The 72,089-nt window shown below is 46.2% G+C and overlaps 2 protein-coding genes across 7 annotated transcripts; both read right to left on the bottom strand.

Moving 5' to 3' along the window:
• Positions 1 to 13,268: 13,268 nt before the first annotated feature.
• On the bottom strand, positions 13,269 to 19,185 carry LOC142908434 (uncharacterized). Its single transcript, XM_076059137.1, has 2 exons — positions 18,937 to 19,185; positions 13,269 to 15,822 (listed from the first exon to the last, which is right to left on the bottom strand). The coding sequence occupies exons 1-2, from the start codon at positions 19,118 to 19,120 to the stop codon at positions 15,167 to 15,169; spliced, it is 840 nt and encodes a 279-aa protein (XP_075915252.1). The 5' UTR covers positions 19,121 to 19,185; the 3' UTR covers positions 13,269 to 15,166.
• An 8,389-nt stretch (positions 19,186 to 27,574) lies between these two features.
• On the bottom strand, positions 27,575 to 58,536 carry LOC116937958 (NACHT, LRR and PYD domains-containing protein 3-like). Of its 6 annotated transcripts, none has more exons than XM_032945123.2 (10): positions 58,429 to 58,536; positions 56,459 to 56,583; positions 55,108 to 55,213; positions 44,335 to 44,397; positions 42,439 to 44,119; positions 35,248 to 35,334; positions 31,101 to 31,184; positions 30,447 to 30,533; positions 28,812 to 28,895; positions 27,575 to 28,208 (listed from the first exon to the last, which is right to left on the bottom strand). In XM_032945123.2, the coding sequence occupies exons 2-10, from the start codon at positions 56,486 to 56,488 to the stop codon at positions 28,127 to 28,129; spliced, it is 2,304 nt and encodes a 767-aa protein (XP_032801014.2). In that variant the 5' UTR covers positions 56,489 to 56,583; positions 58,429 to 58,536; the 3' UTR covers positions 27,575 to 28,126. The 6 variants fall into 6 exon arrangements, 5 of the variants coding, with proteins under 5 accessions (XP_032801014.2, XP_075915251.1, XP_032801012.2 ...); XM_076059136.1 differs by lacking the exon at positions 58,429 to 58,536 and adding an exon at positions 45,949 to 46,334 and having other exon boundaries at positions 55,108 to 55,240; positions 56,459 to 56,560; XM_032945121.2 differs by lacking the exons at positions 55,108 to 55,213; positions 56,459 to 56,583; positions 58,429 to 58,536 and adding exons at positions 45,949 to 46,334; positions 46,795 to 47,644.
• Between the last annotated feature and the right edge of the window lie 13,553 nt (positions 58,537 to 72,089).

Below are 72,089 nucleotides of genomic sequence, written 5' to 3'. Positions count from 1 at the left end.
CAGGGGCGTCATGACGAATGCCAGGGAGGGGAGCATCCTCCTCACAGAAATAGTGCCCCCGCACTCTCCTCTCAGGATCGACCGGAATGAAGATGGCCACGATGAGGGAGGCCGACGGACTAATTTCGAGAGGTGCTGAGGAGTGTCACCGGGTCGAATGTGCTGCTCGACCACACCTACAGTACATATTGATGGCTTGTTGTAAATGTAGGGCTAATGATGTTGCGTATTGTTTGCCTAAGAATGTACACCTTCAATAGGGCAGCCCACGTAAGAGTTTGGTGATGATACTGAATGGTCAAGTTGGGTTGTAATGTCTTCCCCCCTTTGATTCAAGCGCCTATGTTAAGCATTAACCCAGAGGTTAAATGTTTTGTACTCCATGCCCACATCATTGAATCCCGTGTGCGATCCCATTGATTGCCACATAGAGTTCCCTATTACTGGTAGGAACGAAGTTGTAAACTGAGTGTACCAGCCAACTTTCAGTGTTTCAGTCGTATAAGCGCTCTGCTCATTGTTATGAGTGTCGCTCCGCTGCCCTACGCTATTGCTGGAGGGCAACTGCCTCCACCTCCCCAGTAGAGTCTTTCATGAACCTCCTCCACATAGGCCTATCGCGACACTGCTGCTACCAGTCATCAGCAAGTTCAATCAGCTCCACATCCTTCTGTACCACATCAGTCCATCTCTTCTGTAGCCCATGCCGCGCCTGTTTAGCATGATCTATCCGCCCAAATTGAAGCTGCTTGGGGATGCGGTGACAGTGCAAATAGACTTCATGACCCAGCCAATGGAGCCTGACTTGTCGGAAGGGCCCACTGATGAGCCTTTGTCCAGATATTTCAGGAAATTTTGGCCTCCTCACACAGTCCAGTCTGGTTAAACCCTGGATAGATCGTAGGCAGGCTATAGACCGAATGTTTCAAATCATTGCAGATAATCCTATAGAGAGAAATAAGGGAAGGCATAACTGTGGTCCAGAAGACATGAAGGTTTGTATGGAGTAACAGATCAGGTAGCTTCCATACAATGTTATGCAGCTGATGAAAATATAATGCCGCTCGAATGAATCGAAGTGAGACCTCGGCTCCCAAAACAGAGTTGGTCATCAGCACACTGCCCAAGTACGGAAATATCTCCACTGTCTCCACAACTGCCTCAAAATACATGGGGAATTGAGGGAGGGGAGCATTTTGATGATGTAAAATACCCAGGGAGGTGATTTGTTTTTGTGGGGCTGATGGTAACGGCCCATATTTTAGTAGCATGTTCCGTGTTTAGATGGAGTGTCTCCAACTCCTCCTTAGAGTGGGCAGTAATCACCAGATCATCCGCATTCATAAAATGGTTTAACAATAGAGAGCCATACCATGACCGGACTCGTGCATCGATCAGCCTCCCATTATATCTATACCAGATTTAAATTCTACTGGTACATCCATGGAAATCGTCTCATTACTAAGTAGTCAACGAAATATGTTAAGTCGTGTTGGGGCCAGAGGACATCCATGTCGCACATTACTCACATATTCTATCATCCCTTAACTCCATTATATCGATTTCCCATGAGACACAGCAGTTGTTTTTCTATTGTTTATATATGCTTTTCATTACAGTAACTCTGTTTTTATTTAGCTTTTGTTATTTTGGTGATCCAGGTCTCTCTTGCAAATGAGAATCATCCTAGTCTCTTTAGTTCTCGCCTGTTTTAACTAAATAAATTACTACTTACTCACTCCATTATGAACTCACCCACTTCCCTTACTTTATGACTCACATAAATACGTCCTCTCCTTCCTCATGAGTCATATATTGACCTGATAACCTAGGCAATCACCTGATCATTCACTGTGCCAACATCACTCATGCACTGTTTCACAATCTCACCAATGACCTACTCATCCCATCACTCACTGCCTTACTCACCATCCGCTTCCCTCATTGACCCACTGGTAAAATGGAAATACGCAGTCTAACACTCACGTGTTTAAAGAAGCTCCTTCGCACGTTAGCTTTTCTAGATGATTTATTTCACGATAACGTATTTACAACGCAAAAGTACGACTCACATGAACCTTCCCTCGTACAGTACCCTGCATCTGTTTCCACCCATCAACACTGACACCACTATAACCTTTGCCATTTAAGAGAAAGGAAGTAGAAGACGGTTGAGTCTGCTGGAAGAATGTACCAGGGAAACTGCTGGAAGCTGCCAGGGCGAGGCTGAGTGGGTAGAAAAGGGAGAGCGAGGCCCGCAATTGGGGCGCTAGCTCGGAGACTGAAGGACGACTGCAGGTGGATGACATAGGGGCCGACTGTTGGATATCTACATGGTGGAAACCATTAAGAAAGACTGTTCGAGATGAATGTAGTGGAAAACACTGGGGCTGCAGATAGTCATACCCTTGTGAAGCGTGTGAGTTGCACTCTCTTCTCAAAAATGGAACCTGCAAAGAAGCTTCTGGTGGCAGTGGTGGGATACAGTCTACAAGTTCAAGAAGGAAGACCCGCCGAAGAGCTCCTGCAGAGGACGAGTCATCAACCCTAAGCGCTCCGGGTTTTTGAGACTCGGCAAATGGCGCGAGTGAGAGCCGGACCCCGTTGGCAGCCAAGTTCCCGATGGAAGTGGATGCTCCGCTAAAGACCCAAGAACCAGCATCGCCGAACAAAGAAAATTGGCGGCAGCTGTTGGACAGGTTGGACCACCTTACCTCAGTGGTGGATCGACTGATAATTTCGATGATGAAGAAAAGAGAAAAGGAAGGAACAGGTAGTGCACGGCTTAAGCCAGATCAATCTCCACCATGGACCGCAATGGCGAGGAGAAAGTGCCATAGGGCAGCAGCCATCGCTTCCCCCCGTCGAGCAGCAGGCGGGAACCAATCAAATGACTCAACCACAACTAGAAGCTGTTCAACAGACCTTAACCACCATGCAGAAAAATACGGGAGGCGATTGGATTGCATTCATCAAAAGATTTGAAGCAGCTGTCAGAGTCAGCCGATTGATTGACGACGAAGTGCTACGATTGCTTCCTACGGTGTTGGATGACAGAGCACTATTGGCCTTCTTTATGATCCCGGAAAATCAACCTGCCACAACCCAACACGGTTGTCAAGGGATGGCCGATGTTTTCTGTCCTGCGTCCAGCACAAGGCAGCAATGTTCGGCCTGGAGAAGAGGAGAGAGCGAGCCACTGATGGCTTATAGAAGTACCTTGCAAGCGGTTGCAGATGTGGCATTTTCAACGATGGACATGACAACCTGAAACGTGCTAGTGGTGGAGCGGCTACAAACTCTTCTCTATCAAAGTGGCATTACATTGCCGATTGTGCCAGAGAGGGAGCAAACTTCAATGTAGTTTGCTAAATGCCTCTGGGCACACACAGATCCCAGGGCACCATGTGAAGTAGCAGCCCATGTGACAAGGGTGATGGAGAATGGAGGAGCAGGAGGACCAACGGAGCCAACAGGGACAGCAACAACAGGGACCGCCGCAATGCCCAGCATGGAGGGTGATCTGCAGGCGACCTTGAAAGAGATGGCTGTTGCCATCCAGGGGTTCAACGATTCAAGGTGTCAACTACAGCATCAGCGACCATGGCACAACCACGGAGGAATCCAGGACCATGCGGTGATATATTGCTACAACTGCGGGAGGCCGGGCCACATCGCGAGCGGTTGCCGAGGGGAAGTCATCCCGAGACAACCAAGAAACACCCAGGGGTGTCGCCTGTACACCCAGCCAGATCACACGTGCACCTCATTTCCAAAACCCTCATCACCAACATCACTAGCACACCACTCGATCACATCGACCTGGAGTGAAACAACAGGGAAAATTGGGCCAACATCTCGGGATAAGTGGAAAAAGTTAGTGAGATCGGTCGTAGCAGCAGCGACAGGAGCAGCATGGTGTAAACCGACCCTCCCTGACTCGCCGAGACAGGTGATGTCAATAAACACAGCAACGATAGAAAATGATGTACCACCCGCAGATCATGATCTTGGGCTGATAAGGACCGAATGAATCCGATTGAAAAAATAGGATGAAATTATAGTCATTGGCTGCACAGGCAGCTGAATGTGCTCAAACTGGTCAAAAGGGGGAGCCATTCATCCCATGGCGAGGTCTCCTGATGAGGTGGGACATGAAGATGCAGCGTTGTTGCCTAGTGGTGCAAAAACCCTTGCAAAACAGTTGCTACTAGAAGTGCACGCCAAACAACAAATGCACTTGGTCCACCGAAACACATTGCTCACACTGCAGGCTCGATATTTTTGGCCAGTGATGTCAAAAGATGTACGCGAGCGGGTAATCATTGTCAGGAGTGTGCAAAAAGGAAACCTGCTCCCCATCCTATACAGCCTCCACTGCAGTCGATCGCAGTGGTGAGGGTAAACGAACTAGTAACGTTGGATATCCTGGGTGCATTTCCTAAAACAGCAAGGATAAAAAAAAAATATTTGCTCGAGGGGATGGAGTATTGCACACACTGGCTCGTTGCATGGCCAATACATGACCAAACGGCTGCAATAATAGCAGAAGCCTTTCTCCATGGCTATGTATTGGACAAGGGCCCCACTGAGAAACGTCTAACAGGCCAGGGTCAGAATTTTTCTACTAATCTGTTGCGAGAGGTTTGTAATATCGTGGGTACTAAGAAAATTCGAACGCCACCGTACCACCTGCAGTGTGATGGACAAGTAGATAGGCTTAACCGCACGCTGTCCGCAATGTTGTGCCATGTTGTAAATGGTGATCAGATGGACTGGGACTTGCACATCCCAGGGGTCCTAGGGGCATATTGTAGAGTGCCACATGCATCGGCCGGGCTCTTCCCCTTCGTTTGGATGTAGGGGAGAGACCCTGAGCCACCTATTGAGGACCAACTGGTGGCTTTCCCTGATAAAGTTGTGTCGTCGCCAACCTCCCTCAGACTGCCACTAAAAAAGCTATGTGAAGCTCGTGAAGCCGCGATAGCAGAGTCAGGCAGATCGCAAATAGCAAACAAACGGTTGCGGAAAAGAACGGAGACGCCTGTACCCTTTGAACAGGTTGATCGGGCCTGGTTACACTGTCCTGAGGTCCGGGTTAGAAAATCCGCCAAACTACACCATCCTTTGCAAAGCCCAGTGGAATTGTTAAAATCCTCTGCCCGCAAAGTGTTCGCATCCAAATGGGACGCCAGAGATGGGTGGTTAATCCGAGTCGCCCTAAACCATATAGAGAACTGACGTCACAAGGGATCGTTCAGGCTCAAAAAGGCCGTGTCCAGGGGCGTCATGACGAATGCCAGGGAGGGGAGCATCCTCCTCACAGAAATAGTGCCCCCGCACTCTCCTCTCAGGATCGACCGGAATGAAGATGGCCACGATGAGGGAGGCCGACGGACTAATTTCGAGAGGTGCTGAGGAGTGTCACCGGGTCGAATGTGCTGCTCGACCACACCTACAGTACATATTGATGGCTTGTTGTAAATGTAGGGCTAATGATGTTGCGTATTGTTTGCCTAAGAATGTACACCTTCAATAGGGCAGCCCACGTAAGAGTTTGGTGATGATACTGAATGGTCAAGTTGGGTTGTAATGTCTTCCCCCCTTTGATTCAAGCGCCTATGTTAAGCATTAACCCAGAGGTTAAATGTTTTGTACTCCATGCCCACATCATTGAATCCCGTGTGCGATCCCATTGATTGCCACATAGAGTTCCCTATTACTGGTAGGAACGAAGTTGTAAACTGAGTGTACCAGCCAACTTTCAGTGTTTCAGTCGTATAAGCGCTCTGCTCATTGTTATGAGTGTCGCTCCGCTGCCCTACGCTATTGCTGGAGGGCAACTGCCTCCACCTCCCCAGTAGAGTCTTTCATGAACCTCCTCCACATAGGCCTATCGCGACACTGCTGCTACCAGTCATCAGCAAGTTCAATCAGCTCCACATCCTTCTGTACCACATCAGTCCATCTCTTCTGTAGCCCATGCCGCGCCTGTTTAGCATGATCTATCCGCCCAAATTGAAGCTGCTTGGGGATGCGGTGACAGTGCAAATAGACTTCATGACCCAGCCAATGGAGCCTGACTTGTCGGAAGGGCCCACTGATGAGCCTTTGTCCAGATATTTCAGGAAATTTTGGCCTCCTCACACAGTCCAGTCTGGTTAAACCCTGGATAGATCGTAGGCAGGCTATAGACCGAATGTTTCAAATCATTGCAGATAATCCTATAGAGAGAAATAAGGGAAGGCATAACTGTGGTCCAGAAGACATGAAGGTTTGTATGGAGTAACAGATCAGGTAGCTTCCATACAATGTTATGCAGCTGATGAAAATATAATGCCGCTCGAATGAATCGAAGTGAGACCTCGGCTCCCAAAACAGAGTTGGTCATCAGCACACTGCCCAAGTACGGAAATATCTCCACTGTCTCCACAACTGCCTCAAAATACATGGGGAATTGAGGGAGGGGAGCATTTTGATGATGTAAAATACCCAGGGAGGTGATTTGCTTTTGTGGGGCTGATGGTAACGGCCCATATTTTAGTAGCATGTTCCGTGTTTAGATGGAGTGTCTCCAACTCCTCCTTAGAGTGGGCAGTAATCACCAGATCATCCGCATTCATAAAATGGTTTAACAATAGAGAGCCATACCATGACCGGACTCGTGCATCGATCAGCCTCCCATTATATCTATACCAGATTTAAATTCTACTGGTACATCCATGGAAATCGTCTCATTACTAAGTAGTCAACGAAATATGTTAAGTCGTGTTGGGGCCAGAGGACATCCATGTCGCACATTACTCACATATTCTATCATCCCTTAACTCCATTATATCGATTTCCCATGAGACACAGCAGTTGTTTTTCTATTGTTTATATATGCTTTTCATTACAGTAACTCTGTTTTTATTTAGCTTTTGTTATTTTGGTGATCCAGGTCTCTCTTGCAAATGAGAATCATCCTAGTCTCTTTAGTTCTCGCCTGTTTTAACTAAATAAATTACTACTTACTCACTCCATTATGAACTCACCCACTTCCCTTACTTTATGACTCACATAAATACGTCCTCTCCTTCCTCATGAGTCATATATTGACCTGATAACCTAGGCAATCACCTGATCATTCACTGTGCCAACATCACTCATGCACTGTTTCACAATCTCACCAATGACCTACTCATCCCATCACTCACTGCCTTACTCACCATCCGCTTCCCTCATTGACCCACTGGTAAAATGGAAATACGCAGTCTAACACTCACGTGTTTAAAGAAGCTCCTTCGCACGTTAGCTTTTCTAGATGATTTATTTCACGATAACGTATTTACAACGCAAAAGTACGACTCACATGAACCTTCCCTCGTACAGTACCCTGCATCTATTTCCACCCATCAACACTGACACCACTATAACCTTTGCCATTTAAGAGAAAGGAAGTAGAAGACGGTTGAGTCTGCTGGAAGAATGTACCAGGGAAACTGCTGGAAGCTGCCAGGGCGAGGCTGAGTGGGTAGAAAAGGGAGAGCGAGGCCCGCAATTGGGGCGCTAGCTCGGAGACTGAAGGACGACTGCAGGTGGATGACATAGGGGCCGACTGTTGGATATCTACATGGTGGAAACCATTAAGAAAGACTGTTCGAGATGAATGTAGTGGAAAACACTGGGGCTGCAGATAGTCATACCCTTGTGAAGCGTGTGAGTTGCACTCTCTTCTCAAAAATGGAACCTGCAAAGAAGCTTCTGGTGGCAGTGGTGGGATACAGTCTACAAGTTCAAGAAGGAAGACCCGCCGAAGAGCTCCTGCAGAGGACGAGTCATCAACCCAAAGCGCTCCGGGTTTTTGAGACTCGGCAAATGGCGCGAGTGAGAGCCGGACCCCGTTGGCAGCCAAGTTCCCGATGGAAGTGGATGCTCCGCTAAAGACCCAAGAACCAGCATCGCCGAACAAAGAAAATTGGCGGCAGCTGTTGGACAGGTTGGACCACCTTACCTCAGTGGTGGATCGACTGATAATTTCGATGATGAAGAAAAGAGAAAAGGAAGGAACAGGTAGTGCACGGCTTAAGCCAGATCAATCTCCACCATGGACCGCAATGGCGAGGAGAAAGTGCCATAGGGCAGCAGCCATCGCTTCCCCCCGTCGAGCAGCAGGCGGGAACCAATCAAATGACTCAACCACAACTAGAAGCTGTTCAACAGACCTTAACCACCATGCAGAAAAATACGGGAGGCGATTGGATTGCATTCATCAAAAGATTTGAAGCAGCTGTCAGAGTCAGCCGATTGATTGACGACGAAGTGCTACGATTGCTTCCTACGGTGTTGGATGACAGAGCACTATTGGCCTTCTTTATGATCCCGGAAAATCAACCTGCCACAACCCAACACGGTTGTCAAGGGATGGCCGATGTTTTCTGTCCTGCGTCCAGCACAAGGCAGCAATGTTCGGCCTGGAGAAGAGGAGAGAGCGAGCCACTGATGGCTTATAGAAGTACCTTGCAAGCGGTTGCAGATGTGGCATTTTCAACGATGGACATGACAACCTGAAACGTGCTAGTGGTGGAGCGGCTACAAACTCTTCTCTATCAAAGTGGCATTACATTGCCGATTGTGCCAGAGAGGGAGCAAACTTCAATGTAGTTTGCTAAATGCCTCTGGGCACACACAGATCCCAGGGCACCATGTGAAGTAGCAGCCCATGTGACAAGGGTGATGGAGAATGGAGGAGCAGGAGGACCAACGGAGCCAACAGGGACAGCAACAACAGGGACCGCCGCAATGCCCAGCATGGAGGGTGATCTGCAGGCGACCTTGAAAGAGATGGCTGTTGCCATCCAGGGGTTCAACGATTCAAGGTGTCAACTACAGCATCAGCGACCATGGCACAACCACGGAGGAATCCAGGACCATGCGGTGATATATTGCTACAACTGCGGGAGGCCGGGCCACATTGCGAGCGGTTGCCGAGGGGAAGTCATCCCGAGACAACCAAGAAACACCCAGGGGTGTCGCCTGTACACCCAGCCAGATCACACGTGCACCTCATTTCCAAAACCCTCATCACCAACATCACTAGCACACCACTCGATCACATCGACCTGGAGTGAAACAACAGGGAAAATTGGGCCAACATCTCGGGATAAGTGGAAAAAGTTAGTGAGATCGGTCGTAGCAGCAGCGACAGGAGCAGCATGGTGTAAACCGACCCTCCCTGACTCGCCGAGACAGGTGATGTCAATAAACACAGCAACGATAGAAAATGATGTACCACCCGCAGATCATGATCTTGGGCTGATAAGGACCGAATGAATCCGATTGCAAAAATAGGATGAAATTATAGTCATTGGCTGCACAGGCAGCTGAATGTGCTCAAACTGGTCAAAAGGGGGAGCCATTCATCCCATGGCGAGGTCTCCTGATGAGGTGGGACATGAAGATGCAGCGTTGTTGCCTAGTGGTGCAAAAACCCTTGCAAAACAGTTGCTACTAGAAGTGCACGCCAAACAACAAATGCACTTGGTCCACCGAAACACATTGCTCACACTGCAGGCTCGATATTTTTGGCCAGTGATGTCAAAAGATGTACGCGAGCGGGTAATCATTGTCAGGAGTGTGCAAAAAGGAAACCTGCTCCCCATCCTATACAGCCTCCACTGCAGTCGATCGCAGTGGTGAGGGTAAACGAACTAGTAACGTTGGATATCCTGGGTGCATTTCCTAAAACAGCAAGGATAAAAAAAAAATATTTGCTCGAGGGGATGGAGTATTGCACACACTGGCTCGTTGCATGGCCAATACATGACCAAACGGCTGCAATAATAGCAGAAGCCTTTCTCCATGGCTATGTATTGGACAAGGGCCCCACTGAGAAACGTCTAACAGGCCAGGGTCAGAATTTTTCTACTAATCTGTTGCGAGAGGTTTGTAATATCGTGGGTACTAAGAAAATTCGAACGCCACCGTACCACCTGCAGTGTGATGGACAAGTAGATAGGCTTAACCGCACGCTGTCCGCAATGTTGTGCCATGTTGTAAATGGTGATCAGATGGACTGGGACTTGCACATCCCAGGGGTCCTAGGGGCATATTGTAGAGTGCCACATGCATCGGTCGGGCTCTTCCCCTTCGTTTGGATGTAGGGGAGAGACCCTGAGCCACCTATTGAGGACCAACTGGTGGATTTCCCTGATAAAGTTGTGTCGTCGCCAACCTCCCTCAGACTGCCACTAAAAAAGCTATGTGAAGCTCGTGAAGCCGCGATAGCAGAGTCAGGCAGATCGCAAATAGCAAACAAACGGTTGCGGAAAAGAACGGAGACGCCTGTACCCTTTGAACAGGTTGATCGGGCCTGGTTACACTGTCCTGAGGTCCGGGTTAGAAAATCCGCCAAACTACACCATCCTTTGCAAAGCCCAGTGGAATTGTTAAAATCCTCTGCCCGCAAAGTGTTCGCATCCAAATGGGACGCCAGAGATGGGTGGTTAATCCGAGTCGCCCTAAACCATATAGAGAACTGACGTCACAAGGGATCGTTCAGGCTCAAAAAGGCCGTGTCCAGGGGCGTCATGACGAATGCCAGGGAGGGGAGCATCCTCCTCACAGAAATAGTGCCCCCGCACTCTCCTCTCAGGATCGACCGGAATGAAGATGGCCACGATGAGGGAGGCCGACGGACTAATTTCGAGAGGTGCCGAGGAGTGTCACCGGGTCGAATGTGCTGCTCGACCACACCTACAGTACATATTGATGGCTTGTTGTAAATGTAGGGCTAATGATGTTGCGTATTGTTTGCCTAAGAATGTACACCTTCAATAGGGCAGCCCACGTAAGAGTTTGGTGATGATACTGAATGGTCAAGTTGGGTTGTAATGTCTTCCCCCCTTTGATTCAAGCGCCTATGTTAAGCATTAACCCAGAGGTTAAATGTTTTGTACTCCATGCCCACATCATTGAATCCCGTGTGCGATCCCATTGATTGCCACATAGAGTTCCCTATTACTGGTAGGAACGAAGTTGTAAACTGAGTGTACCAGCCTGCAATAGATGAGTGTACCAGCTTGCAATAGATTAATGCGTCCGTCCGTCCATCCGTCCCCTTTCAATACTTTAACGAAGTGAAATATCGTGCTATTGGGGTGTAAAAATAAAATTGCGCAAAATTCCAATGTTCCTACCAGCCCACCCTGCAGGGACCTGTTAAATTAGAGTTTTAGCCGGGACAGATATTTTTATGGTCAGAAGAGGGTGATGTAGGGTACTGTACATGGCAAAAGTTATAGTGGTGTCAGTGGAGATGGGTGGAAACAGGTGCATGGTACCGTACGAGGGAAGGTTCGAGGTACAAGACGGTAAAGTCTGCTGGAATAATCTTAAATTAAAGCTTTCATGAATGCAGGGATTCATACTCTTTGGTGGAGACGATAGCACAGAGTGGTGTTCCTTCTTTATGACTCTGATATTTCCATCCTACCTGCCTATATCAGCTGTTATTTCCGACTCTTTGTGTCTCTCTCTATGCCTCTCTCTTAGATCTCTCATGCTCACATGTCCTTTGGATTGCACTCTCATGCCTTTGGATTCCACCACTCTTCGATATTACTTTAACATGCTAATCTCTCACATTAACATGGCCACTTTGATGCCCTCTATGAGGAGGCCGCTCTCCGTTCTAACATTTACATGCTAATTTCTCACATTAACATCACTGGCCCCGCCCACTTATTTATGGCCCTTGGGCTACACCCATTTCAAACTCTTTTAAACATTCTGCCTCAACAGCAGATCATGCTTTGCCATCTCATGACGGACGCTTGTGTTGCACCCAAAACGTCGTGATTTATTTTATTTTATACCTACGTGACTTTACCCAAAGAATCAAAGAGTATGGAAGATACCAAGTCAGCTTCATCCCAATGGTGGTGTTTAGGCGAAAGTTTATCTATAAGTATATATAGGCTGGCTAACAGGTATGAAGCTACTCCTTTGGTGGTAAGATACAACAAAAACAATAATAAATGTATAACCATTGTCATGGGTGAAGTCTTCCCATACTGGATCAGTCATGGAGATTGTTTCACCATACGCCATCATGCTTCTCAACGTGGGTTGATAACGAAAAGGCTCATGGCCAGTTTGTTTGATGTTAACTATAACCGAGAATCAAACTCAAGTGGCCTGATTCATAGTGCAATGCACAAACCATTGTGACACCGTTCCACTCGTATGTACAAGTTAACAGGGAAATTAAAAAAAAACTATGCCATGTTTTTTGTTTACTGTCAATAAAATGAGAAAATAACATTGCCACGTTGGTCAAGTTTTAGGTATAATGCAGACAAGGGTTTTGGTAGTTGGACGATTTCAGAATGGGTTGAAGGTGACAATCCCAATCAAATGCCATTTTCAAGATCGTGTGCATAGGTCTCTTGTAGACAAAAACAACGACCTGCTGATAAAGCATGTCCTGCATTCTTACATGTGTAAAGAAGCTCCTTCGCAGGTTTCATTTTCTAGATGATTTATTCCCGACGATAACATATTTACAAGTTGAGAGTACGACTCACACGTTGCACAAGGCTATGATTATCTGCAGTCCCGGTGGTTTCTAATAGAGTAGATTAATCTCGAACAGTCTTTCTTGATGGTTTCCACCATGTTGGTTTCCAACAGTCGGCCCCGATGTCGTCCACCTGCAGTTGTTCTTCAGTCCCCAAGGCATCACCCCATTTGCGGGCCACGCTCCCCCTTATATACCCGCACGGCCACGCCCTGGTAACTTCCAGAAGTTTTCCCCGGTAGATTCTCTCAGCAGACTCTATTGTCTTCTACTTCACTCCTCTTGGATGGCAAAGTTTATAGTGGGGGCAGTGGAGATGGGTTGAAACAGGTACAGGTTACTGTACGGGGGAAGGTTCGTGTGAGTCGTACTCTTGCGTTGTAAATACGTTATCGTGAAATAAATCATCTATCAAATGGAACCTGCAAAGGAGCTTCTTTACACATGTGAGTGTAAGCCTGAGTACAATCTCACGTGTTGTTGCTGTCGAGTATTTTAATTTTACCAGTGGGTCAATGAGGGAAGGGGATGATGATGAATGTAGTGATAGAATGGGTGGGTCATTCTTGAGAGCATGAAAAAGTGCGTGAGTGAGGTTGACACAGTGAATGATCGGGTGATTGTGTGATCAGGTAAATATATGACTCATGAGGAGAGAGAGGGAGTATTTATGTGAGTCATAGATTTAAGGAAGTGGGTGAGTTCATAATGGAGTGAGTACCAGTTTATTGAGTTGAACAAGGCGAGAACTAAAGCGACCAGGATGAGTCTCATTTGCAAGAGAGACCTGGATCACCCAATTACCAAAGCTAAATAAAACACAGAGTTACAGTAATTAAAGCAAATATACTATTTTCTTCTTTCGATAAAGCATATATAAACAATAGAAAGACAACTGCTGTCTCATGAAAAATCGACGTAATGGAGCTAAGGGATGATAGAATGTGTGAGTAATGTGCGACATGGATGTCCTCTGCCCCCTACACGACTGAACATTTTCTTTGACTACGTAGTTTGAGACGATTTCCATGGATGTACCAGTAGAATTTCTGGTACAGATATAATGGGAGGCTGATCGATGCCTGAGCCGGTCATGGTATGGCTCTCTATTGTTAAACCATATTATGAATGCGGATGATCTGGTGATTACTGCCCACTCTAAGGAGAAGTTGGAGACACTACAGCTAAACATGAAGCATGCTACTAAAATATGGGCCGTTACCATCAGCCCCACGAAAACAAATCACCTCCCTGGGTATTTTACATCATAAAAATGCTCCCTTCCTCAATTCCTCATGTATTTGGGGCACCTGAGGAGAGAGTGGATTGGGCAGTGTGCTGATGATCAAGTCCGTTTTGGGAGCCGAGGTCTCATTTAAAATAATTCGAGCAGCATTATATTTTCATCAGCTGCTCAACAGTGTGGAAGCTACCTGGCATGTCACTCCATAAAAATCTTCATGTCTTCTCGGCCACAGTTATACCCTCCCTTATCTCTCTCGAAAGGAACGTTAAGGTTAGCTTGCCCACGATCTATTCAGGGTTTAACCAGACTGGACTTTGTAAGCTCACAGATTCCTAGAATATCTGGACAAATGCCCATCTGTGGGCTCCTCCAGCAAGCGAGGCTGCGTTGATTGTGTCATGCAGTCTGTATGCAGTCACGACATCCCCAAGCAGCTTCAATTTGGCTGGATAGATGGTGCTAAATGGGCGTGGTACGGGGTAGAGAAGAGATGGACTGATGTGGTGCAGAAGGATGTGGAGCTGATTGGACTTATTGATGACTGGTATCAGCAGTGTCACGATCGGCTTCTGTGGAGGAGGTTCATGAAAGGCGCTGCTGGGGAGGTGGAGGCAGTTGCCCTCCAGCAACAGCATAGGGCAGAGGAGCGAGGCTCAAAACAACGAGCAGAGCGCCAAACAACTGACACAAATAAAGTTGGCACAGTGGGGAGCACGGCTGTTGCATCTGCCCATCATCTTCCTAAGTCAATCCATGGCACCTGCGTCTATTACATGACCTCCTGCCAGCCAGCCTTCGACACTTCACGTGGCCTCAAAATGCACCGAGCATTGCACAAGTGCTGTGGTGATGTCACTGCCACTAAGGGGTGAACGACGGTTGTCGCGTTGTTGTTGTGCGTGTGTGCACGGACGCATGTACGCCTTTGAGTCTCGTGTATGGAGAGATAAAGAGAGGCAGCCGGGCAGGGTGCTGGCCATTCACCCCGTGTGCCATTCAGAGCTTCATAGGCGCTTGCCCCAACATTCTGGTAAGGCTATACAGCGGATGATTGTCGCTGTTGTGTGTGTGTATGGACGTTCACCCCCCTCCCACCGCCCCCGTGTGTGCAGGGACTCATTACGCCCCCTCCCGACAAGCAGACCGGCATCCGGACTAAAGGTAAGTGACAATAACAGATTTTTTTTCCATTTAAGTAACTTTATGTTTTGCTCACAATACAGTATTTATTAGAGTGTTGCATGCAAATGTACGATATTTTGTCTTATATATGACTTTGTTGATGTTCTATGGGGTATGTTTGTCTTTCTGAGTAATGTTTTAATTAGGGTGGTGTCATTTTCACAATTTCCCCAATATTTTTAAATGGCCGACTTGCGCTTCAGCAATTTTCGGAACCAATGGCTAAATCTCTTCATCTTCTTGGGCTTGGTGGTGGTGGCAGAAGTGGTGGTGGAAACGGTTGCGGTGGTGGAAGCTGTGGCAGCGGCGGTGGAAGTGGCGTCGGTGGTGGTGGCATTATTGTACATTTGAGACACGGTCCATATTAGCTCTTTCAGCTGGCTACGGAGATGCAGGTTCTCTTCTTGCAGCCTCTTTTCCCCATGCCACATGTCCTCGTGACGCACCAGCTTCCCGCGCAGCCTAAACTGTTCCTGCCCTCTCTGCGGATTCAGGAAGTTCAACTTCCTCAGGTGGGCATGCAGCGACCTCCGGAGATCTTCGTTTTCACAGCGCAGCGACATTTGCCGCTGTGCTGCATTGCAGTCTCGGAGAAAATCCGCATGGAGAGACTTGCTCTCCCTGCAAGGCACTCTCGTGGGCTCCAGCTCCAACTGGCGCTCTTTAAGCTGTTGAACCAGGCTCCTGATCTCTCTCTGGAGAGTCTCTCGGTTCTCCATGAACTCCTCCAGCTGATGCTGTAGCTCCAGACGGAGCATCTTGCTCTTCTGACAGAGCTCCACATTCTGCAGGCCCATCCTCTCCGTAGACAGCGTCGTGGTCTCATGGTCAAAGTCTGAAATGGAAAGCGTAAAAAGAAGATATATGAAGATCCCCATCCCAAGCATGGCCAAGACCAGAACGCCAACGATCAGCAGCACCATGCTCAGTTCGAGTTGACGGCACGCGGGACAGAAGCAAGTGTGAGACACGTCACGAAGAGGCGTGTTATTTATCGTGACGTCATTACCGGATGTGACGTACACTATGACGTAACAGCCATCTCTGCCCACTTATTGTCAATCATTGCCCACCACGTGACTCCACGGCCCTGCCCCTAACCACGCAGCTCCTCCCCCATACTCTTCTTCCGCCTTCCCCACGTGACGCGAAGCGAGCCAATCACGCGAGAGGCGGCGCGCGGTCGGCCCCGCGTCCGCTTCCCGCCATTCTTGCAATGGGCGGCGGGGCCGCTCAGGGTGGGGCGCGGGGCGCGGGGCGCGGGGGCGAGTTCACTCCACGTCGTGAGTCGGGAGGAGGGACGAGGGGGAGGGGCCAGGAGGGACGAGGGGGAGGGGCCAGGAGGGACGAGGGGGAGGGGCCAGGAGCGGGAGGGGGGGGGAGCTGAGAGCTGCGAAAGTTTGGGGTACCACTACTTGAAAAATATACTGTACCACAGAAATGAGTTTATGTTTAGTTCGATTTAGAACATCTTTCCAATGGTTGCTTAATTTGAAACCAACTTCTCGGTTGAAATTGTGTCTGTGTTTGTAGATCTGAATTGCCTCGTGAACAAATCTCTGATAAAAACCCGTGGGTTTGCAAAGAACCTTGGTATCGGAGAAAATTATATCGTGATCACCCACATGGTTGTAACAGTGATCAGCAAAGAATTCGTTTTGCTGTGTTTCAAATCTGATTTGTGCTCGCGAATTCGGTCAGAGACATGTCGCTTTGTCTCCCCGATATAGCAATCACCGCAGGTACAACTCAATTTGTAAACCCCGGGGTACTGTAAGTCAGGAATGCCATCCTTCACGGATGGGATCAGATCACGAATTTTGTGTACTGTATTGAACCGGACCTGGATCTTGTGTTTGTTTAGAATTTTTGAAATCTTTTTAGTAACGCCTGCTATATATGGTAGTGTGATGGTTTTGGCCGGAGTATCAAGTGGTTGTTTCTGTATGGAGGGAGAAACAGCTTGGCGGATGGTACGGTCAGAGTAACCATTCCTTTTGAGGGCCAGGTGTACATGTTTTAATTCACTGGTCAGGTGGTGTTGGTCCGAAATGCAATGAGCCCTATGGTATGAAGTTTTGATGAGAGAATTCTTTCGGGCTGGGTGGTGGTGGGAATCAGGTTTCAAGTAGGAATCTGTGTGGGTGGGTTTCCTGTAGACAGAATGCCCCAATGAGCCATCAGGTCTCCTCTCAAACAGAACATCTAAGAATGGTAGCTTAAATTTCGATTTAAAGTTTTCGTGACTGCAAGGATTCATCTTCTTTGGTTCTTTCGGTAAAGTCACGTAGAATGAGAATAAAATAATAAATTGATAAAATAAAATAACACAATAATATTCTCACGACGTTTCGGCCACAACACAAGCGGCCTTCATCAGGTGAAGGGGACGAGACTGTCTGGAGGACAGCGCTGGAGTGAGAAAGCCACGCTGAGATCACGACCTTTAAGCTGTGTGAGAAGAAACAAAGCGCCTGACAAAGGAATTAGCATTTAATTTAGCATTGAAATGGCTGAGTGATTAGCTTGTGACTGGTCACAGAAAAGGCTATATTAAAGTTAAAGCATACACATCCGCAAAGGCACCCCTTGACAAAGGAATTAGCATAGAATTTAGCATAGAAATAGCTGAATGATTAGCTTGTAACTGGTCACAGAAATAGCTATGTTAAAGTCAGAGCATATACATTCACCGAGGCACCTAGTACAAATCAAACAGGAGAATTTAGCATTGAAATAACTAGGCGAATTTAGCATTGAAATAACTGAGTGATTAGCTTGTGACTGGTCACAGAAATGGCTGTTGAAGTTAAGGCCTACACATCTGAGCTATTCACTGTAACTGGGTATACAATACAATATATAATGAATACTATATCATGAACCAAAAAAAATACTAAAATATAAATTACCTCAATGTTATCAATAAACTCTATATTCTCCAATCAGCTAAGCTACCAACAATAAGTCGTTATATATCACAATGCTATATGGCGAAAAATGGGTGGATTCTTACCCTCAACTTTAGCAACACGGATAGCTTAACCGTGGTTAATGGTATGGTTTACAACATGGAGTATAACAGCGCCTCGCAGCTGTCTCTCTCCCCCTCCTCTGTTCCGACCATCGATGAACTCGTCCGTCTGAACGGGACCCGTAGCTATCCGTGGTGCTAAAGTTGAGGGTAAGAATCCACCCATTTTTCGCCATATAGCATTGTGATATATAACGACTTATTGTTGGTAGCTTAGCTGATTGGAGAATATAGAGTTTATTGATAACATTGAGGTAATTTAAATTTTTGTGTTTTTTATTGGTTCAGTATATAGTATTCATTATATATTGTATACCCAGTTACTGTGAATAGCTCAGATGTGTAGGCCTTAACTTCAACATAGCCATTTCTGTGACCAGTCACAAGCTAATCACTCAGTTATATCAATGCTAAATTCGCCTAGTTATTTCAATGCTAAATTCTCCTGTTTGATTTGTACTAGGTGACTCGGTGAATGTATATGCTCTGACTTTAACATAGCTATTTCTGTGACCAGTTACAAGCTAATCACTCAGCTATTTCAATGCTAAATTCTACGCTAATTCCTTTGTCAAGGGGTGCCTTTGCGGATGTGTATGCTTTAACTTTAACATAGCCTTTTCTGTGACCAGTCACAAGCTAATCACTCAGCCATTTCAATGATAAATTATGTTAATTCCTTTGTCAAGGCGCTTTGTTTCTTCTCACACAGCTTAAAGATCACGATCTCAGCGTGGCTTTCTAACTCCAGCGCTGTCCTCCAGACAGTCTCGTCCCCTTCACCTGATGAAGGCCGCTTGTATTGTGGCCGAAACGTCGTGAGAATATTATTGTGTTATTTTATTTTATCAATTTATTATTTTATTCTCATTCTACGTGACTTTACCGAAAGAACCAAAGAAAATGGTAGCTTACCATCTTTCTCCACTTCCATGGTCTTGTTCTTCTGACAGAGCTCCACATTCTGCAGGCCCATCCTCTCCGTTTGCAGCGTCGTGGTCTCGCGGTAAAAGTATGAGATGGAAAGCTTAAAACGAAGATAAATGAAGATCTCCATCCCAAGCAGGGCTAACAGAACGCCAACGGTCAGCAGGGCCATGCTGAGCTCGTGTTGACGGCACGCGGGACGGAAAGAAGTGTGAGGCACGCCACGAAGGGGCGTGTCCTATATCACCGGATGTGACGTACAGCCATCCCTGCCCACTTATTGGCAATCATTGCCCACCACGTGACTCCACGGCCCCGCCCCTAACCGCGCAGCTCCTCCCCCATACTCTTCTTCCGCCTTCCCCACGTGACGCGAAGCGAGCCATTCTTGCAATGGGCAGCGGGGCCGCGCAGGGGTGGGGGCGGTGGGGGCGGGGGGGGCGGGGCTGAGTTCACTCCACGTCGCGAGCGGGAGGAGGATTGACGAGGGGGAGGGGCCAGGAGGGACGAGGGGGAGGGGCCAGGAAGGACGAGGGGGAGGGGCCAGGAGGGACGAGGGGGAGGAGCCAGGAGGGATGAGGGGGAGGAGCCAGGAGGGTCGAGGGGGAGGGGCCAGGAGCGGGAGGGGGGGAGCCGTGGCGCCGCTCTTGGGCCGCGAGGCCTCCCCCTGGGCCTGCGGCGCCACGCGGAGACCGCGACAGCAGCAGCAGCAGGAGGTGGTGGTGGTGGTGTTTGTAGGCACGGGAGAGGTGGTGGTGTTTGTGGTTGTAGGCACGGGAGAGGTGGTGGTGGTGTTTGTAGGCACGGGAGAGGTGGTGGTGGTGTTTGTGTTTGTAGGCACGGGAGAGGTGGTGGTGGTGTTTGTGGTTGTAGGCACGGGAGAGGTGGTGGTGGTGTTTGTGGTTGTAGGCACGGGAGAGGTGGTGGTGGTGTTTGTGGTTGTAGGCACGGGAGAGGTGGTGGTGGTGTTTGTGTTTGTAGGCACGGGAGAGGTGGTGGTGGTGTTTGTGGTTGTAGGCACGGGAGAGGTGGTCACGGACAGGCGGTGAGTGCCGGGTGATGAAGGGGGGGTGAGGGAGTGGATTGCAGGGTGAGTGAGTTAATGAGGAGAATTAATAGGTGAGGAGGGTGAGTGAGTTGAAGGGTGAGGTGAGTGGCTGAGTGGTGAGTTCACGACAGGGAGATTGGGGCTGAGTGAGTGAACGCAGCGCACGGTAAAGATCCCCTGAGAGCATTCGCAAGAGTTGGACATTGAGTGCCGCTGTCAGGGTCCACACGCAAATTACTCACTTGGCATGATATACAAATTAACCAATCGTAAACGATAACTTTAAAAAGTACCCTATTTGTCAGAGCTAATGCGATGTGCGTTCAGCATATTTGTAGCACGTTATAACCAACGTCAACATCGTCATTTAGAGTAACCATTAGTCCATACGTGTCACTTGCTAATAGTCCCCGGGTCAATCACAACTTTGCCGTGCGTGCAGGCTTTGTCTCTGGCTGCTCGCTAGGGCTGCGATGCCTTTCCATGCCACAAGATGACGTTCATTGCTCCTTCCACACCGCGACAATATTTACTGCAGTGTTCTATAACGCGGTAGTTGCGTTGCTGAATAACACCGCGTTGTGTAAACTCCCTCGTTATAATGACTAATACAGAGTAAAGCACAGTCCGTGATAACAGCGTGAGATGCGTGTGTCGGCTGAACAAAGACCGAGGCGCGTGGGGAGCATCAGGAAGCATCCAGCAGCATCCCAATGCCTCGTGTGACGCTGTGCCCAGGCAGCCGTACAACCGCACATTCCTACTCGCGCGACGTGGTTCTGTTGACTCAATCGCGTTATATCCACTTAGCATCCGTGTCATAAAACGTGTTCCCTAATACATCCATCGTGCTATATCCAATTGGCGTTATGAAAACACGCGTTGAGGCAGAACGAACTCTATAAACTATTTTTATTTTACCAGGTGAGACCCACTGAGCTATGTGGCTGTTTTCCAGAAGCGACCTGTCCACAAATGATAGATCAGCTAAATGGCTAATCACGTTAGAAATGTGTAGCACCAGCCACAAATACTCTAGACATGGATCCCCTTTGACAGGGTCAGTGTCTACTTAGATTCACTCACTCCGCCTATTATGTGGCGTGTGCAGCTGCGTCGTGACACTTGGTAGAGTGCTGTCTTTGAGGCAGAGAACTTAAAATCGTGTGCAGTGGTTAATTTGCTTAACAGCTTTACACTGAACTTCTTGCTTGTGGTAAAACATGTTTGCGACTTTGCTGATCGAGAACTATGCAGATTTATATTCATAGTAACATGTACTTGGTGTGAGATGAACTTCCAAACAATTTCCTTTGCTCAACATCTTGCAATTAATGTCTTTTTAAATGGTCAGCTTAAGTGATTCCGTGATGTTTATGTAACTTGACCATTAAGATAATCTATGGAGCACAATTATTTCAATATTATTTGTCATAAGTAAACTTTAAAATGAACCCATATGTGATATTATATTGCCTGATTATTTTAATTTTTAATGTAGTCTACATGCTCTTCTGGGGATATTACCCCACATTTACCATTCATTGATGTTCCCTTTGACATTGGTAACTGGCATTGTCACACCATAGTAATTCATGGGCAATTATGTAATTCTCTCTGTGTCTATCTCTCTCTGCATCTACCTGTGTGGGTGTCTCTCTCTGCCGGTGTGTTTTTCTCTATATGCGTCTCTCGTGTGTCTCTTTGTGTGTGCGTCTCTCTGTGTGTGGATGTCTCTCGGTGTCTGTCTCTCTCTTTCCTTTTCCACGATGTGGTGTTGTTTTTACATGCAAATTCTACCTCTAGCCCCGCCCACTTACCCTTGGGCTGAGCTTATCTCAAGCCAATATAACTTTGTGTTTCAGCAGCTTTCTCGCTATATTTTTCACCTGATGATGGTTGCTCGTGTTGCGATCGAAACGTCGTGATCTATTATTTTGTTCTACCTACGTGACTTTACCGAAAGAACCAAAGAGTATTGTGATTGTAATTTTGATAGTGATCGTTGTGGTGGAGGTGGTGATATTGATGGTGGTGTTAACGATAGCGGTGATTTTGGTGGTTGTAATGGTGGTATTGATGGTGGTAATGGTGGTTGACTATTACCCCTCTCGTGTCCTTACTTCCACCACCAGGTTTAAGAATCTGCCGGTGTCTGTGCTGGAGGTGGACGTCTGGATATCTGTGCGGTCTGGAGCGGTGGACAATAGACTCCTGCAGCTCAACCAGGTGGACGCACTGGGCAGGGAGCAAGATGGTGGTGGCCTTAGAGACCCACTTACTCCCACAGAGCCATAGACTCACTCAGAGAGAGCACTCACACAGAGAGCCAAAGTCTCACTGACACAGAGCCATAGACTCACTCACATGGAGACACATAGACTCACTCAAACAGAGAACCATTGATTAACCCACACAGAGAACCACAGACTCACTCGCACAGACTCACACAGAGAGACATAGACTCACTGACGTAGAGGACTATATGCAGTACATCCTCGTCTTTTATGTAATGTGTTTCGCTTAGCGCACACCACACCCACTATAACTCGAGTAGCACATGACGGACTGCTCTTATGAGTGGTGTGGGTGTTGGCAGCGTTGTTCTGTATTGCTGGGAGCTGATGCTGTACCGGTGTGCACTGTGTTACGTGGCGTGTCATCCTCTTCCTCAGCCTTTGTTCCAGCATCTGTGTGTAGTGTCATCTCACTCACTCCCTTATAGTTTTCACTCATCATATCTCCATTTCATGTCCTTTGTATGTATATTGATGAATGTAACATTTTTTTATTATTATTTGGCTGCTATAAATTTCCACGTCATAAGCTACTTCATTCATCTATAATTTGTGGCCAGTTCGCTTCTGAAATAGAAGCTAATAGCTTAGAGGGCTTTACTAGGTAAGATAAAAATAGTTTATTTTTATTTTTTTGTGATTTGCTTACCTTTCCTATACTTTTCACTTCGATTGTGTTTTTGCATCGTTTGTTCTTGTAACTTTCTGTACCACCCCAACTGGAAATCTGTGAAAAAGGGCTTTTTAGATTCCTCCAGTATAAATAAAGATTATAATATAGATCTTCTACATATACACAACACATTTAAAAGAAACATAGAAAACAGTGTACTGTACTCTCAATTAAAAATAATAATAAAAGTTATATTGTGCTAAAACGGAGTCTCCCCCTTTACCGTTTTTCCTTGTAGAAAAGTTTTCTGCTTGACGTAAAATAGCTTTAAGCAGCAATTTTCGACAACGCAACCCCCGCGTTAAGCAAATATATGTTGTACTCACTTACACAGAGAGACATAGACTCAAACTTGATTTGGCACTTTCGTGACTGCAGGAATTACTCTTTGGTTATTTCGGTAAAGTCACGTAGACATAGACTCGCACAGAAAGCCATAAACTCACTCGAACAGAGAGACTTGGAGTCAATCACACAGAGCCATCGACTCATTCAAACACAGATGATGATAACAGATACCCATGAAATCACATTGAGACCCATGGACTCACACAGAGACCAGTAAACTTACCAGACCCGTAGACTCACAGAGACGCATAGACTTACAGAGAGGTATAGACTTACACAGAGACCCATAGACTTACAGAGAGGTAAAGACTTACACAGAGACCCATAGACTGGTGAGCGAGATTTGAACTCGGATCACCAGATTTGTAGCACAGCACATTCGCCGATACACTACCGTTCACCTTACACACTCACACGCACTCACATGCTCACTCATTCACGCAACCAGACGCTCACTTACACATTCAATCAATCACTCAATCACTCACACACTCGCGTTTTATTGCATGTAGCAATATCTTCAGGAGCTAAATGTCAATTATTGAGGTCTGTTAAGATAAGCGAGTGTGTGGGTGAGTAGGTGAGTGAAGAGGTGAGCTCAGTAGCATGTTGCAGGTCTTCCCCAGGACAAGGCGGGTCATATTTAGGGTGTGTAACATGTTGATTGACTGGGTTGAGTGTTGTGTGTTTGTGAGCGAGTAGGTGAGCTCACTCGAATGTCGCAGGTCTCGCCCAGCGTTTTCCAATCAAAGATTAAACAGATGAATGAGTGGTGGGATTTTTGTTATTGTTTTCAGGTGAGCAGCACCACCTTAACACAAATATCTGTATTACACCTTCATCCATGTAATAGCTGTGTCCGTCTTACACCTCCATTTTCTTAGAAGCCTCTGGATTTGACATAGGGCATCTTTTTCTGTGTGTGTGTCTGTGTGACCCAGTCCTGGACCTTCCCTCGGTCGACTCACCCTCTAAAGAGTACCTGGTGCAGTGTCTATAATAAACATCAGCAATTGGGAGAGACAAAGGTGGCCGCGTGCATGGTGTTGGCCACATCACATCCCCACAGCAGATTTTGGTGAACCATCGAACAAAGACGGTCGCTGCATCGCACTTTCAGAAGCGCTTCTGCGGCCATCTCGAACGCTCTTCCTTCTGATAGAAGCTACTGGAGCTGTGCACTTTTACATCTAGATTGAAAACTCATTTCTTTAGAACTACTTTTTGTGCTTACTTTGTTGCCCTTCCCCTGCACCTCCGATTAGCACGGTTGGCTACGTACCGTGCAAAAGAAATTCAACATACAAAATACATACCACCCCCTCGTGTGTTCCACAGCACAAGGCTCCACAACTTGCCCTAACATGTCTATTGAGGCTACTTTGGTGACCTGTGTGCGTGCATAATTAATTATCATTATATTATTAAATGGCCTTCATCAACAAAGGACACGAGTCCATTGAGGGACGGGGACAGCGTGGGACCCTTCGTGGAGCCGATTCTCACAATGGCGGAGGAAGAGTTGGAGGGATGCAGCAGAGGAGGGGGTGGCACCGCACAATGTTCGTGCTGAGAGTGAACGTGGCACTGGGGGAGGCTCCGGAGTTGGGCCTCTTCAGGGCGACTGGCGATAGAGTGGAGAAGTCGAGGTGAGAGTGACTCGGGGAATGGGGGTGACGTGAGTGGAGGGGTGACTCGGGGAGTGAGATTAGTGGAGGGTGACTAGGGGAGTGGACGTGCACCTGATTATGCACGAATGTGAGTGGACTGCCCATGCATTCATCATCATTATGGGCATCATCACCAGTGGTAAATCCACTGTTTGATGAAGGCCTCCCCAAACCAACGTCACTTCTTGTGACGCCTGCTCTGTGACAATCAGCCCCAGCACCTCCTGTGCATGAGCTTCCCACCTCCTCCTCCCCTCCAAGTTACTCTTGATCATCAGCCATCGTCACTTCCAGAAACGTTTTCATCTGCGTATTGCTCTTTCCTTCTCATCATGGTCAACATGAGGAGGGATCTTACCTCTGTGTGTGTTCTCTCATCTGCGCGTTCCTCTGTCTTGGTGTGATTTCGAGCACGTGTCTCTGCATGCTTCTCTGCGCAGGGTTTGTTCTGTACGTGTTTTTTGAGCTGGTGGCCGCGTCTGAACCGTGTCGTACCCGTCAGGATGCCACTCAATACAAAACAAATGGAAGGAGTGAAATTATCTTGGGACCACAGCCTTGTCTCAATTCTTCACCCCTGGTGTACAAGTCAGCAGCTGGGACCATCACTGCTATCCATTAATATGTACGGGCTGCTAAGGATTCTCTTGATCTCTGGGTCTCTACCTCTAAATGATGACTCTGAGTATTGACCGCAGTGCATTTCTCAGCTCTATCGAGTACCCGGTAAGATCGAGAAACTCTCAGCTCACACGGTGGCTTCGGGTGATCATCCAATGAATACATCAGGATGTGCACCCTCATGAATAACAAACGTGCATTGCGGAAGGTGCCGACTGACTGCCATGCTGCATACTGCTGTATAAATAACCCACCCACACATGCACAAGCCTCTGTGGGTATGCGTATTATCCGGTAATTGTATAGTGTTTCGCGTATTGCGCGATAAACTTGGCAACACCAGTACCGATGAACTAAAGTGGTTTTGGGCTAACCCGAGGTCGCCTCTGCCTCAAATGAGAACCTGGTGCAGTGTGTAGTGAACATCGCCACTGGGGAGACAATGGCGGCCGGGCGTGTTGGTGCTGGGCACCCACCCCCTCGTGTGCCACAGTGGCGGCCCTCATAGGCACTGCTCGCTAGCAGCACTTGCCCCTACAGTCTTTTACAGGCTATACGGGGGATCTTTGTCTTTGCAGAGTCTACGTGAGTCTAACTCTAAGTGTGTATCTATTCATACGCAGACACAAAGGCTCCCCACAGGCTATACACACTCACATACTCACTCACTCACACACTCACACACTCACACGCTCACTCGCCCACACACTCACATACTCACTTACACACTCAGTCACTCACACACTCACTCGCCCACATACACTCACAAATTCACACACTCACTCAATCACACACTCACTCAATCACACACTCGCCCACAGACACACATTCACCCACTCACAACACACTCACACACATTCACACACACATTCACACTCACACACACATTAACTCACACAAAGTGATTTAGTCACACATTCATTCACCCAACAACAACCGCCATTCGCCACTACGTGACGGTGATGTCACCACGACGCTTGTTCCAGGCTATGTGCACGTTAAGGTCACGTGACGTGGCGAAAGCCTGCTGGGCAGGAGGTCACGGGGCAGACCCAGGTGCCACGGGTCGACTGACTGAGATGAGTGGCCGAAACACCACCTGTGCCCCCTACTGTGCCAACTTATTCTGCTTTAGCCACCCGGCGCTCTGCTCGTTGTTGTGAGCGTCGCTCCTCCCCCTCTCCGTTATTATTGGAGGGCGACTGCCTCCAACTGCCCAGTATCGTCATTCAAGAGCCTCTGCCACAGAGGCTGATCTTGACACCGCTGGTACCAGTCATCGGCAAGTCCACTCAGCTCCACATCCTCCTGTACCATCTCTTCTCTACGTTTTGAAAGCATAGAAAATTGGGCAAATGAATGTGGCCGAGAAGACCTCAGAATTCGTTCAGAGCGACAGACCAGGTAGCTTCCACACAGCATTATGCAACCGATGAAAGATAATGCTGCACGAATGATTCGGAGTGAGACTTCTGCTGGTTAACCGGAGCCAATCATGAATACACTGCCCAGGTATGGGAAACTCTCCACTCTCTCCACAACTGCCCTATCACCAATTGGGAGTGTCCGATGGTACAAAATACCCAGGCAGGTGCTTAGTTTTGGTGGGGCTGATGGTAAGGCCTCACCTCTTAGCGGAAAACTGAAGGTTCAGCAGCAGCGCCTTCAACTCCTCCTCTGAGTAAGCAGCAATTACCAGATCATCGGCAATAGGGAGCCATCCCTTGACCACACCTGGGCATTCCTCAGCCTCCCATTGTAGCTGTAGCAGATAGAAGGCTTCAGGAAGTACGTGGTAAAAATAGATGTAAATTAATGTGGGAGCCAGAGGACATGCCTGTCGCACCCGAAGGTGTAGAGGGAATGGCTCCGACTCCCGGCCATGCAGTTTTACCCGGGTGGCAAATAATATGAAATCCTGCAGTCACAAACGCTGTAAGTGAAAATAAGTAATGTAATAATAGGAAGGTGATATTTTAAAAAATTGGTGTATTTGAACGTGAGTTCACACAATAACAAAGAAGATATTTAAAGTGAGTTGACACAAGAATGAAGATGAAAGCAATGGGCAAGTTATGAGCAAAACATATTAGGTGTACGATTTGTATGGTGTGTATGGCATTGTGACAAATGCAACATTTATGAAAATGTTTGTAGCTACGTGACATAACAGGTGAGCTGCCAGACCATTGAAAATCACCCCCTGCCTCGCAACCCTCCGCATTTCCCCTGCCACCCCTCCCCCACGAGCCCCAACATCGATTCCCTACACAACATTCATAAATACAGTTACACATCATCGGAATCACCACGCTCATCAGAATCTCGGAGCCACGTTCACCCTTGGCTTTGTGTGGGGTTCACAGAGAGAGAAAGCTCCCCGCTCATTGTCGTCTCAGTCAGGCTCAGAGTCGGTGCCGGTGATAGGAGCTGTTGAGGTGAAATGCGCCGGGCTGCTGTGCGAGTTGCACGTGGGGCAGCTCCGTCTGTTGCAGGGCCAGCGTCGCTTCTCCGCTTAAATCTACAAATGCAGGCTTCCTCTGTGAATCCATTTGCTCCTCAGCTCCTTCTTCCCCTCCTCACTGAAGTCATTGACATCCACCCTGCAACAGAGAGAGGTTCACGCTAACATGGGTTCACACGGAGACTCAGGCAGCTCCTCACAGTTCAAGACCCATGCAGCCCCCACAACAACCATTCTGGATGAAGGTCTCCCCATGCCATGAGAGCTGCTTTACAATACTTCACCATGCAGGTCATGGCAAGTCTGTGATGGCAGGTACTGCAGATCTAGGATCGTAGTACTGTCCAATGGTGGATTGTGCTGCACACTGCAGTCTGTTGCCCGCAACTTAGCTCTGCTGCCTATAACGCCTGTGGTTATGTGCGGTGGTCACCCATCTAAGCACTATACAGCCTTTAACATGCTTATCTTGCAGATTTAAGATCAGGCACATTCCCAGTCGTTTGGTCATGCTCCTTGGTCTGATAATGAATATTAAATGCACTGGAGTACACTCCACTACTAATCCCACTTCTGGCAATGGCTCATGTTGATAGCACACAAACGTGCTGTCAAGGTCCTTTGCACAAAACGTTGCCTTTTCCATGTTTTATTCTGCTAACGCCACAGTGTTACTGACGAATATAAGTTGTTTTGTCTGTAGCAGTCAGAGCGCGTATGAGACACGAGCAGCTTAACTTACCTGAGCTCCCTCAATGCTTTGTTGGTGATTATGATGTCATGAAGAGCTGGGATCGATTTGTCCGTAAGTGAGCAGTACTGCAGACTACAGGGAGAGAAGAGGCACTGAGTGAGGTGAAACTGGAAAATAAAAAGTGTACACACACAAGATATTGAGAGCAACTCAACATCTTTTAGTACAATAAGGGTGGAAATCTCATAGAATCAGCTAAACAGAGGGAGTAATAATTTCGGACCCAGGAACGCAACCCTATTTGTCTATTTGTTTAATGCGGCTTTGTCCAAAATGGCATTTTACAGGAATGTAACCCACCGCATTTGGCGAGGTCTGCAATATGTTGTATTAAAAATCGCGTTTGTCCATGAAAGGACACTAGATATAGGCAGAGGAGCCAAAATCTGAATATTAAGAATGGAGAATCCGAAAAGCTGAAAAGCTCTTTTTCACAGATGTCCACGCTACGCATCACGAGGCAAAGGCTGGTTTAAACTGTATATTTGGTAAGGTTAAAATAATGTTCAAATGTATAGGGCTGGCATATAAGAGCCATTGGTGATTTATGGCTTTAATAAGAGTTAGGTTGTGGTGTTATTAATGTAAACGTGTGGGTGGGCAATTATGTCAAGATTGCAGCCATTATATAAAATTCTTAATTGTAATCTATGCCGTTAAATACAGATAATCATTGATTATATCCAGAGCATGCCGATCTGGCTTCCAACATCCGGTGAAACCGCTCCAAAGGCTGTACCAGTCCGGCGATCGGCACCATGTGCGTGACAAAACAAGTAGCTATGCTTTATTTCCGTGTCAAATAATATATACAGTACATTAAACACTACATACAACAACTTAAATAATTAAAATAATGCACATATATAAATGTTTCATGACTAACAACTACAATCATAGAAACAGAAAATATAAAGTGCGATCTGGCGAAAATTGAGTGCAATTCGGCATTCACCAGAGCACCGGTCTGAAGGCTGAATCAGTCCAACGATTGACAAACACAAGTTATTGTCAAACACAAGTTATTGTCAAACACAAGTTGTTTAACAAGAGCGTAGTATGCACATCACCCCATGCAGAGTCTTCGATATTGGAGTGGTGAGTGCGGTACAGTAAATAGTCACTTTTTACAGCAGGATATTCATTTTGTCTTTGTATATTTATTGAAGCGATTTTTACATCGCAAACTATTTAATGACACTAAATATATACAGAACACCTAAAAATATAATCTTATTCAAGAATATGCAAACATAATCCATTTTTAATAATGTGATTATCTGGTGTTTTTTAAAAAACGGCTGCCAGATAATCGATGATCTGCTGTCTTAACATAATATTGTATTAACATAATATTAGCATAATTTGAAACAATATCATTGGTTAGAGTAGGTAATGTGACAATTGTAATTGTATTGTTATTTAATAGTGGTTAAAAGTGCTGTAATACGTGTGGTTAATAACTTAATTGACGAGTGCATAAAAACAGCAAGTTATAATAGACGTTAAAATAAAACATTATTATGCTGTACTGAGTATCTTTGTGTTTTGTGTCTATATGTGTGTATATATTTGTTTAGGTGTACTTATATATAAGTGTGGGTGCATCAGGACATTACTCACTCTAACGTCTCCAAACTCCCTTCTCTCCCCAACATCCCGTCCGCCAAAAGTCGGAGGCCGCTGTCTCCGATCTTGTTGCCACTCAGCCTAAACCCGGGTGGACGGGAGAAGGGACAGCGCTGACTTAATGAGCCCATGGTAACCACGGAGTCAAACACGCGGCGAGTGAGGGACACTCAGAATGGCGGTGCACGTGACCAGAGCACACACGTTCATGAGCAAAGATGCTCATTGTTTCATGCTTCTGTGTTAAACATTTTATATATAATAGGTGGCATTCACAAACATCAGTTTACTCACGATCATCCATTCAATTATACTGCACTGTACCTTTTAATATGAAAAGTGTTTGTGTTTATAGAAACACAAAGTTACAACAGAGGATCACACAAGTACATTTTCATCGAGGAACACAGGGAGATGTTTACAATTAATTAATGTATCTGCTAACAGTATGAAAATTGCTTTAGCCTATGTGTTAAATTAAACAAATGTGTTAAGATTACAGTAAAACATTTTGAAAGTGGACTCGATTAAGCAGGACAGCAAGATAAAATGTGTTCACATTTAAATGTTTACTTCACGACGTGTTGCACCAATAATCGGCACAGTTTGTGAACAGAACACATGTGAGAAACGAACAGCAAAGCTTACTCGAGAATCTTCAATCCTGTGTTCGCCTTGAGGATGACACTGAGAGAGGAACCCGACTTGTCCGTCAGTGAACACTGATACAGACTGCAGGAAGAGAAGAGGTGGTTAGTCGGGGCAGAGGGGATGGGTGGAATGTCTGGGTACAGAGTGGGGGATGGTGAGGGGTGGTGGTGGTGGTTGATGGGACAGTGGTTGAGGGTCGTGTTTGTGGAGGCTGTGCACAAATTCACCTCATGTCAAGTTTAATAGGAGCTTGCAAATAGCAACTGCTGTTTAGGTTTTTGGGTTTAACGTGATGTGTGTGAATGTCTACTATGTGTATATTTGCGTTAGTCCATATCTGCGCATGTTGGTACTTGTGTATCATAGTGCATGCATATTTGTGTGCATGCGCATGGGAAGTAGTGGTGCAGTGGTTAGCACAGTGAGCCACAAACCTGGTTCGATTGCCGCTCATGGCTAACTTCATTGATGAATATCTAAAACGGCCGTGGACCTCACCTAGGTCGACTCAGCCTTAAATTACTACCTGGTGTAGTAAGTAAACATCAGTTGGCTGAGTGTGGTGCTGGCCTCCCAACCCCTCATGTGCCGTTCTGGTCTTAATTAGGTGTTCCCGAACAGGTTATGACCGAAAAGTCTGCTAAAGGCTCTCTGTAGAATCTCTGTGTATGTATATATAGATCAAATACTCATGATTTATTTTCGATATTGCATCATCCTATAAGCGGTTACATCTGAAAGCGTTTAATTGATCATCTCATCACAATGTAATTGAAAGGACACCCCCAGTGGCAACGGTCTGAGCACAAGGTAACTTAGCACATGGCCTGCATATCGGCATTTCCACTACAACTCTTCCCATATCCTCTCATTCCTAATTTCCTCAGAAGATCCTCCCATTTCCACGTCAAATAATATATACAGTACATTATACACTACATACAACAACTTAAACAATGAAAATACTGCACTTATATACATTTTTCATGACTAATAACTAGTCATAGAAACTGAAAATATACAGCGCGGTCCGCCGAAAATTGCGTGCAATTCGGCGATCGCCAGAGCACCGATCTGAATCAGTCTGACGATTGTCAAACACAAGTTGTTGTTGTCAAACACAAGTTGTTGTCAAACACAAGTTGTTGTTGTCAAACACAAGTTGTTCTCAAAAACAAGTTGTCAAACACAAGTTGTTGTCAAACACAGGTTGTTGAACAATATCCTAGTACGCACATCACCCCATGCAGAGTCTTCGATTTTGGAGTGGTGAGTGCGGTACAGTAAATAGTAACTTTTTACAGCAGAATATTCATTTTGTCTTTGTATATTTAGTTAAGCGATTTTTATTTCGCAAACTATTTAATAACACTAAATATACAGAGCACCTAAAAATATAATCTTATTTAAGAATATGCAAAAATAAGCCATTTTAAATAATGATGCGATTATCTGGTGCTTTTGAAATTCTGACTGCCGGATAATCGACGATCTACTGTATTACCATAATATAATTTGAAACAATATCATTGGTTATAGTAGGTAATGTGATAATTGTAATTGTATTGTTAATAGTGGTTAAAAGTGCTGTAATAAGTGTGGCTAATAACTTATTTGACGAGTGCATAAAAACAAAGTTATAATAGACGTTAAAATACAACATTATTATGTTATACTGAGTATCTTTGTGTTTTGTGTCTGTATGTGTGTGTATGTTTAACACGTAGGCTTTCGCGACCAATATTATTCATAATAAAGGTTTTTGGGTTAGATCGTGTTTATTTATAAATGTGTCGTAACCCTCCACCACCCGACACGGCCAATCAGCAAAAAAAGTGTCACGTTGACAAAGACAAATAATTCACTACTTTAGCCCACCGGTGTGTTGAAGAGTGAATCCACATTTACAGTTTGAGTACGACGTTTCGCTGGTAAATACATCCAGCATCATCGGGCAATTCGCCAGAATGGTAAAGCCCTCGCTTGCTCCCGGTTTTATATAGAGCAGCAGGGTGACGTCATCACTTAACTCATATCAGGTGCAGTGATTAGAGGCGGAGGGGGGGGTATTGTAATTATATAATCGATTAGTAATCAGTCATTGGTTATGATTAGTAATGAGTTGTAGATTAGTAATTCTTTAAATCAAAATGTAATGTGTATTATTTAATAGATCCAACTAATACTTTAGAACGTAAGACCACTGCAATAATTGCAAATTCATTAATCCCTAAAAATGAGCAATACCTAATTAAGCCAAGGGCCTCAAAACCACCTAGACTCTATGGGCTACCAAAGATTCATAAAATCGGCATCCCATTACGACCCATAGTCAGTACAATTGGCTCTGCCACATATCAATTAGCAAAATATATAACCAAACAAATACAGCCCTACATCGGTAAGACATCTTCATTCATAAAAAATTCAGAACATCTTGTGAATGTGATTAACGATATTAAACTTACTCCTGATGATATTCTGGTAAGTTTTGATGTGATTTCTCTATTCACTAAGGTTCCAGTGGACGAATCGCTTAAATTACTTGATACACTAGTAAAGAATACCGGTTTACCAAAAGATATTCCGAAACTTGCTGGCCATTGTTTAAATAACACTTACTTCTTATGGAGAGGGGATTTCTTTAAACAAAAGGAAGGAGCAGCAATGGGTTCTCCTTTATCCCCTGCTATAGCAAATTTGTACATGGAAAACTTTGAAATAAGAGCACTTGCCTCGAGCACATTAAAACCATCCTTTTGGTTTAGGTATGTGGATGACACTTTGGTTGTCTGGCCACATGGTAAAGATACACTTAATGATTTTCTAAATCATCTCAATGCACAAAACCCGGCCATCCAGTTCACCATGGAAATGGAGGTGAATAACACACTCCCATTCCTAGATATTTTGCTTGGACATGGCCTAAACGGTAAAATAACACAGCGTTTACAGAAAGCAAACGCACACTGGTGCCTATCTGAATGCAGAATCACATCATCATCCAGCTCAGAAATCCTCTCTTATCAAGACGCTCATACATCGGGCTAAACAGTGTCAGATGGTGAGAGTCTAGTGAGAGAGATTAAACACGTTAAAGACGCACTACGACAGAATGGCTACAATAATGCTCAAATTAACAGAACACTGAATGCCAAATCACGATCACAAAGCAATACTGCTGAAAGCGACCAGATTGTTAAAACAATAAAAAGTCCATATATCTCAGGAGTAACTGACAAATTAGCTCGTGTTTTGCAAAAGCAAAACATTACAGTAAGATTTGGTACAGTACACAAAATTCAAAAATTAGTATCTTGCACTAAAGACGCATTACCTAAACTATCAACAGAAGGTGTATATCGGATTAATTGTTCATGTGGCAGCTACTACATTGGGCAGACGGGACGTAACATCAGCGTAAGACTAAAAGAACATCAGAGAAATATTAAATTATCTCAAACACAACTGTCGGCAGTGACAGAACATGCTTGTCAACAAGGACACGCAATTGATTTTGACAATGTTGCAGTGGTGTGTAGAACTAATTATTACTGGCAAAGACTAATTAGAGAATCCATTGAAATTGAGAGGAACAAGAATAACTTTAATCGCTCTGACAGCTACCGGCTTAGTGCAGCCTGGAAGCGTATTATTAAATAATACACATTACATTTTGATTTAAAGAATTACTAATCTACAACTCATTACTAATCATAACCAATGACTGATTACTAATCGATTATATAATTACAATACCCCCCCCCCCTCTGCCTCTAATCACTGCACCTGATATGAGTTAAGTGATGACGTCACCCTGCTGCTCTATATAAAACCGGGAGCAAGCGAGGGCTTTACCATTCTGGCGAATTGCCCGATGATGCTGGATGTATTTACCAGCGAAACGTCGTACTCAAACTGTAAATGTGGATTCACTCTTCAACACACCGGTGGGCTAAATTAGTGAATTATTTGTCTTTTGTTAACGTGACACTTTTTTTGCTGATTGGCCGTGTCGGGTGGTGGAGGGTTACGACACATTTATAAATAAACGCGATCTAACCCAAAAACCTTTATTATGAATATGTGTGTGTATATTTGTTTAGGTGTGCTTATATGTGTGTGTGTGCATCAGGACACTCACGCTAACGTCTCCAAACTCCCTTCTCTTCCCAACATCCCGTCCGCTAAAAGTCGGAGGCCGCTGTCTCTGATCTCGTTGAGACTCAACCTAAACCCGGGTGGACGGGAGAAGGGACAGCGCTGACTCACTGAGCCCACGGGAACCGCGGAGTCAAACACGCGGTGAGTGAGGGACACTCACAATGGCGGTGCACGTGACCACAGCACACACGTTCATGAGCAAAGCTGCTCATTGTTTCATGTATAACACAGAAGCATATGATATTTGTGGCATTCACAAATATTTACTCACAATCATCTATTCATTTATACTGCACTGTACCTTTATAATCTGAAACGTGTTTGTGTTTACAAGGGTCTTGTTTTGCAAGACCTCCTCTACAAAAAAAACAAAGATCCCCCGTGTAGCCTTAACAGACTGTAGGGGCAAGTGCTGTTAGCGAGCACCTACTGTATGAAGGCCAGAACGGCACACGAGGGGGTGGGTGGCCAGCACCACGCCCGACCGCCTTTGTCTCCCCAGTGATGTTTACACACCGCACCAGGTACTCATTTGAGGCCGAGTCGATCTAGAGGGAGGCCCAGGTCCGGTTCAGATAATTGGCACCGGTGTTGGCCGTGAGCGGGAATCGAACCCAGGTCGCCGGGTTCATAGCGCAGCGTCGCGCTAATCACGACACTACCACTCCTCGTCTACAAACCTACACACACACAGGAACTAAAGTAAATAACTCATGAAATAAACTTAAAATTCAAACCAGCAATATAAACATGGGGATGTATAGTTCTAAGCATAGACAACAAGCAATTACGTAATGCTACCTAAGGAAAATAATTACGTAATGATATAAAAAAATACCTTAATCCTGTGAAGCTCGGGCTCGGTGAAGGCGGCGTTTTGGTTGAGGCGGGGCTTAAGCCTCGCTCCGCAGGAGACGACCGCAACCTCAACGTGCTGTACTAGTTGTACTTATGTAACTACCGCTAACATTTCCACACGTTGAGTTTTATTACACGATTCATGGGAGCATTTCTGTAAATTCGGATTTCCGTAAACCTGGGACTCCCTGCACATGCGTATATTAACTAATTTGTCCATGGTGCACTCAGATCACTGGCCGAATTGCGCTTCATGAATGTGAATCCTTATTATATGACGATTGCTTGCATTCATTTTAATGTAAAAAAATACTGTCACATTAAAACTGCAGACTCAAACAGGGGTGTGTATAAGTGTGTGTGAGTGTGTAGTAATGTGCAAGTATTCGTGTATATGGATATTAGTGTATATGTACATGTGCAAGTCACTTTAAGATGTTTTCTTGTTCATGTTTTTGTTTTTTGTTTCGTTGCGGTTGCACCCGATTTAAGAGCCAAACGGCTCACAGGGCTATACCAAATAAATTAAACTGAAAAATGAAACTGAAACTAAGTGTGTGTATATTAATATTTGAGAGTGTACATGTAGGATCTAAAAAAAAAATCTGAAAATCTAAATAGGCTCGAGCCTGGATGGTGCTTCTACCCAAGACTAACATGCATAAGAACAGGTGTTGTAGCCTGCAGAGGTGCGTTATGGCAATGGAACAACATTCATCTCTATGCTCTACCCCAACCCACACTGACAAGAGTGGTGATGTCTGGTCAAATAACCCCCAAGACCTGCATGGTGTGGAAGTGCTTTATCCAGCAGTGGAGTGACCAAAGGCTGTACTTGTACATGTGTAGGAGTACGTGAGTTTATATGTACATTGTGTACGTTTGTGTGTGTACATGTCTGTGTGTGTATATGAGTGTCTTTCATCGCATATTTTTATGCCTTTATGGGAATGGTGGGAAAGTCGTTGGCACATTCCACTACGAACGAAGTGATCTGGGTTCAATATCTGGTAACATAATCAGTGGTGAGTGATAAAAATCTGCTCCTGGAACTCCCCTAGGGTGACTCAGCCTTAAATGAGTACCTGGTATGGTGTGTAAACATCAGCAATGGGGAGAGAAAGACAGCCAAGGACGGTGCTAGTCAGGGAATTGCGATCAGCACTTGCCTCAAAAGTGTATGCAGGTTCCACGGGGAGATTGTTTTTGTGTTCTAAAGTGCAGTGTAGTTGTGTGTGTTTGTTCTCTGTCACTGGCTTCCTTTTCCCCAACAGTTTGTATGGGCCACTTGAGGGATCTTTGTCTCTTTTATGCTTTACAACTAAGATTAACACCCATTACCTATCACCTGTCTCTGTAGCTGCTGTGGTGGGTGGCGCCGATGATGGCAGCCTCGGCCGGTTGGTGCGCCCTGTTTTGTCCAGTTTTGTCTTGTTTTGCTTGATCACCTGTGCTGGTGAGAGGGGCCTGCTGTTCATCACACCCGTGCTGGTGAGAGGGGCCTGTTGTTCAGCACACCTGTGCTGGTGAGAGGGGCCTGTTGTTCATCACACCCGTGCTGGTGAGAGGGGCCTGCTGTTCAGCACACCCGTGCTGGTGAGAGAGGCCTGCTGTTCAACACACCCGTGCTGGTGAGAGAGGCCTGCTGTTCATCACACCCGTGCTGGTGAGAGGGGCCTGCTGCTCAACACACCCGTGCTGGTGAGAGGGGCCTGCTGTTCAGCACACCCGTGCTGGTGAGAGAGGCCTGCTGTTCAACACACCCGTGCTGGTGAGAGAGGCCTGCTGTTCATCACATCCGTGCTGGTGAGAGGGGCCTGCTGTTCAACACACCCGTGCTGGTGAGAGAGGCCTGCTGTTCATCACACCCGTGCTGGTGAGAGGGGCCTGCTGTTCAACACACCCGTGCTGGTGAGAGGGGCCTGCTGTTCAGCACACCCGTGCTGGTGAGAGAGGCCTGCTGTTCATCACACCTGTGCTGGTGAGAGAGGCCTGCTGTTCAGCACACCAGTGCTGGTGAGAGGGGCCTGCTGTTCAGCACACCCGTGCTGGTGAGAGGGGCCTGCTGTTCATCACACCCGTGCTGGTGAGAATATGGCGCCGATGATGGTAGCCTCAGCCGGTCGGCGCGCCCTGTTTTGTCTTGTTTTGTCTGTCAATTCAGTGTTTTGCCAAGATTTTCTGAGTTCTCTAACAAGAGACGAACTTTTAAATATCAGGGAAACAACTCCTGTGGATTTAATTCCTACGTTTCTGCTTCCAGCGGCAGAATTAGTAGGCATTCTAGTCAATGCCGCGCTAGGCTTTGCTCAAGCAGCGAAACGCCGCCCAAGGGGTAAACGGTCGGGGGCTCTTGTACGGCTACGCAGATGCGGGATCCGAACAGTGCTTCCGAGCTTTTTCCTCTCCAACGTGTGTTCACTGTACAACAAAATGGATGAACTTCAGCTACTGATGGTAAAAAACAAAGACTTTCTTTCATCTTCTGTTTAGTGCTTCACGGAGACATGGCTGTGTGATTTGATTCCGGACACTTCGCTACAACTAGCAGGATTCCATCTTGTAAGATCGGATCGTGACATAGCACTCTCCGGCAAGACGAAAGGCGGTGGTATTTGTTTTTACATTAACAGTGGCTGGTGTGTAGATGTCACAGTGATTCTGCAACATTGTTCTTCACTCCTTGAATCCATTTTTATAACCTGTAAACCGTTTTACTCGCCTCGCGAGTTCGCGTCGCTCATTTTAGTCGGAGTTTATTTGCCGCCGTGTCCTCAGGTTAAAGAGGCCCAACGCATGCTCGCCGATCAGATTCTGAGTGTGGAGCGAGCAAATCCAGATTAGTTGGTTATCGTACTTGGCGACTTTAACAAAGGTCATCTCAGCCACGAACTCCCCAAATACATACAATTCATTAAATGCCTAACCAGAGAAGGGAACACTCTGGATCACTGCTACACTACAGTCAGTAGAGCCTACCACGCCATCCCCCGAGCAGCACTAGGACACTCTGACCATGCCATGGTCCACCTGATTCCTGCATACAGGTAGAAACTAAAACTCTGTAAACCTGTTGTGAGGACATCTAAACAGTGGACCAGTGAGGCTGTGGAAGATTTGCGGGCGTGCTTAGACTGTACTGACTGGGATATGTTCACGACTGCTACCAATAGTCTGGATGAACTCACAGAGGCTGTGACGTCCTTCATCAGCTTCTGTGAGGACTGCTGTATCCCAACACGTACCAGGGTGAACTTTAACAACAACAAGCCCTGGTTCTCAGCAAAGCTCAGACGCTTGAGGTTGGAGAAGGAGGAAGCGTTTAGGAGTGGGGATAGAGACAGATTCAAGGAGTCGAAGAACAGGTTTAGCAAAGTGATGAGAGAGGCTAAACGACTGTACTCAGAGAGACTAAAACACCAGTTCTCTACTAACGACTCTGCTTCTGTCTGGAGAGGGCTCAGGCAGATCATAAACTACAAACCCAGAGCCCCCCACACCACTAACGACTCCGGCCTAGCCAACGACTTGAACGAGTTCTACTGCAGATTTGAAAGACAATTGGACTGTCCTGAACCACCCCTTCCCACCCAAGAGGCCCCATCCCCCACCCATACTACAGAGACGACTCTCTCCTTTCAGGAGGGAGAAGTTAATAGACTTTTCAAGAGGCAGAATCCACGCAAAGCAGCCGGGCCAGACTCTGTCTCTCCAGCCACCCTCAGGCACTGCGCTGACCAGCTGTCTCCGGTGTTCACCAACATCTTTAACACCTCCCTGGAGACATGCCATGTACCAGCATGTCTCAAGTCCTCCACCATCATCCCTGTGCCCAAAAAGCTAAGGCCAACAGGACTAAATGATTACAGACCGGTCGCCCTTACATCTGTGGTAATGAAGTATTTTGAGCGCCTGGTCCTGGCACACCTCAAAGCCATCACAGACTCTCTCCTGGACCCCCTTCAGTTTGCCTACAGAGCCAACAGGTCTGTGGACGACGCAGTTAACATGGCCCTCCACTTCACCCTACAGCATCTTGACGCCCCAGCATCCTACGCTAGGATCCTGTTTGTGGACTTCAGCTCTGCCTTTAACACCATCATCCCTGCCCTGCTTCAGGACAAGCTCTTCCAGATGAACGTGCCCTACTCTACCTGCAGGTGGTTCACAGACTTCCTGTCTGACAGGAAGCAGTGCGTTAAGCTGGGAACACAAGTCTCTGACTTCAGGTCCTTCAGCACCGGAACTCCTCAGGGCTGCGTCCTTTCCCCACTGCTCTTCTCCCTGTATACCAACACCTGCACCTCCAATCATCTGTCCGTCAAACTCTTGAAATTGGCGGACGACACCACCCTCATTGGGCTGATCTCTGGTGGGGATGAGTCTGACTATAGGTGGGAAGCTGACAACCTGGTGACCTGGTGTAGCCAGAACAACTTAGAGCTAAATGCTCTAAAGACAGTTGAGATGGTTGTGGACTTCAGGAAGAATACAGTCCCACTCACCCCCATCATCCTGTTAGACTCCCCAGTCAAAATTGTAGAGTCCTTCTGCTTCCTGGGCACTATTCTCTCCCGGGACCTCAAGTGGGAACTGAACATCAGCTCCCTCACCAAGAGAGCTCAACAGAGGATGTACTTTCAATGGCAGCTGAAGAAATTCAACCTGCCAAAAACAATGATGGTGCAATTCTATACAGCAATCATTGAATCCATCCTCACCTCCTCCATAACCGTCTGGTACGCTGCTGCCACTGCCAAGGACAAGAGCAGACTGCAGCGTATCATCCACACTGCTGAGAAGGTAATTGCCTGCAATCTACCAACCCTCGAGGACCTGCACACGACAAGGACCATGAGGCGAGCGAGGAAGATTGTGGCCGATTCCTCCCACCCTGGACACTCTCTGTTTTAGCGACTCCCTACTGGCAGAAGGCTTCGGTCCATCAGGACCAAAACCTCACGCCATAAAAACAGTTTCTTCCCATCTGCTGCTGGCCTGTTAAACAAGGCCAAGGGCTTACACTGATGTTAACATTTTATCAACATAATGACACCTTGCCGATATTAACTATGTTAACCTATTTGTATTTTTTCTTTTTATATTATATCTTAAAGCTATTTTATATTAGATATTTATTCAATTTTATATACTTCAGCCCCTTGGTGTTAGTTAGACGTTTAACCCTTATTATAGTAAGATTTTAGATTCCTATATGTTGAATGTATGCACCATCCTGCCAAAGTAAATTCCATGTCGGTGTGAACTTTCATGGCGAATAAAACCCTTTCTGATTCTGATTCTGTAGTGGGGGGCACCATCACTTGCCATGATCCACTGTGAACCAGGGGCTTGAATTGGCCACGTGGATCAAAACGGTACCCTCACTCTCCATTGCAGAGTCGTTATCAAGGCTCCATTTTCTCAGTGTGGCCTACGGTCACCTCACTTTCTGCACCTAGTGTGAGGTCTATCATTATCGATAATTAAATGTTGCTGAAGATGATGGAAAGCTTAAAAGCAACCATGCATATGCATACCTTTTCTTCCTTTAATACTTTAATGTACAGCGACTGCAGCATTCACTGTGGAACCACCTACTCACTACACATTTACTCAACCACTCGCACTATTTCACTCATTCACCAACGCACTCACACACTACTGACCCACCAACTCACTCACATCCTTACGTAACTCAACATACCCACTCATCGATCCACCCACCAACTCAAGTAGGCATGCACTCACTCACCAAACATTACCCCCCCTCAGTGGATGAGTGGGCATGGGTATGGGGGGAGAAGAGTTAAGGGATGAGCAAGGGTGGGGGAGGGATTATGGGAAAAGTGAAGGCAGGAGCAGATCGGGGGGTTAATGGGAGGCATAAGGGGAGGGGTGAGCGTGGTGTGCGGGGAGAGGAGTGAGGAGAATGATGGCAGTGGCAAGGGGAAGACTTTTGTCAAAAGTTGTATTCATGCGTGGGCTATGCAAGACCGAGTGTTACGTGAATATGAGGTTACATTCTACTCTTTGTGTGCACCGTTACTAAGTGAGGATTCTTAGAGACAAAGATCTGCCGTATAGCCTTAACAGACTCCTGGGGAAAGTGCTGTTAGGGAGCACCTATGAAGGCGGGCATGGCATATGATGGGGTGGGTGGCCAGCATCACGCCCGGCCGCCGTTATCTCCCGAGTAGCGATGTTTTACACGCTGCACCTGGTACTCATTTGAAGATGAGTTGATATCACACAAACACATATATGTACGCACAATTTGTGAAGGAGTGAATGCGAGGTGTGCAAGTCTTACAGTAGCCTTTTACATCTGTCCAGTTCAGGCTGAAGCCTCTTCATTTCCTCGGTGCCGATGCCGCAGCCCGACAGGTTGAGTGTCTTCACAGGTTCTTCTCGTTGCAGCAGGATCCAGGAGATGGCAGCGCAGTCTGGCAGGGACAGCCTTGTCCTTGACAGGTCTATCTCAGTCATGGACCGAGTGGCATCACTCAGGGACTTGCGGTCATGCAGCTCGTGCACGCAGTGCAGGAGACTGATGAACCTGTGTTTGTCAACCTTCTGAGTCTTCATGCTGCGATTGAGCCACTCGATTATTTCCTTTTGATAATCTGCAGATGGAGGATCCAAGATACCCTCAAAGACCTTCCATGGAGTGCTTGATGCTAGTCCACAAAAAAACCTCTGAAACACATCAAACCTCCCATCTTTGCTGTCCTCAATAGCTTTGATGATGTCACTCACTGGCCGTGTTGAATGTGACAGATGCACAGCTATAGCTGCAAAGAATTCCTGCATTGTCAAGTGTGAAAATGAATAGCAACTCCCTTGTTTAATGCCCTCACATGTGAACACTTTGTTGATGAATGTACTTCCAAGTTCATAAGAACTAACAACACACTCTTCTAGATCTTTTTGGCTGAATATCTGGATATTTTGCTGAACCCCCTTCAGAGCAATATTGGCAAGAGACGATACAATTTCCTTGGCTCCGCGGCTGCCACGTCCATGGTGTTCTATGAGCCCAAACACGTATTGTGTGAAGAGGTCGGTCATTGATTTGAGGATAATCTCAGAATGATCCGACTTTTGTAAATGTTCCTTCAGTGTAATGGCTGCTATATGGCAGAATGAAGGGTTCTGGCACAATGTATTCACTGTTTCATTTTCCTGCAGGAGCTTGAGTGCCCTTTCTGCTAGACTCCTATCTTGGTCAAATTTGTTAAAGAATGCTATTTTATCTTCGTTGGAAAACCCAGTGATTTCAACAGCTCGATCAACATTCACTTCCCTCAGCTGCTGCATGGCAATGGGTCTGGTCGTTATCAAGACCGAGGCCTTGGGCAAGAGATTTCCATTCACTAGGGCAGCAATGATGGCTTCTACTGTTGCCGTCTTACGTGGATCAGTGCAAGCATTGGCATAGTGAAGGGACTTTCCAAACTCGTCCAACCCATCCATAACAAAAAGGGTTCTCTTTTGGTTTGTGAAAACCTCATCTGCTTTCTTTCCCAAACATGAGTGCATCACAGAAAACAGCTCTGCGAGTGACACCTCTCCAACATCCTTTATCTCCCTGAACGTTATGAGCACAATGTGCTTAAAGCGGCGTGCAAACACTTTCTCACCTGACAGCAAGCTGTGCACAATGAATTTGCTCAACATGGTTTTACCGCTGCCTGGAATCCCCACTACAATAACCAGTCTGGGGTGTTTTTTTTCTCCAATGTAACCAATGGGATCAAATAGATTATTGCAAGTCATCCCTTCTCTCTGTGCTCTCTTCATCAGCTCCTCGTGTTTCTTGCCTCTCGCTAGTAACTCGTGCTCCTTGGTTTCTTGCTGGTGGTAGTAGGGAATCAGAATTGGCGTCACCATCCTCTCCAGCAAAAACACTGCAGGTTCTCCAGGTCGTGCGTTGTAGTCTTGTGTTAATGATGTCAGCTTCAGCAAAAATTCTCTGTATACACCAGAGTTATCTAAATAAAACAGAAATAATTTAACAAATTAGTTTCATATACACAAAAAACATTCCTATAGCAGACAAATATGTTTAAAAGGAACTACATCATTAAAAAAGCGTAGCGAATTCGTTCACCTTCGATAATTCAGCAGCATCATGTATATCACGAATTATTGTATGGAAGTTTTCCAGATATGTATGCGAGACATGCAATTTTTGGAAATACTGTACCTTTGTAAAATATATTTTTTATCTTGATAAAAATATCCTCACCACCTGTCTTGTATGTTTTGCCTGTGAAAAAGATAGTACCACCACATTTATCATTACGGTGTACATCATCATTATCAAAAATTAATTCCATCAATTTGGGTGTAAATTTCAATCCTGCCTTGTCCTACAATTATTTATTTTTGTTGTTTAGGATGTTGAATTTAACTTTTTATATTTCACTGGTATTGGGGCTGTGTTTCCTCTCCCATGTCAAGCTGGCCTACATCACATAGCAATGGGACTACACTGGTGGAGTGCAGTACACAAGGCACGGTCCCCTCTGCAGGCAGAGAATATGCAGTGCTTGCACCGCCACAACAACAGCCACATGAATCACAGAACTCGTAGCATCCCACGTGATGCATCGCAGGTTCACTTGAACTTCAACTAATCTGGCTACTGCATCATCAGCAACCACTGTGGCATCCACTACTTTGGGGAGAGTGGCGATTTCCTATGACAAATTTGCTCAACAACTTCCATCAGCTTTCCAAGGAAACATTGAACCCAGTGGATCACCACTTGGGCAATGTTAAATACCGTGATCCCTCTGTATCTGATGTTATTTAAACTCTCAGGAATCAAATGCTCGGGGTCATTAATTCACGTGGACTTTTTTTCAAAATGACGAGGGCTACAAATTTTACATTTAATCTGCAGGAAATTATAACCAATCCGAGTCAGGGTGTGGAGGAGAGAGTAGGTTCAGTTTTATGATTCAATACCAATAAAAGGCTGGGTGTCATTTGAAATAGCAGTGATAGTCGATAATAAAAATTAGGATAATTTTTCTACAGGGAGGAGACATTGTGCCAAGAGCAGATAGCCACGGATGGAGTCATGTGGAACACCATAGAATTGGGGCTTCTGAATGGAAGGCAGTCCTTAATTGGAAAAATAGTGAAGCAGAAGCAATAGGGATGTGTGTGAGAGATGCCTGCGTAGCCATGCCGATTCAAGAGGATGGAGTGGTGTGTGGTATCCAAAGCAGCCGAAAGATCAATAACTAGAAGCAGCTTCCATAGTTTAAGAGAGGTGGTCATTCACCCTGCATAGGGGAACAGTTTCAATGATATGGCCTTGGTGGAATACAAATTGTACCAAGTCATGGAGACCATGGCAGCAGATGGGTTTGCTGCCATGGCCAACTATCTTGGGCTTGGCACTTGAAAGAGAGCTTCACAGCTCATTACATTCTTCCAACTCAAACACGATGTGTCTGTGTCTGAAGAGGTGGGAGAAAGTCACCATGTTCAAGTCTTTTACTAGGAAATGGAGCTGTGGGTTATGGCGAATTAATTAATGTTGGGGTCCAATGTGGATGTAAGGTTTTGATATTTTCACACATTTTCATTATCCATCCATCCATCCTATCCTCCCGATTGCTGATCAATTGTACTTTTCCTGCTATGGAATGGAATATAAATGTCTTCCTTCTGAGAGGAATGTTGTCATGCAAGGGTGGTGCAGTTTGCTAAATTTAAATAATAATTCATCTCAGATCAAAGGAATTTCTTCACCTAAACTTGCCCAAGACATGCGAATGGCTATGTGAAGTTTAGCATCACTCACGAAAAGCTGCTCCAGGGATGGCTTTACCCACAGTTCTGCTCAGATCGACACCCATCACGTTGAGCTGCTGCTCATGCTGTGATATCCACTGATCCAAGAGAGGGATCTCGGATCTCAGCGGCACCAGCACGGCTTCAATGAATCTCATGCACACTTCTTCTCCCTTGTCGAGCACCAGGTCAACCAGGTGCCGTGTTCGTGCAATGGGGTTATTCTCGCTTCTGAGGGACGCGTATTCACTGCGCAGGACTATCCCTGTTTGACAGGAATGGTCAAGCACTTCTGAAGACTTCGCCTGGAGGTATTCCTGCAGTTTCACTTTGTTGGTTCTAATAATCTCATATGCAGGATCATTTGATGCCATCACGACAAATGCATCGAGTCACCTGAAGAAAATGAAAACAAACCACGTGTAACCTGTAATCATAGTCGTGTAATTTTAGCCATGTACGGGAAATAAGAATAATTATTAAAATAAAATGCTGCTACTAAAATCGGAAAGGTCTTGGTTAGGTAAAATTGTGACTTTAGGTATTTGATTGTGAATACATTGAGTTATGTAAATTGTAATGTAAGCTTAAAATTGTTATTTTAATATATGTAAATATATGAAATAGCATCGAAACACCTTAGGCATCTCAAAACACTCTTCAGTGCAAGCATATGAACATTTATATGAACACAACACTACGACAAAAAAAGTAAAATGTAAACCTAATTCAGAACACCACACAGGTTTAGCAGATTAAGCAGCTGCGTGACACCACGTGCTCACTGCCTCGACCACCGTGATGCCACGCAGACGGCGAATTGCGCTATAATGTGCAATGATCGGGATAGCGTCACCTCTCGTTGAGTGACGATTAGGATGGAGGTGGAACGGCAGAGGGTTGGAGCCAGGTTTGATCTTGGGTGGTCTGAGGTTGTCTATCCGTGGTATGACGTCACATACGCTTCACGGAAATTAGTGAACATGATCTTTGTAGAGGTAGTGTGTTTTTGTTTGGAACCCAAAACTTAAAGTACACACATAAGGCAGCGTCAATGTTACTGTGATGTTCATTATGTTAAATTAATCACTTATCCAGGACAGCAGTGGTCCAGGTGTCTGTGCAGCCTCCTTCCTATGCCTTTGAATCTCCACCTACACTCTCTTAGGAGTCCTTAAAAATGGGCGGCACGTTACATCATCATCATCAGCCATTGTCACTACCGCTGGATTAATGCCTCCCGATATGTTTTACGTTAGAAATTAATGAAAAAAATCCTTAATTTAACATTTAAAATTAGTAGAAATAATAATGAAGCCTCTCCATAACAGAATTTTGTCAGTGAGTATGCACCACATGCATTTACAAAAGCATGCAGAGCATGAGACTATAACGAGTTTTGTACATCATGTTCGCAAACCCAAGTGACCCATTCTTTATTTGAGATATTTATACATACAGTGAGGGAAAAAAGTATTTGATCCCCTGCTGATTTTGTACGTTTGCCCACTGACAAAGAAATGATCAGTCTATAATTTTAATGGTAGGTTTATTTGAACAGTGAGAGACAGAATAACAACAACAAAATCCAGAAAAACACATGTCAAAAATGTTATAAATTGATTTGCATTTTAATGAGGGAAATAAGTATTTGGCCCCCTCTCAATCAGAAAGATTTCTGGCTCCCAGGTGTCTTTTATACAGGTAATGAGCTGAGATTGGGAGCACACTCTTAAAGGGAGTGCTCCTAATCTCAGCTTGTTACCTGTATAAAAGACACCTGTCCACAGAAGTAATCAATCAATCACATTCCAAACTCTCCACCATGGCTAAGACGAAAGAGCTCTCCAAGGATGTCAGGGACAAGATTGTAGACCTACACAAGGCTGGAATGTGTTACAAGACCATTGCCAAGCAGCTTGGTGAGGTGACAACAGTTGGTGCGATTATTCGCAAATGGAAGAAACACAAAAGAACTGTCATTCTCCCTCGGCCTGGGGTTCCATGCAAGATCTCACCTCGTGGAGTTGCAATGATCATGAGAACGGTGAGGAATCAGCCCAGAACTACACGGGAGGATCTTGTCAATGATCTCAAGGCAGCTGGGACCATAGTCACCAAAGAAAACAATTGGTAACACACTACGCCGTGAAGGACTGAAATCCTGCAGCGCCCGCAAGATCCCCCTGCTCAAGAAAGCACATATACATGCCCGTCTGAAGTTTGCCAATGAACATCTGAATGATTCAGAGGACAACTGGGTGAAAGTGTTGTGGGTCAGATGAGACCAAAATGGAGCTCTTTGGCATCAACTCAACTCGCCGTGTTTGAAGGAGGAGGAGGAATGCTGCCTATGACCCCAAGAACACCATCCCCACCGTCAAACATGGAGGTGGAAACATTATGCTTTAGGGGATTTTTTCTGCTAAGGGGACAGGACAACTTCACCGCATCAAAGGGACGATGGACGGGGCCATGTACCATCAAATCTTGGGTGAGAACCTCCTTCACTTAGCCAGGGCATTGAAAATGGGTCGTGGATGGGTATTCGAGCATGACAATGACCCAAAACACACGGCCAAGGCAACAAAGGAGTGGCTTAAGAAGAAGCACATTAAGGTCCTGGAGTGGCCTAGCCAGTCTCCATACCTTAATCCCATAGAACATCTGTGGAGGGAGCTGAAGGTTCGAGTTGCCAAACGTCAGCCTTGAAACCTTAATGACTTGGAGAAGATCTGCAAAGAGGAGTGGGACAAAATCTCTCCTGAGATGTGTGCAAACCTGGTGGCCAACTACAAGAAACGTCTGACCTCTGTGATTGCCAACAGGGGTTTTGCCACCAAGTACTAAGTCATGTTTTGCAGAGGGGTCAAATACATAATTCCCTCATTAAAATGCAAATAAATTTATACCATTTTTGACATGCGGTTTTCTGGATTTTTTTGTTGTTACTCTGTCTCTCACTGTTCAAATAAACCTACCATTAAAATTATAGACTGATCATTTCTTTGTCAGTGGGCAAACGTACAAAATCAGCAGGGGATCAAATACTTTTTTCCCTCACTGTATAACTGTGTATTGAGCTGTGTGTATTGCACTACTGCAAACAAAATATCTATACTGTACATATACAGGCCAGTCTGACTTAACCAACGTTCTTTCTACGAGAATGTGCTATAACAAACAATATTAATTTTAACCCATTTTTTGCAAAATTAGAAATTGTTCAAGTAACGAGACAAATTGTGTTCTTTGGCAGCAGGAAAAACACAGTGGCCTGCAGTTTTCATCGCGCGCTTTCAGATGCGCTTTTTCTGCCATCTGATATTCTCTTCTTTCTGATATTAGGAAGCCACTGGGGTGATGCACTTGATTGAAAACTCATCTCTTTAGAACTGCATTTGCATTTAGTTTGTTGTCCTTCCTCCTGACATACAATAACGTGTTGTACGTATGATTGCTGAGCAGTAAAATAGTACGAGGAGATACTGTAATGGGGGGGTGAGTGCGTGGGCTCAGTCGCTTTTTCTCCCATACAGCACACATCTCCACAAATTTTATTTAAAAATTGACACCTGGCAAATGGACATGCATTGATATTCACGCCCAAGGTGCAACAACTCCATTGGTTTCACTCTCATGCAGCTCCACGCTACACACAGCAGACGCACGCTCCCTACAGAGGATCAACGGCAATGCGTCTTCTACGCCTACAGCACGAGCTCCAACACAAACATCCCTGTTATTGAGCCCCTTTGAAGGCCGGCATGGCAAAGAGGGGTAGAAATGGCCAGGATCATACCTGGCCACGTTTGTCTCATAGGTTCTGCTGATTACTTATTGAACCAGGCACTTATTTAATGCAGACTCAACCTAGAGGACCCAAAACCAGTGTAGATATCATGTGCTATTGATAGCTGTGGCCGAGTTTGTTGTGCAGCATGGCTCGCCACAAACACACACATAGGCTATGTACACAAAGATACACATACAAACGAGAAAAATCTCCCATATAGTTTTTGACAGATATTTGAGATTAGTTCTGCTAATGAGCACCTAAGAAGGCTGATACGGCACATGAATGGGTGTATATATACACAATAACAGCCATACCTCACTAAAAATTGTGATGTCAACAAAGTGCTTGTGCCAGGCTAAGTGCACATTGAGGTCATGTGGACTGTCGAAGGCTCATGGGCAGGAAGTTACAGGATAGATAAAGGTGCCATGGGTTGAGTGACAGGGATGACTGGCAGATCTACCACCTGTGCTCCCTACTGTTCCAACTTGCTGAATTTTACTCGTCCAGCACTGTACTCGCCCTCCGTTATTGCTGGAGGAGGACATCCTTCACAAAACTCCTCCAGAGGCTGATCTTCACACCACTGGTACGAGCTGTCGGCAAGTCCAATCAGCTCCACATCCTTCTGTTACACAACAGTCAAACTCTTCTCTATCGCGTTTTGCCCCTTATATCTGCCCAAACAGAAGCTGCTTGGGTACGCAGTGACTGAGAAATTGGGCTACATGCCCCAGCCAATGCTGCCTCACCTGCCTTAGAAGCTCACTGATGGGAATTTGTCCAGATCTTTCAAGGATCTAAACTGCTCACACAATCCAGTTTGTAAGACCCACGCTGGATCGTAGACACTTGAATATGCAAAACCAGTGTAGATGTTCTTTTAAAAGGGATATTTTTTTTATTAAATACAGAGAAGGGAGGGGATATCTGGCTGAGAAGACCCAGAGCTTTACATGGAGCGACAGGCAATGCAACTTTCACAGCGTGTTACGCGCTGATTTGGAGCATGACCTCTGCTGCCAAACTGGAGCTGGTCATAAGCACCCTTTCCAGGTATGGACAAAATTCCCACTCTGTCCTAAACTGCCCCACCACTCATGGAGAGTGGAGGGAGGGTAAAATACGATGACATAGAATACCCAGGTTGGTGCTTTGTTTTTTGTAGGGATGATCGTAAACCCCATCTCTTAGTAGTATTCTCTAAGTTCAACAAAAGATCATCCAGCTCATTTTGGATTTCATTTTGATGGTGGGAATGGTGGTAATGTGGAGGTGGGCAGTGGTGACGCATTCTCCTGACGAATGAGGAATCGACAGATTGGGACCAGTTTCAAGATTATGCAAACAACGCCACTAAGACCTGCCCAAAAACCCGTTGCAATATTCGGAAACAATTGATTAGTGATGAAACGTAGTGCTGAAATTGAAAAAAAAATGTGTAAAGCTGCTACAAGGGCCCATAGAAAACTACAAGGGCCTAAGAAGGAAATGCAAAACTCAAACGGTCAAATCAACTTCGCAAAGTTCAGTCAGCTCAGGGGTGCCTACTTCAATGTTTCCTGCGCAATTACAGATGCTGGTCAGCAGTTGAAGGCAGACCATATTATTCGAGAAATAATGACTCGCAATTGCAGAATTTATCTCCATTAAAACCCACTTAAGAGCTCATGCAAGCCACAGATTTAGTCATGTTAAACTTGCCATTTTAGATATACTTCATATAGAAGAGCCATAATATTAATTACAGTAAATGTAACTTCCATAGCCCTGTGTAAACATGAATAAGGATTTTTATTTTTCAGAATAGTTACTTGTTAGACATTAGCATGAGTGGTGACTATATATATATGATAAGTATTATACTTGGGATGATATTGGTTATAATTCTAAATCACATTTACAAACACACACATTGAAATGTAACACGACATTTAGAATTATTCATTGTGGTTATAATTTTGATGACATTTATTATACTGTTGATGGTTGTGTTCAGGGACGGAGCCAGGATTTCAGGCCGGGGTGACATTCAACAAATTTTAATTTCAAGAATGATTAGAGATTCAGGCTGTTGAACTAGACGCCACTGGTTGGCGACACACTCTGACAATGCAGTTGCACGCAGTCCGCCAGACCGAGTGTCGTAGAATGTCACCCCTATTACCCCCCCCTGGCTTTGCCCCTGGTTGTGGTTGTCATTTTCCAAAGACATGCTGCATAGCAATGAACTAATTCCCAAAACAACAATAAGAATAAAGTATTTTCGAATGCACTACTGCAGGCAGTCCTCCCCATGCCGTGGCAGTCGTAGAGGTTATTAGACCATAATTCTCCAGTTGTCTGTATTTCACCAGCAAACATTCGCCCCGAGCAAGTCTTTATGTGCAGAAAGGGGCATGACTGAAATTTCCTGCTGATCTGCTGAGCAGTCAAATAGTATAAGGTGAGACTATAATGGGAGGAAGCAGGTGGGGGCGTAGGCTCAGTCGCGTGTTACCTCAAACAGCACACGTCTCTCCAAGAATTATGAAAAAAATTACACCTGGCAAATGGACATCCATTGATGTTTACGCCCAAGGTGAAACAACTCTGTTGACATCTCGCTCGGAATGTGACTCATCCAGCCTTGTCACATACAGGCAGTAGAAAGATCAGCGAGGAAAATAATACAATCGAGAGTGCATTTACAGAGCATCTCAAATATATCTGCATCTCAAAATTCAGTGCACAACAATCAGACAAGCATCATGGGGAACAAGGAGGCGTGTATAGACTGCATACATTCATACAGAGAGAACAGACAGTGATGGACACAGGAGAAGTGGGTGGATAGTGAGAGACAGGCTCAGAATTGTGCCAGAAGGGGGGAATAAGTGCCCTGCTAATGAGTCAAGTTTGACTAAGAACTCCCTTCGTTGCTGGGCAGACAGGACGGAGGGGAGTAGACAGCGATGAGAGGGGCGATAGAGGAGAAAGCAAGGCTAAAGGAGTGGAGTGACTTGTTTTTTTATATTCATCAGGTAAAGTCGACTGAGCTATTTCAGCTCTTTTTCAGAAGCTACTTGGCAACAAATGATAGCTCAACAAAGTGGCTTAACATGTGGAAATGTATAGCAACTAAATAATCTAAATGCATAATTCTAAACGTGGAGGGAAAAACCGGAAGATCCAAATATACAACAGGCGTCAGGGTTGGGACCAAACCCACGACCTCATGCATACCAGGCTAGGGAGATAACATCTCGCCCCCATGGCGCCCCATGAGAGGGAGAGGCAGGCAGGGGTGAGTCCATGGAGGATCTTGAAGACGGCGAGGGCGATCGTGTATTTGATCACCAAGACCTCAGCTTTACCAATGAAAAAAAGAGGTGAGACGGAATAAATTGAGTACTGTGCTATGAATGACAAGGCTCACGGTTACATGGTACCCTTGATAAATATCCAATTTTTACTGTCATTTAAACATGTACAGCGAGGTAGGTTTCATTCCCTTATATCTCATTGTGAACTCGGGCTTCTATGTGATGATGAGTCCCATAGGCAACACCATGGGGTGAAGGGGACAGTGGGGGATATTGCTTTCTCACTTGACTGACTGGGCACGAGTAATTGACCTCAGCCCTGATTGACAATATCTATGAACAGGGAAGTATGAGCCAATCGAATCAACAACAAAAACCGTGACTTTAAAGTTGACACTTTTCCTGTTAAATTACAATTGACCGTACATTACAGTGATGCAAAGGGCAGTAAAGTAAACAAGGCCACTAGGCACTGTACCAGTAAACCGCATCAGATTAACCTCGCAAGACAACCAACAACTCCAACCAACACACCTAGTGCAGAGATACATGGATAAAAGCAGTGAATGCACCAGAATCAAGTAGAAAACATCTCGCCAAGTTGTAAATGCAACACAGAGACAACTAAAGAAAAAGAATAAAATCCACAACCAGACCTGGATATAATAATAAAGCCCTGCTGGATAACGGGCACCCTAAGCGTTGTCAGTCGTGTGGTATCTTGCTTTGCTTTACTTCACCACGCTGGCGAGTGCAAGTTGGTGAAGCGAGGAGGGCAGGACTGATTCATACGTCACTTGCCTCTGATTTTAGTCCAAGGGTTCGTAGTGCAGTGCACCAAGCACTGGGCAACTGTTCCACCCCAGATGCCCTGGGCATCCTTGCGCATGAGACTTTCAATCTCAATAGAATTTGCAGATTAAATATTTTATAGAATGAAATAAAAATGTGCAATCAAGGATAACAGAGAAATAGAAAACTGCCGTGACATGGTCGATTAAAATGATGAATCACGACTGAAGATACAGGGTAAACACACCAAGGTGGTGCTCGATTCATCCACTCATCCTGACACATCAGCGCGATTACTTTCCAGCACGGGTCTCGTGACTCGCGAAGGGAATCACTGCGTCGGTGTTCGCTCGTGCAGCTCCACGCTACCCACAGCAGACGCGCGCTCCCCACAGAGGATCCATCGTCGCGCGTCTTCTATGCCTACAGCACAAGCTCCAACACAAACTTCCCCCATGTATACTCTTTGGTTTTATTCAGTAAAGTCACGTAGATAAAATAAAACAAAATAAAAGAAAATAATTAAATCACGACGTTTCGGAGGCAACACAAGCTTCCATCTTCAGGTGGAAAAGTCAACGCAGAATATCTGTGTTAGGAGCACAGTTCAGAGACAACCTTGGATTATATACAGGTTAAGGGAGGGGGAAGGAGTCAGTAAGGGGGCGTGGGTGGGCGGGATGGCTGGGCTAAGCAGCCTTTTGATAGAATGCTGCGAGTAACACCCGCCTTTGTCTCCCCAATGTGTGATATTTACACACCGCCCATGATACTCATTTTAGTTACACGCACACAGTGACACTTTGCTCGTGAGACACCGCACACAAACTCACACGTGCTACACTATCTTCCAGACACACAGAGAGATTCATGCACCAAAAATAAATCTGCCGTGTAGCCTACACAGGCAGTTTATAGTCTGGACCACACCGCACATCGCCCCCCATGCAACACAAACTCCCCACACTCACCCACGCTGTGAAGTGTCACACCACCCACCGTCCCCCATGCACTACAAACTCCCCACACCCACGCTGTGAAGTGTCACATCACCCACCGTCCCCCATGCACCACAAACTCCCCACACTCACCCACGATGTGAAGTGTCACACCACCCACCGTCCCCCATGCACCACAAACTCCCCACACCCACGCTGTGAAGTGTCACATCACCCACCGTCCCCCATGCACCACAAACTCCCCACACATACCCACGATGTGAAGTGTCACACCACCCACCATTCTCCACACACCACAAACTCCCCACACTCACCCACGCTGTGAAGTGTCGAGTCGCCCGCGTCTCTCGCCCCCTGACACGCGCAGACGCGGCCCCGCTCGCCGTGTCGCCTCCTCCGCCGCTCTCTCAGTCTCAGGCCCTGACGCAAGGAGTGGCATCAAGAAGTCTCTTCAAGTAGCAGCAGAAAGGAGAGGGGAGGAGTGAGTGGGGGAGATGGTAGGGGAGGGGTGGGGGGCGTGGGCTCAGTCACGAACTCTCTCATACAGCACACACATCTACAATATTTGAGAAAAAAATATTTAAAAATACTTTTTAAAAAAACACGCTTTAATGAAATGTACCCTACGAGTAATGGCAGAACTCCACGACTCCATGAAGTGGCCCCCCGAAGCTTGCCATAACGAAAGGGACCGTGGTGAGCGTGGACAATTAGACCCGTAAAAAAGATTGTTTAAAAATATATATTTTTAATTTGTAATGATAGAATATAGTATTGTCATCAGTATGACATACATATGCAGTCGATACGACATTGGGAAGACGGTTGAAATTGAGTTACAAGATTTTTTGAGGATACGACAACAGACGGAGTGAGTTAAATAAAAGCGTGTAAAATGTAAAAAAGAAAAATGTTTGGATTTTTTATTATAGAATATAGTATTGTCATCAGTATGACATAAGTATATCAAGTTTGCAGTCGATATCACATTGGGAAGTGGGTAAAAATTGAGTTACAAGATTTTTAGAGGATACGACAACAGACGGAGGAGTGAGTTAAATAAAAGCGTGTAATAATAATAATAAAAAAGACAACTGGTAAATGGACACCCCTTGTCACACTCAGGCAGTAGAGGGAGCAGGGTGGAAAATAATACAATCGAGTGTGCATTTACAGAGCATCTCGAATATATCTGCATCTCAAAATTCAGTGCACAATAATCAGACAAGCATGGGGAACAAGGAGGCGTGTATAGACTGCATACATTCATACAGAGAGAACAGACAGTGATGGGCACAGGAGAAGTGGCTTAATGCTGAGAGACAGGCTCAGAGAATTGTGCCAGAATGGGGGAATAAGTGCCCTGCTAATGAGTCAAGTTTGACTAAAAGCGATGAGACAAGCGATAGAGGAGAGCAAGCCTAAAGGAGAGGAGTTACTTGTTTTTTTTTATTTATCGGTAAAGCCCACTGAACTATTTCAGCTATTTTAAGCTACCTGGCAACAAATGATAGCTCAACGAAGTGGCTTAACATATGGAAATTTATAGCAACTAAATCTAAATGCATAATTCAAAATGTGGCGGGAAAAACGGAAGTTCCGAAGAAAAATCCCCATATACACCAGGCGTCAGGGTCGGGACCAAACCCACGACTTCATGCATACCAGGCTAGGGAGATAACATCTCGCCCCCATGGCGCCCCATGAGAGGGAGAGGCAGGCAGAGGCGAGTCCATGGAGGATCTTGAAGACGGCGGGGGCGATCGTGTATTTGATCACCAAGACCTCAGCTTTACCAAAGAACAAAACAGGCGAGACGGAATAAATTGAGTACTGTGCTATGAATGACAAGGCTCACAGTTACATGGTACCCTTGATAAAGATCCAATTTTTACTGTTATTTAAACATTTATAGTGATGTAGGTTTCACTCCATTTTATCTCATTGTGAACTCGGGCTTCTACGTGAGAATGAGTCCAATAGGCAACACTATGGGGTGAAGGGGACAGTGGGGGATATCGCTTTCTCACTTGACCTCAGCCCTGACTGACAATATCCGTGAACAGGGAGGTATGAGCCAATCGAATCAACAACAAAACCGTGACTTTAAAGTCGACACTTTTCCTGTTAAATTACAATTGACCGTACATTACAGTGATGCAAAGGGCAGTAAAGTAAACAAGGCCACTAGGCACTGTACCAGTAAACCGCATCAGATTAACCTCGCAAGACAACCAACAACTCCAACCAACACACCTAGTGCAGAGATACATGGATAAAAGCAGTGAATGCACCAGAATCAAGTAGAAAACATCTCGCCAAATTGTAAATGCAACACAGAGACAACTAAAGAAAAATAATAAAATCCACAACCAGTCCTGGATATAATAATAAAGTAAAGCCCTGCTGGATAATTGACATCCTAAGCGCTGTCGGTCGTGTGGTATCTTGCTTTGTTTACTTCACGCTGGCGGGTGCAGGTTGGTGAAGCGAGGGGGGCAGGACTGATTCATGTCACTCGCCTCTGATTTTAGTCCAAGGGTTCGTAGTGCAGTGCACCAAGCACTGGGCAACTGTTCCACCCCAGATGCCCTGGGCATCCTTGCGCATGAGACTTTCTATCTCAATAGAATTTGCAGGTGAAATATTTTATGGAATTAAATAAAAATGTGCAATTAAGGATAACAGAGAAATAGAAACCTACCATGACATGGTGGATTAAAATTATGAATCACGACTGAACATACAAGGTAAACACACCAAGGTGGTGCTCGATTCATCCACTCATCCTCACACTTCAGCGCGATTGCTTTCCAGCGCCTGTCTCGTGACTCGCTATGGAAATCGCTGCGTCGGTGTCCGCTCGTGCAGCTCCACGCGACCCACAGCAGACGCGCGCTCCCCACAGAGGATCCATGGTCACGCGTCTTCTACGCCTACAGCACGAGCTCCAACACAAACTTCCCCCATGGAGCTCCACAGACTGGTGTGGCAGTACTCTTATTGAGCCCCTATAAAGGCCGGAATGACACACAATGGGGTGGGTGTTCAGAACCACGTGGGACCGCCTTTGTCTCCCCAATGTGTGATATTTACACACCGCCCATGATACTCATTTTAGTTACACGCACACAGTGACACTTTGCTCGTGAGACACCGCACACAAACTCACACATGCTACACCATCTTCCAGACACAGAGAGATTAATGCACCGAAAATAAATCTAACGTGTAGCCTACACAGGCAGTTTATAGTCTGGACCACACCGCACATCGCTCCCCACGCACCACAAACTCCCCACACTCACCCACACTGTGAAGTGTCACACCACCCACCGTCCTCCACGCACCACAAACTCCCCACACTCACCAATGCTGTGAAGTGTCACACCACCCACCGTCCCCCACGCACCACAAACCCCCACACTCACCAACGCTGTGAAGTGTCACACCACCCATCATCCCCCACGCACCACAAACTCCCCACACTCACCCACGCTGTGAAGTGTCACACCACCCACCATCCTCCACGCACCACAAACTCCCCACACTCACTCACGCCGTGAAGCGTCACACCACCCACCGTCATCCACACACCACAAACTCCCCACACACCACAAACTCCCCACACCCACGATGTGAAGTGTCGAGTCAACCGCGTCTCTTGCTCCTGACACGCGCAGACGCGGCCCGGCTCCCTGTGTCGCCTCCCCCACCGCTCTCTCAGTCTCAGGCCCTGACGCAAGGAGTGGCATCAAGAAGTCTCTTCAAGTAGCAGCAGAAAGGAGAGGGGAGGAGTGAGTGGGGGAAGAGGTTAGGGGAGGGGTGATGGGCGTGGGCTCAGTCACGAGCTCTCTCATACAGCACACACATCTACAATATTTGAGAAAAAAATATATAAAAATATATATTTTTTAAACACGCTTTAATGAAATGTACCGTACGAGTAATGGCAGAACTCCACGACTCCAGGAAGTGGCCCCGAAGCTTGCCATAACGAAAGGGACCATGGTGATTTACAGCCAACGTGAGTTGAGCGTGGACAATTAGACCCGTAAAAAAGATTGTTTAAAAATATATATTTTAATGTTTTAATGATAGAATATAGTATTGTCATCAGTATGACATACATATACAGTCGATACGACATTGGGAAGACGGTTGAAATTGACTTACAAGATTTGAGGATATGACAACAGTGAGTTAAATAAAAGCGTGTAATAATAAAGACAACTGACAAATGGACACCCATTGATGTTTAAGCCCAAGGCACAATAACTCAATTTGCGTCAAGCTCGGAATGTGGCCCTACCAGCCTTGTCACACCCAGGCAGTGGAGGGAGCAGGGTGGAAAATAATACAATGGAGAGTGCATTTACAGAGCATCTCGAATATATCTGCATCTCAAAATTCAGTGCAAAACAATCAGACAAGCATCATGGGGAACAAGGAGGCGTGTATAGACTGCATACATTTAAACAGAGAGAACAGACAGTGATGGGCACAGAAGTGGCTGGATGCTGAGAGACAGGCTCAGAGAATTGTGCCAGAAGGGGGGGAATAAGTGCCCTGCTAATGAGTCAAGTTTGACTAAAAGCGATGAGGCAAGGGGTAGAGGAGAGCAAGGCTAAAGGAGCGGAGTGACTTGTTTTTTTATATATCGGTAAAGCCCACTGAGCTATTTCAGCTCTTGTTGAGAAGCTATCTGGCAACAAATGATAGAGGCAGGCAGGGGCGAGTGCATGGAGGATCAGCAGTGGTGGAAGGTTCGGGAAAGGGGGCGTGGCTAGAGCGGAGCAAGCCTCAGAGCAGGAGAAAAGGCCGGACCCCGAGTGGGTCCGGGCAGTGCTGCCAGCGAAGACAGAAGAACCAGTTGAAGACAGAAGACCAGCTAGCCAGGACCCTGGGACTCACCTGACCCACCGTCCTTGTCAGGGCCAGGACAGAGTAAGCCAGTGGTGCGATATTGGGAGCCTCGGAGCCCGACGTCCTTATCAGGGCCGGGTCTGTGTGGCCAGTGGTCGGGACCTGCGTCTTGGCTGGGCCAGGTCGAGCTAGCCTCCTCTAGACCCCGTGTAGCCAGAGGACCCCGTGACCCTAGCCCAGGAATAGGGCGAGATAGAGAGAGGGCATACCTCCCCAGGCAGCGGGTGAAGGGGCCGTTACCCCTTCGAGAAACATTGTACTGTTGTGTTAAGCCCTTGTAATAAATAAGCGTTGCCTCTACCCATCCGTCTACGACGTCTTACGTACCCACTACACTAATACCGTGGCATCTAGTGAGCGTTACTGCGAGAGCTTCTATTAGTGAGTCTCATGGAAATCTGTCCGGCAGGGGTTATGATTAACAACGTTAAAAGCATCACTCAGTGGTGTAAGTGCCCACTCGCTTCACTCATTTACACACACGCAAACATTCCCAAAAGATAAAGATAACCTGTATAGCTTGAACAGGATATTGGTGAAAGATTAGTTAGTATTTCTGTATATATGTTGAACTTCTTTTGCACTCTATGCATTCAATCGTGATAATCGGAAGTGTGGTGTAAGGAGAACAAACTAAACACAAAAAGCAGTTATAAAGAAATCAGAGTTCAATCTAAATTTAAAAGTGCAACGCTCCAAGTGGTTTCATAATATCGGACGGCTGCAGAAGCGCATCTAAAAGCGCGCGATGCAGTAAACTATCTTTGTTTGATGCCAAGTCAAAAACTGCTGCGATGATGACTGAGATTCGCGTGATAGTTTATGCTTTTGACGAGATCAGCAAGGTATTGTGGTTCATTTGTGGCAAGCACTTTGTGTGTAATGAGTGCGACCTTATCATCGATTCGTTCGGCAACAGGAAGCCAATGTGGCTTGGCGAGCACTGGACAGACATGGTCAGATCTTGCACTACCGGTCACGACACGTACCAAAGAGTTTTGTAAATGCTGCAGCTTCGTAATATTTTGCCAGACGTCCCATAGAGTAGTGAGTATATATGAAGGAGAGAATGGCGAACCAGGGGTTTCCTGGCTAACAGCACGCCCAGCCGCCTTTGGCTCCTCAATTAGGGGAAGCCCAAGACCAGTTAAGATATTCGTCAACAATGTCAAATATGAGTGGGTCATAGCGCAGTGCGCTAACCACGGCGCCAACGCTCCTCACACGCGTTTACAAACACAAAGCCAAAGATCCATCGTGTAGCTGTTAGCGCTTATAAAGGCCTAAACGGCACACACATGCACACACACACACATAAGCGTTTACACGCACATACACACACGCGTTTACACGCACATACACACACGCGTTTACACGCACATACACGCGTTTACACGCACATACACACACGCGTTTACACGCACACACACACGTTTACACGCACACACACACGTTTACACGCACATACACACACATACGTTTACACGCACATACACACACATAAGCGTTTACACGCACATGCACACACATAAGCGTTTACACGCACATACACACATAAGCGTTTACACGCACATACACACACACAAGCGTTTACACGCACATACACACGCGTTTACACGCACACATACACACACACGCGTTTACACGCACATACACACACAGGCGTTCACACACACAAGCGTTTACACGCACATACACACACAAGCGTTTACACGCACATACACACACATAAGCGTTTACACGCACATACACGCGTTTACACGTACACACACGCGTTTACACGCACATACACACATAAGTGTTTACACGCACATACACACACACAAGCGTTTACACGCACATACACACACAAGCGTTTACACGCACATACACACACACAAGCGTTTACACGCACATACACACACAAGCGTTTACACGCACACACGTTTACACGCACATACACACACGTGTTTACACGCACATGCACACACATAAGCATTTACACGCACATACACACACATAAGCGTTTACACGTACATGCACACACATAAGCGTTTACACGCACATGCACACACATAAGCGTTTACACGCACATACACACACATAAGCGTTTACACGCACATACACACACATAAGCGTTTACACGCACATACACACACACAAGCGTTTACACGCACATACACACGCGTTTACACGCACATACACACGCGTTTACACGCACATGCACACATACACACACGCGTTTAAATGCACATACACACACGTTTACACGCACATACACACACGCGTTAACACGCACATGCACACACAAAGCGTTTACACGCACATACACACACACGCGTTTACACGCACACACACGTTTACACGCACATACACACACATAAGTGTTTACACGCACATACACACACACATAACCGTTTACATGCACACACATAAGCGTTTACACGCACATACACACACACATAAGCGTTTACACGCACATACACACGCGTTTACACGCACATGCACACATACACACACACGCGTTTACACGCACAGACACACACAAGCGTTTACACGCACACACGTTTACACGCACATACACACACGTGTTTACACGCACATGCACACACATAAGCGTTTACACGCACATACACACACATAAGCGTTTACACGTACATGCACACACATAAGCGTTTACACGCACATGCACACACATAAGCGTTTACACGCACATACACACACATAAGCGTTTACACGCACATACACACACATAAGCGTTTACACGCACATACACACACACAAGCGTTTACACGCACATACACACGCGTTTACACGCACATACACACGCGTTTACACGCACATGCACACACATAAGCGTTTACACGCACATACACACACACAAGCGTTTACACGCACATACACACACAGGCGTTTACACGCACATGCACACATACACACACGCGTTTACACGCACATACACACACACGCGTTTACACGCACACACACGTTTACACGCACATACACACACATAAGTGTTTACACGCACATACACACACACATAACCGTTTACATGCACACACATAAGCGTTTACACGCACATACACACACACATAAGCGTTTACACGCACATACACACACACAAGCGTTTACACGCACATACACACGCGTTTACACGCACATACACACGCGTTTACACGCACATGCACACACATAAGCGTTTACACGCACATACACACACACAAGCGTTTACACGCACATGCACACACGCGTTTACACGCACATACACACGCGTTTACACGCACATGCACACACATAAGCGTTTACACGCACATACACACACACAAGCGTTTACACGCACATACACACACAGGCGTTTACACGCACATGCACACATACACACACGCGTTTACACGCACATACACACACACGCGTTTACACGCACACACACGTTTACACGCACATACACACACATAAGTGTTTACACGCACATACACACACACATAACCGTTTACATGCACACACATAAGCGTTTACACGCACATACACACACACATAAGCGTTTACACGCACGTACACACGCGTTTACACGCACATGCACACATACACACACGCGTTTACACGCACAGACACACACGCGTTTACACGCACACATACACACACGCGCGTTTACACGCACATGCACACATACACACACACGCGTTTACACGCACAGACACAGGCGTTTACACGCACAGACACACACGCGTTTACACGCACACATACACACACGCGCGTTTACACGCACATGCACACATACACACACACACGCGTTTACACGCACAGACACAGGCGTTTACACGCACATACACACGCGCGCGCGAAGCATCGCGGGTAAACGTCACGGGGCCTTAACCACCGCGCGTGACTTTACAACTCAGTGGGTGTCAACTGCGCGGCAGTGCCTACAGCTGTCGACCCCCCAAGTCGTATGCGATGTGCAACTTTAGGCCTTGTCGTAAATATTCCCGTGCTCACTTCTCCTCAACGCGATTTTCTTTTCAGTTGTAGAGGATCATTTGTGTTACTCACACGCGTGTTGATGCAAGAATGTTTATTTTTGACCCCAATGCGATTTCATCGACACATTAGACTTTCGCGAGTACAAAATAGAATAGCAATGCATGGTGCTGTTTTTTCTGTTGTATTTTAATTACTTAGATTCGCTCGGTGAGGGTACATGTGGAGTGTTTTTAACGTAGAAATACGTCACCGACTCTGTTTTTTTTCTGTAAAGTCACGTAGGTAAAAAATTAAACTATATTAAATCACACACCCTCTTGTCACACACAACACCTCTCTCAGACACAGACAAATATCCCCCGTTATACTCTTTGTTTTTTTTTGTAAAGTCACGTAGGTAAAAAAAGAAAATAAATTAAAAATTAAAACAACTACATTAAATCACGACGTTCTCACCTGTTTGAAAATAAATATTTAATGGGAACTAAACCTAGACCACTCCTATTTAGACGAGAGACCACCTTGTCCATCATTCTCGTGCCGTTATCTCTGTTATTGATTGAAAATAGATAACTAATCCCCTCCAGGTAAAACGTGAAAAAATTATGAATTAAATGCTCTGTTATAAGTAGCAGCATATTCTCACAAATAATAAATAGAATTAACATAAAGCAATCACCATAAACTTCGCAAAGCCCGGACATCCGAATGTGAAGACAACTACATCAAAAGAGTGTAAGTGACATGTGTGTGAAGAGAACAGGACCGGCTGCTAGAACATAACCCAACACTAGGGCAGCACAGTACAGGGCAACTTGGAGACGGTCCCCACACCGGACACCGGAACGTGTCCGACGAAGGTAGGGGATGAAGAAACGGCCTCACTGGCCGTCACCGTATCCGCACGCCCCGCGAGCGTGTGCGCGACGCCGGTCCGCTCTTCCGTGCCGCGTCGGCGTCAGAATCGGCGGTGTGCTGGCATGTTTCCAGTCCGCCGGCCAATCCGCCAGGTGAGGCGCCGCTGGTGGAATTACTGGCGGGGCATCTGCAGGCGCACACAAAGGCATGGCATCGCTCGCGCCATCACAACTCGTGCGGCCCGGCTCGGCGGACACAACAGACACCTGGCCCCTGAGTAGTGGAGATGAGGGGATTGCGGCCAGCGCGAGAGAAGAAAAAAAATAACCACAAATTCAGACGCGTTGGATGCACAACCAACGCCGCGATAAACCCAAATACAGTAGAACTTCGGAGATGGAATGCACCAGAACCCGAACCAATTGGTGTTGGAATAGCCGTCTGGAACGAATTAAGTTTGATCTCCGGGGTACCCCTGTATCACCTTCACCCACACAACACGGGTGGCAGGGTTCCCCGACCCCCAGCCACCATTCCATCCACTAGAAGATGATGAAGCGAAGACGGAAGAACCGCCTAGCGCTCACTTACTGCACAACATGCACCCTAACAACGGAAGGATACAGTCTCAATGCAACCGGACAACGCCCGAACAACACGAATCACCAGCCCTCTGTTGCAACGCGCCTCGGAGTGTCTCGATCTCCAGGCTGGCAGGGCGAGCCTACAGCTCCAGATGCACCACGGAGGGTCTGAACCTCCGGGCCGCCAGGTCAAGCCGTCCGCCGTAGCACGACGGGACCACACTCTCCGAGCCATGTGAGCGCACAGCCCCTACTAGGCTATCCACACCACGGAGTGTTTCAATCTCCGGGCGGCCAGGTCAAGCCGTCAGCCATACCATGACGGTACCACAACTGACATGTCAGGCACGCAACACCCCCTGGACCATCCTGGTCAGGATCTGCGCCCCAAGAAATTTGACAGCCAGCACCACAATTCCAACACTGGCAGCATGTCACCATCTCGATTTAAATGCTCCGTACCAATGACGGCAGAGCCACCAACCAAGGCAATCATCCCCCGCACAACTGCAATCTCACACCCTCACAACACATACAAATTGATATTTGCATTTCAAAATGCCCCTCAACATTTACCATGGGACTCGGGCATTCCAATTTGAGGAGCAGAAAAAAATAATAATACACAAAACGCCCAATAATCGTCGAATGGGGTAATACAGTATATGCAGTCCATGCAGTCTGCATAGAGCCAACCATCTCGAGCAATGCTCCATACAGTCCATACACTGTTAACAAACACAGCACAGCTACACATTAACAATGATGAACAAGCCAACCATCTCGAGCAATGCTCCATACAGTCCATACTCTGTTAACAAACACAGCACAGCTATACATTAACAGTTTTCCACAGTCACACGGTGACAACTCACAAGCGAAGCTCCATACTGTATACCTAAAACAATCGCGACTCCGCAACGGCAACCAACAGTGTCAACAAATCATTAACTCGGCAATCCACTGGATCTTAAGATAACTCCCCGACGCTGTAATGAACCAATAATGTACACGCGGACACCCGGCACGAACGCCACGGACAGACGTAAGTTATCAAAATCATTTGGACGCCCCGCATACCGGTGGGGAAAACAATAAAAAAATAACATTAACTCACAACCCGGCGCACGCCGGTGTGTGTCGCGTCATGCCTCGCCTGACAAGCTGTGACGAGCGGAAGACGGCAGGGTGGAGCGCTGGGATGCCCCGGAGAATCTTGCATGCCAACACGGACTCCTCTTGCGACTGCAGCCGCCGCCCGCGCTCGAACAGAAGTCGGGGCGCCACTTGAAGTGTGGAGCTCAGCCTCTACAGGTGTTGACGTCGGCGGGAACGGCATTTTGGCGGGAACAGCGCCCCCGCCAAAATGGCGGGAACGGCGTTTTGGCGGGAACAGCATCCCGGCCAGCCGCCGAAATGGCGGCCCCACCGCGGCCCCCGCATGCCCTCCGGGCCTCCCCCGCCAGCCCCCTGCAGCGACGATGGCATCCTCTCCTCGCGGCTCCTTCCCGTGCCACAGCTGCTTTAGTAGCAGGCTGCGCACCATGTGGCACTTCCAAAATGGCCGCTCCTGACCAATGCTCCGCCGCGATGGTCAAGATGGCGGCGGCCTGCCACGTGGTCGCTGGAGGACCTGTAATGGAGGCCGTCTCCCCAGCGTGCCCGATGTCCTCCACTGGTGCGGTAGACACACCAGCCGTGGCCGCAATAACCGGGGCGACGGAGCCCGGGGTCGTCCGGTCCCGGGTCACCGCCTCTGCGTCATTGGTAGACGCAACAGGTGGGTTCTGCCTTTTCAAGAGCATCGCCTTGAAAAAGTCCACTTCTGACGCCAGTTGTTGAGGCGTAAATGACGACTTGGAGGCAGATCTTCATGTAGGGGCTTGCGCCAGCTGTTTTATTAAAGACTTGTCTTCGGACACGACTCCGTGTACTGCCCCCTCACTGCCTATGCTCCACACCCCAGGGTAAGGGTACTGGGGAAGTCCCTAGCACCCGCAGGCTACCCTAGCCTGGTGCCAATTTCCCCACAACCTGGGTCCCATCGCTCCCCCAGGGTAGGGGTACTGGGGAAGTCCCTAGCTCACCCCAGGCTCCCCGGAGCCTGGTGCTAATTTCCCCCTACCCTGGGTCCCAACTTCCAACTTCACCCATTCCTGGTCTTCCGCAACGACCCTGAACCCGTGACGGGTTCCAGCTTAAATCCCCCAGGGGGACATGACGTCACTGTCCTGCCCCCTGTCCATGACGTCACCATCCGTGACGTCATTGTACCAGAGGGCAAGCGTGACATGACGTCACTAACTCCTACTCTACAGATGTATTATGTAGGTAAAAAATAAAACAACAAAAATCACGACGTTTCGGCCACAACACAAGCGGCCTTCATCAGGTGAAGGGATCAGGCTGTCTCGAGGACAGCGCTGGAGTGAAACACAGCCACGCTCAGACCGCGACCTTTAAGCTGTGTGCGAGGAAACAAGGTGCCTTGACAAAGGAATTAGCATAAAAAATTAGCTTTTAATTGGCCGACTTAGCATAGAGGAGGTGTACGTGCGGGTGCATTTGCCGTTTGGCGAGGGGGGAGGGGGAGTTTACCTATTGATGGTGTGTAAAGGGAATTTTTAAGAGCTTCGAAAGTTTGGGGTACCACTACTTGAAAAATATACTGTACCATTGAAAATTAGTTTAATGTTTGGTTCGATTTAGAACATCTTTCCAATGGTTGCTTAATTTGAAACCATCTTCTCGGTTGAAATTGTGTCTGTGTTTGTAGATCTGAATTGCCTCGTGAACAAATCTCTGATAAAAACCCGTGGGTTTGCAAAGAACCTTGGTTTCGGAGAAAATTATATCGTGATCACCCACAGCGTTGTAACAGTGATCAGCTACGGCAGAATAATTCGTTTTGCCGTGTTTCAAATCTGATTTGTGCTCGCGAATTCGGTCAGAGACATGTCGCTTTGTCTCCCCGATATAGCAATCACCGCAGGTACAACTCATTTTGTAAACCCCGGAGTACTGTAAGTCAGGAATGACATCTTTCACGGATGGGATCAGATCACAAATTTTGTGTACTGTATTGAACCGGACCTGGATCTTGTGTTTGTTTAGAATTCTGGAAATCTTTTTAGTAACGCCTACTATATATGGTAGTGTGATGGTTTTGACCGGAGTATCAAGTGGTATTTTCTGTATGGAGGGAAAAACAGCTTGGCGGTTGGTACGGTCAGAGTATCCATTCCTTTTGAGGGCCAGGTGTACATGTTTTAATTCACTGGTCAGGTGGTGTTGGTCCGAAATGCAATGAGCCCTATGGTATAAAGTTTTGATGAGAGAATTATTTTGGGTTGGGTCGTGGTGGGAATCAGGTTTCAAGTAGGAATCTGTGTGGGTGGGTTTCCTGTAGACAGAACGCCCCAATTAGCCATCAGGTCTTCTCTCAAACAGATCATCTAAGAATGGTAGCTTGCCATCTTTCTCCACTTCCATGGTGAATTTCATGGCGGGATGTCTGGAATTGATGTGGTGTAGGAAAAGGTTCAGAGCTGGGAGGTCACGTGGCCAAATGACGAAAGTGTCATCCACATATCTCTTCCACAGGGAAGGTCTGAGGGTGGAAGTCTGGATGGCGTCTGATTCAAATTTCTCCATGAAAATATTGGCTATCACTGGTGACAAGGGGGATCCCATGGGGGTATCCTCATTTTGTTTGTAGAAGGAGACATTCCACGTAAAGTAGGTATTGTTGCGGCAGTGCCTAACCAGTGCAGGTGTATTGGGGTCTAGTCCATGTTGGACCAAATTTTCAATTATTTCAATGGTATCAGGTACTGGGACCTTGGTGAACAAAGAGACCACATCGAAGCTGACAAGGATATCGTCAGGGGACAGTACAACATCTTTGACCATAGACACCAATTGGGCTGAGTTAAGTACTGCTGAGGCGGTCTTGCCAGTGAAAGGCAGCAAGGTATCTGACAGAAAACGGGCTAGTCTATAGGTAGGGGAGTTGATCGTGGATACGATGGGTCGTAGTGGGGTGCCTTCTTTATTAATCTTGGGAAGACCATAGAATCTAGGGGGTCTTGCAGTAGAAGGTTTTAGGGAGGGACGTTTAGTTGGGTCGATTAGGGAGGTCGAACTTGTGATGATCTTGTTGGTTTTTATCGCTAGGCTATTGGTAGGGTCATTTTTAATTTTTGAATAACTTCCATCGTTGAGCAGAATCTCGATTTTGTTGTTGTATGAATCTTTATCCATAAATACAGTAGCGTTGCCTTTATCGGCTGAGAGGATGACTATATCACTTGTTTTTTTAAATTCGCGCGTTCAGAGCGTTCATTTTTGCTGATGTTACTAATGGGTTTCTTAGCATTCCTAAGAATAGTGGCTATTTCAGCTCTCGCAACGTCTGCTTGGATGTGTCCTACGCCTTTGAGGGATACATCGACCTGAGAGATGATATCATCTACTGGTATGTGTTTTGGGGTGACAGCAAAATTCAGTCCCCTAGCCAGTACTGCTTTCAGATTGTCCGAAATCGGGGTGCTACTCTGATTAATGACGATTTTGTTAACGTATAGTTTTGTTATATGTGGAACTGGGTTCTTCTTTGATAGGTGGTTGAATTTAGAAATCAGGTTAGCTTTACATTTGACTGACAGTGAATCAGCAGAAGAAGCAGTCATGTTTGTCTACGTGATTCCAATCAGAAGGTGACATTTTTTGTGTTAACATAAAATGAGCTTGTAGGAGAGTCCTGTCTAAAGTATCGAGTTCAAATCGGAGTAGCCTTCTCCTCTCTGAGATTAAAGATAGGCTGGCCTTAAACAGAATCTGTTTAGAATTCGGAGAAGATACAGCAGCAGAAGTGAGTGTGAAAGCGATGGGTATTACCTTGTGATCGCGGCATCTTTTGAGGAAGGTCAGCGTCTCGATGAGCTGTGACTTCTAGTCCCGTTGTCAGTTAAAAGCTATAACAGATAGGTGAAATCCCTTCCCGTAGAGGTGATCAATTCTAGATTTAAAGCTTTCGTGACTGCAAGGATCCATACTCTTTGTTTCTATTCAGTAAAGTCACGTAGGTAAAAAATAAAACAACAAAAATAACGACGTTTCAGCCACAACACAAGCGGCCTTCATCAGGTGAAGGGATCAGGCTGTCTCGAGGACAGCGCTGGAGTGAAACATAGCCACGCTCAGACCGCGACCTTTAAGCTGTGTGCGAGGAAACAAGGTGCCTTGAAAGATGTTCTAAATCGAACCAAACATTAAACTAATTTTCAATGGTACAGTATATTTTTCAAGTAGAGGTACCCCAAACTTTCGCAGCTCTTAAAAATTCCCTTTTCACACCATCAATAGGTAAACTCCCCCCCCCCCCGCGCCAAACGGCAAGTGCACCCGCACGTACACCACCTCTATGCTAAGTCGGCCAATCAAATGCTAATTTTCATGCTAATTCCTTTGTCAAGGCACCTTGTTTCCTCGCACACAGCTTAAAGGTCGCGGTCTGAGCGTGGCTGTGTTTCACCCCAGCGCTGTCCTCGAGACAGCCTGATCCCTTCACCTGATGAAGGCCGCTTTTGTTGTGGCCGAAACGTCGTAATTTTTGTTGTTTTATTTTTTACCTACGTGACTTTACTGAATATAACCAAAGAGTATGGATCCTTGCAGTCACGAAAGCTTTAAATCTAGAATTGATCACCTTTACGGTGAGGGCTTTCACCTATCTGTTAGAGCTTTTAACAGACAACGGGACAAGAAGTCACAGCTCATCGAGACGCTGACCTTCCTCAAAAGATGCCGCGATCACAAGGTAATACCCATCGCTTTCACACTCACTTCTGCTGCTGTATCTTCTCCGAATTCTAAACAGATTCTGTTTAAGACCAGCCTATCTTTAATCTCAGAGAGGATAAGGCTACTCCGATTTGAACTCGATACTTTAGACAGGACTCTCCTACAAGCTCATTTAATGTTAACACAAAAAATGTCATCCTCTGATTGGAATCACGTAGACAACATGACTGCTTCTTCTGCTGATTCACTGTCAGTCAAATGTAAAGCTAACCTGATTTCTAAATTAAACCACCTATCAAAGAAGAACCCAGTTCCACATATAACAAAAATAGACGTTGACAAAATCGTCATTAATCAGAGTAGCACCCCGATTTCGGACAATCTGAAAACAGTACTGGCTAGGGGACTGAATTTTGCTGTCACCCCAAAACACATACCAGTAGATGATACCATCTCTCAGGTCGATGTAGCCCTCAAAGGCGTAGGACACATCCAAGCAGACGTTACGAGAGCTGAAATAGCCACTATTCTTAAGAATGCTAAGAAACCCATTAGTAACATCAGCAAAAATGAACGCTCTGAACTCGCGAATTCAAAAAACAGAAGTGATATAGTCATCCTCTCAGCCGATAAAGGCAACGCTACTGTAATTATGGATAAAGATTCATACAACAACAAAATCGAGAATCTGCTCAACGATGGAAGTTACTCAAAAATTAAAAATGACCCTACCAATAGCCTAGTGATAAAAACCAACAAGATCATCACAAGTTCGACCTCCCTAATCGACCCAACTAAACGTCCCTCCCTAAAACCTTCTGCTGCAAGATCCCTAGATTCTATGGTCTTCCCAAGATTCATAAAGAAGGCACCCCACTACGACCCATCGTATCCACAATCAACTCCTCTACCTATAGACTAGCCCATTTTCTGTCAGATACCTTGCTGCCTTTCACTGGCCAGACCGCCTCAGCAGTACTTAACTCAGCCCAATTGGTCTCTATGGTCAAAGACGTTGTACTGTCCCCTGACGATATCCATGAGCAATACCAAATTAAGCCAAGGGCCTCAAAACCACCTAGACTCTATGGGCTACCAAAGATTCATAAAATCGGCATCCTATTACGACCCATAGTCAGTACAATTGGCTCTGCCACATATCA

Source organism: Petromyzon marinus (genome assembly GCF_048934315.1).
Source record: "Petromyzon marinus isolate PM22_M1 ecotype Great Lakes invasive population chromosome 84 unlocalized genomic scaffold, UKy_Petmar_22M1.pri1.0 chr84_unloc.3, whole genome shotgun sequence".
Lineage (NCBI taxonomy): Eukaryota > Metazoa > Chordata > Hyperoartia > Petromyzontiformes > Petromyzontidae > Petromyzon > Petromyzon marinus.
This window is presented reverse-complemented; position numbering and strand designations above follow the sequence as displayed.

Bases quoted from the DNA above. Each gene is read 5' to 3' on its own strand.
- LOC116937958 (XM_076059136.1), bottom strand. From the start codon at position 46,312: ATGGCATCAAATGATCCTGCATATGAGATTATTAGAACCAACAAAGTG. The intron at 44,398-45,948 runs GTGAGTGATGCT...TCTTTTTCACAG, and splicing joins CATCCCTGGAGCAGCTTTTC to GCAAAACATACAAGACAGGT. The intron at 35,335-42,438 runs GTAAGACTTGCA...ACCCGGGTTTAG, and splicing joins GACAGATGTAAAAGGCTACT to GTTGAGTCTCAACGAGATCA.
- LOC142908434 (XM_076059137.1), bottom strand. From the start codon at position 19,120: ATGGCCCTGCTGACCGTTGGCGTTCTGTTAGCCCTGCTTGGGATGGAG. The intron at 15,823-18,936 runs GTAAGCTACCAT...TTTCCATTTCAG, and splicing joins CATGGAAGTGGAGAAAGATG to ACTTTGACCATGAGACCACG.